Source organism: Nomascus leucogenys, chromosome 7b (assembly GCF_006542625.1).
Source record: "Nomascus leucogenys isolate Asia chromosome 7b, Asia_NLE_v1, whole genome shotgun sequence".
NCBI lineage: Eukaryota > Metazoa > Chordata > Mammalia > Primates > Hylobatidae > Nomascus > Nomascus leucogenys.
Window position 1 is genome coordinate 65,952,486 of NC_044387.1, and position 72,089 is coordinate 66,024,574.

The following is a 72,089-nucleotide window of genomic DNA, read 5'->3' on the forward strand; positions in this document are numbered from 1 at the left end:
CTATGGATCAAATTCTACCTCCTGTGTACATAGCAATATTTACCACAGTATTAAAATTATAGTGATTTTGTGTCCACAATTGGTGGGTTCTTGGTCTCACTGACTTTAAGAATGAAGCTGCAGACCCTCGTGCTGTGTTACAGTTCTTAAAGATGGTGTGTCCGGAGTTTCTTCCTTCTGGTGGGTTCGTGGTCTCGCTGGCTTCAGGAGTGAAGCTGCAGACCTTTGCAGTGAGTGTTACAGCTCTTAAGGCGGCGCGTCTGGAGTTTTTCATTCCTCCCGTCCAGAGGTGTTCATTCCTCTCAGAGGGTTTGTGGTCTCGCTGGCCTCAGAAGTGAAGCTGCAGACCTTCGAAGTGAGTGTTACAGCTCATAAAGGCAGTGTGGACCCAAATAGTGAGCAGCACCAAGATTTATTGCAAAGAGCGAAAGAACAAAGCTTCCACAGTCTGGAAGGGGACCCAAACGGGTTGCTGCTGCTGGCTCAGGCAGCCTGCTTTTATTCCCTTATCTGACCCCACCCACATCCTGCTGATTGGCCCATTTTACAGAGAGCTGATTGGTCCATTTTACAGAGAGCTGTTTGGCCCACTTTGACAGGGTGCTGATTGGTGCGTTTACAATCCCTGAGCTAGACACAGAGTGCTGATTGGTGTATTTACAATCCTCTAGCTAGACGTTCTCCAAGTCCTCACTAGATTAGCTAGACACAGAACACTGATTGGTGCATTTACAAACCTTGAGCTAGACACAGGGTGCTGATTGGTGCATTTACAAACATTTAGCTAGACACAGAGTGCTGATTGGTGCATTTACAATCCTCTAGCTAGACATAAAAGTTCTCCAAGTCCCCACCAGATTAGCTAAATACAGAGTGCTGATTGGTGCATTTACAATCCTTTAGCTAGACACGAAAGTTCTCCAAGTCCCCACCAGATTAGCTAGACACAGAGCACTGATTGGTGCATTTACAAACCTTTAGCTAGACACAGAGTGCTGATTGGTGCATCTACAATGCCTGAGCTAGATGCAGAGTGCTGATTGGTGCATTTACAATCCTCTAGCTAGACATAAAAGTTCTCCAAGTCCCACCAGATTAGCTAGATACAGAGTGCTGATTGGTGCATCCACAAACCCTGAGCTAGACACAGAGTGCTGATTGGCGCATATACAATCCTCCAGCTAGACATAAAAGTTCTCCAAGTCCCCACCCGACTCAGGAGCCCAGCTGGCCTCGCCTAGTGGATCCCACGCCAGGGATGCAGGCAGAGCTGCCCGCCAGTCCTGCGCCATGTGCCTGCACTCCTCAGCCCTTGGGTGATTGATGGAAACGGGCACCATGGAGCAGGAGGCTGCACCCGTCCAGGAGGCTCGGGCTACACGGAGGAGGCTTGGGCATGGCGGGCTGCAGGTCCCAAGCCCTGCCCAAGGGGAGGCAGCTGAGGCCTGGCGAGAATTCGAGCATGGCACCGACAGGCCGGCACTGCTGGGGGACCCGGCGCACCCTCCACAGCTGCTGGCCTGGTGCTAAGCCTCTCACTGCTGGGGGCCAGTGGTGCTGGCTGGCCGCTCCAAGTGTGGGACCTGCCAAGCTCGTGCCCACCCAGAACTCACACTGGCCTGCAAGCACCATGCACAGCCCCGGTTCCCACCCACACCTCTCCCTCCATACCTCCCTGCAAGCAGAGGGAGCTGGCTCCGGCCTTGGCCGGCTCAGAGAGGGGCTCCCACAGTGCAGCAGTGGGCTGAAGGGCTCCTCAAGTGTGGCCAGAATGGACACTGAGGCCTGAGGAGGCACCCAGAGCAAGCTGCTAGCATGTTGTCACCTCTCAATTTGTCATATGATTAGCCATAAATTAACTGGTATTACCAATACTTTAGTTGAAAAGTGTATTATTTTAGGCTGGGTGCGGTGACTCATGCTTGTAATCCCAGCACTTTGGGAAGCTGAGGGAGGATTGCTTGAGCCCAGGAATTCAAGACCAGCCTGGGCAACATAGTGAGACCCCAATCTCTACAAATAATAATTAAAAAATTAGCCAGGCATGCTGGCTCACACCTGTAGTGCTAAGCTACTCAGGAGGCTGAGGTAGAAGGATTGCTTAAGCCCAGGAGGTTGAAGCTGCAGTGAGCTGTGATTATGCCACTGCACTCTAGCCTGGGCAACAGAGTGAGACCCTGTCTCAAAAAAAAAAAAAAGTGATCCCAGACTTGTCTCTAAAAGAACAATTGGGAAGCAAATTTTGTTTTAAGAGTTTGTTATTTTAGAGTAACAATAGAAGGAATGTATTAGCTACTTGCTATTTCTCTTACTATGTCTGAGAAAAATTACATTCCCAAGAAGCAATATGTAATCTCAACTCCCCCACAGAAATTGCTTCTTAGAGATATGACTTAATAAGTTGCCCTCTCAATCTTTATGGAAGTTCACTCTTTGAAGGTCTTTTTACCCAAGACAAAGGTAAAATCCTGTTTGCATCCTAACATCTCTTAGGGAAAGATTTCTTTTGGTATTTAGTTAAAGAAATTTCTCTCTCTAATATACTTTCTTTTTAGCATATGAAAATTTATTGCTACCATTTTTGCATCATCAAACCTTATGATTTTGGCCTTTCCTTCTTGTTTTTGCATCAGGCCAAGAGAGACATCGGCTATTTTGACAGCCTTAAAGCAAAATCCAGGAATGTCAACAACAGCATGACTTTTGCAACCAAATCTAGCAACCAGAACTTTATCATTTTCCTCAGTGAAGTTTAAGCAACTGTCATTGCATATGAGAGCTGTGATTTTATTACATTTCTTGGTTAGCTGGACCCTGATACACTTCTTGCTGGCAGCATTTGGCTATTTGGGTTCAACCTCTACTTTTTCTAGCACAATTCCCTTTGCATGTGAAGTGCCTTCAAAGGGGTTTGCCTTGGGCCGGGTGTGATGGCTCACACCTGTGATTACAGCACTTTGGGAGGCCAAGGTGGGAGAATCACTTGAGCCCAGGAGTTTGAGACCAGCCTGGGCAACACAGTGAGGTTCTATCTGTTAAAAAAAAATTTTTTTTTTAATTAGCTGGATGCGGTGGCATGCACCTGTGGTTCCAGCTACTCAGGAGGCTGAGGTGGGAGGATTGCTTGAGTCTGGGAGGTTGAGGTTGCAGTGAGCTGTGATTGTGCCACTGCATTCCAGCGTGGGTGACAGAGCAAGACCATTTTCCCCCCATAAAAACTTGGTGGCAGATTGCCTTCAAAAATATACCCAAATGGGTCTTAAACTGTTTATTATGCCTCTTCTGGTCGCGTTGGTGGCTACAGAGCTTCCTGGCAGTATAAAGACTGCAACATAGGCCGGGTGTGGTGGCTCATACCTGTAATCCCAACACTTTGGGAGCCAAGGCAGGTGGATCACGAGGTCAGCAGTTTGAGACCAGCCTGGCCAATATGGTGAAACCCTGTCTCTACTAAAAAAATACAAAACTTAGCCAGGCGTGGTGGCACATGCCTGTAGTCCCAGCTACTTGGGAAGTGAGGCAGAAGAATCACTTGAATCTGGGAGGCAGAGGTTGCAGTGAGCTGAGATCATGCCACTACACTCCAGCCTGGATAAAAGAGTGAGACTCTGTCTCAAAAAAAAAAAAAGACTGCAACACTTGCCCATCTTGCTGGTGCCACAGGCCCGAGTGAAAGAGCTAATATACTTTTATTAAAAATTGTGGTAAAATACACATAACATAAAATGTATCATTTTAACCATTTTTATGTGTACAGTTCAGTAGTGTTAAGTATAGTCACATTGTTGTACAGAACTTTTCATCATACAAAACAGAAATTCTATTACGTATTGTGATGCTTAATTTTATATGTTAATTGGCTTGGCCACAGTCCCCAGATGTTTGGTCAAACATTATTCTAAATGTTTTTGTGAGGGTGTTTTTAGATGAGATTTACATTTATAAATACACTGCCATGGGATTTTTAAATTTTAAAAAAGATATACATATTTAAATTAATGGACTTTGAGTAGAGCAGACTGCTCTCCATAATGTGAGTGGGCCTCATCCAATCAGCTGAAGGTCTGAAAAGAACAAAAGACTGCCTTCGTCAAACAACAGGGGATTCTGCCAGCAGACAGCCTTGTACTGCAACATGGGCTCTTCTCTGGGTCTCCAGCCTGGTGGCCTTTGAACTTGAATTGCAACATTGGCCCTTGCCTGAGTTTCCAACCTGCCAACCTACCCTGCACATTTTGGACTTGCCACTCTTCATAATCACCTGAGCCAGTTCCTTAAAATAAGCTTGCTTTGTGTGTGTGTGTGTGTGTGTGTGTGCACGCACGCATGTGTGTGTGTGCGTGTGTGTGTGCATACATATATTCACATCCTATTGGTTCTGTTTCCCTGGAGAACCCTGATTTATACAACCATTAAACAACAACTCTCCCATTTCCCTGTTTGCCCCTCCAACTCCCCAGCCCCTTGCAGCCATCATTCTACTTTGTTATTTATTTATTCATTTATTTATTTATTTATTTATTTATTTTGAGACAGAGTCTGGAGTGTAGGCTGGAGTACAGTGATGCAATCTCCCCTCACTGTAACCTCCGCCTCCTGGATTCAAGCAATTCCCCTGCCTCGGCCTCTGGAATGGCTGGGACTACAGGCGTGCGCCACCACAACTGGCTCTTTTTTGTGTATTTTTAGTAGAGACAAGGTTTCACCACGTTGGCCAGGCTTGTCTTGAACTCCTGACCTCAAGTGATCCACTTGCCTCGGCCTCCCAAAGTGCTGAGATTACATGTGTGAGCCACTGCACCCAGCTCGTTTGATTTTAGAAATGGAGTTCTGCTCTGTTGCCTAGGTTGGAGTACAGTGGCACAATCATAACTCACTGTAACCTCAAACACCTGGGCTTGAGCAATCCTCCTGCCTCAGCCTCCTGAGTAGCTGGAACTACAAGTGTGAGTCACCATGCCCTGCTAATTTTTAAATTTTTCTGTAGAGACATGGTCTTACTATGTTGCCCAGGCTGGTCTCAAACTCCTGGCTTCAAGTGATCCTCCTGTTTTAGCCTTCCAGATTGCTGGGGTTACAGGTCTGAGCCACTATTCCTGGCCTCTACATTCTGTTTCTATGAGTTTTACTACTTTAGATACTTCCTATAAGTGAAATCATATTGTACTTGTCTTTTTGTTACTGGCTCATTTCACTTAAGGTAATGTTCTCAAGGTTTTTCCACGTCGTAGCATGTGTCAGAATTTGCTTTCTTTGTAAGGCTGAATAATCTTCCATTGTATGTATATACCACTTTGTATTTATCCATCCACTCATTAAAGGACACAAATTGCTTCCACTTTTTGGCTGTTGTGAGCAATGCTGCTATAAACATGCATGTACAAGTATCTCTTCAAGACCTTGTTTTCCATTTTTTAAATCTACACCCAGAAGTGGAATTGCTGGATCATACACTAATTCCATTTTTAATTTTTTAAAAAGCTGCCATATTGTTTTCCATATGGCTGTACCATTTTCCATTTCTACCAAGTGTACATGGGTTTCAGTTTCTTCACATTGTCGCCAACATTTGTTATTTTCTGTTTTTTTTTTAATTTTACAGTTGCCATCCTAATGGGTGTGAAGTGATATCTCTTTGTGCTTTTGATTTACAGTTTTGTAATGATTACTTATATTGTGCATTTTTTCATATACTTGTTGTCCATTTGTATATCATCTTTGGAGAAATGTCTATTCAAGTTATTGCCCATTTTTACTTCAGGTTGTTTCAGTTTTTTTGTTGTTGAGTTGTATTTCATTACATATTCTGGATATTAACTTCTTCTCAGATATATGAGTTGATATGTCTTCTCTAATTTTGTAGGTTGCCTTTTCACTCTGTTAATTGTGTCATTTGATGTGTAGAAAGTTTTAATTTTGATGTAGTCCAGTTTATCTACTTTTCCTTTTGTTGCCTATGTTTTGGTGTCGTATCCAAGAAATCATTGCCAAATCCAATGCTATGAAGGTTTCTCCCTACTAAGAGTTGTATAGTTTTAGGTTTTATGTTTATGTCTTTGACCAATTTTGAGTTAATTTTTTATATGGCATAAATTAAGTGTTTAGACTAAATTGTGCACCCTCTTCAGTTCATATGCTGAAGCTCTAACCTACAATGTGACTACATTTGGAGATAAAGCCCTTACGGGGACAATTAAGGTTAAATGAGGTCTTAAGAGTGAAGCCCTAATCTAATAGGACTGGTGTCCATATAAGAAGAGGAGGAGATACCAGAGATCTTGCTCCCTCTCCATGTGCATGCAGAGGAAAGCCCATGTAAGGACTCAGTGAAAAGGTGGTCATATACAAGCCAGAAAGAGAGGCCGTCCCAGAAACTAATTCTGCTGCCACCTTGATCTTGCACCTACAACATCTAGAACTATGAGGAAATAAATCTCTATTGTTTAAGACACTCAGTCTGTGGTATTTTGTTATGGCAGCCCAAGTAGCCTAATACAATAAGTGTCCACCTTCATTATTTTGCATGTGTATATCTGGTTTCCTCAACATCATTTTTTGAGAAAAGACTGTCCTTTTGCCATTGAATAGTGTTGGCACCCTTGTTGAAAATCATTTGACCATATGTGTACAGAAGGTTTATTTCGGAACTGTATTCTATTTCATTGGTCTGTATGCCTATCTTTATGCCAGTCCTACACTGTTTTGATTACTGTAACTTTATAACATGTTTTGAAATCAGGAAGTATGAGCCCTCCAACTATGCTCTTATTCAAAATTGTTTCATCTATTTAGGGTCTTTGGGAGTCTATATGAATTTCAGAATGAATTTTTCTATTTCTGCAAAAAAAAGCTGTTAGGATTTTGATAGGAATTGCATTAACTCTGTAGATTGCTTTGGGTAGTATGGACATCTTTACAATATTAAGTCTTCTAATTCATGAACATGGAATGTCTTTTAATTTATTTATGTTTTCTTTCAGAAACATTCTGTACTTTTCAGTGTATAAGTCTTTTGCCTCCTTGGTTAAGACTATTGTAAATGGCATTATTTTCTTAATTTCCTTGTGGATTTTTCATTGTTCAGTGTATAGAAACACAACTGATATTTGTATGTTGATTTAGTATCCGTTAACTTTGCTGAATTCATTTATTAGTTCTAACAGTGTTGGGGTGTGTGTGTGTGTGTGTGTGTGTGTGTGTGTGTGTAATCTTTAGGGTTTTTGTTTGTTTGTTTATTTGTTTTTTGAGATGGAATCTTGTTCTGTTGCCCAGGCTGGAGTGCAGTGGCTCCATCTTGGCTCACCACAAACTCTGCCTGCCAGGTTCAAGTGATTCTCCTGCCTCAGCCTCTCGAGTGGCTGAGACTACAGGCCTGTGCCACCACACCTGGCTAATTTTTGTATTTTTAGTAGAAATGGGGTATTGCCATATTGGCCAGCTGGTCTCAAACTCCTGATCTCAAGGGATCCACCCGCCTTAGCCTCCCAAAGTGCTGGGATTATAGGCAAGAGCCACCGTGCCTGGCCTTCTTTAGGGCTTTCTATATATGAGATCATGCCATCTGTGAACACAGATAATTTTTACTTCTTTTCCAATTTGGATGCCTTTTCTTTCTTTTTCTTGCCTGATTGCTTCAGCTGGGACTTCCAGGATTATGTTGAATAGAAGTGGCAAAAGTGGGCATCCTTGTCTTGTTCCTGACCTTAGAGGAAAAGCTTTCGGTCTTTCATCATTGATTATGATTTAGCTGTGTGCTTTTCATATATGATTTTTTAGAGATTCCTCAGAAAGTTATCTTTCTTTAAAAAATGATCAGCTTAATAAAGTTGGAAAATTAAAGAAAGTAATAAAATATGTTTTAACTTAATCATTCCACAGAGTGGTTCCTGCTTCTTAGAAAGTTAAGGTAGGCTATAAGGAGTCTCATTTCCAGATATTTTAAGATTAAGAGTAATAATACCCCAAATGTGCTGGTTTATTATTTTCTGGTAATGTTCTTTTTCTTCAGTTGAGTGTTGATTATTTGGATGTGCTTGCTTTGTGAAACTCATCTAAGCTGTACCTTTATGATTCATACACCTTCTAATATTTATGTTACACTTCAAAAATATGCTAACAAACTTATTTTGATACAAGGACAAAAGATTTATGCATTTTATTAATGATTATTGTCAAAACTGAAAATGATATTTCCAACAATAATAATCCTGCAGGAACCCAAAATAATCTTCCACAGGGGTCATTGTGTTTGTGTGTGTGTGTGTGTGTGTATGTGTGTGTGTGTGTGTGTGTGTTGGGGGCAATAATGGTGGTAGAGTCCATCCTTGAAAATATGTTGTTAAGACTTGATAGATACATAATTTAGCCTGAATCTACATGATATCAAAGCAATTATTTAGAAGTAAAAATTTGGCATGGCCAAATTACAGGCATGGCCGGGAGCAGTGGTTCATGCCTATAATCCCAGGACCTGGGGAGGCTGAGGCAGGAAGATTGCTTGAGCCCAGGAGTTCAAGACCAGACAGGGCCAAAAGTGAGACTTTGTCTTTACAATATATAAACAATGTTAAAAATAAGCCAAGTGTGGTGGCATATGCTATTCATGAGGCTAAGGTGGGAGCCCAGGAGTTGGAGGCAGCAATGAGTTATGATCGTACTACTGCACTCCAGCCTGGGCAACAAAGCAAGACTCCATCTCTTAAAAAGAAAAACAAAAGTGAAAAATTCTGTCAAGAAGTTACTTTGCCCTGAAGTGCTAAATGACTAGAGTTGCCAGTTCTGTAGTTTATAATTTGTACACAAGCAATCTTATTCAAGTTTTTTCTCATAAAATGTGTATAGATCATTGTAGATGTCACCAAATCATTTTGAGTGGTAAGCATTTTTGAATTCTGAGGGAATTCATAATATAAAGCAGCCGGTACAAACTGGCAGGCCAAATCAGGCCTGCAGACATATTGAATTTGGCCTATACATTTGTTGGCCCACACAGTGTTTTTCGTTTCTGTTTTTTTTGTTTTTTAATTCTCGTTGTCAACTTATTAAATAGAGAGGTTTCATGCAAAAATCATGATTCCTAACTTTTTTGGAAAAATTTGCTGATCTGGCAAGACTGAGCCTCCATTCCCACATGGCAACAGTTGGCCGGAGTTGGGGAGCAGCTGCTGGTGCTATCCAGTTCTCCTCAGTCCCCACCCCATTCTGAGACTGGAGTGCTTGTGAACACTGAGGCAGTAGACCTCCCGGTCTCTCCAGGAACCTCTTCTAACTTCCCACAGTGGCTAGCAGAAGGCAGGGCTCAGGGTGGGCTCTTCGTAGGTGCTTGATTGTTCCCTGATTCTGATTCTTCAGACTTCTTTGCTTTCTTCCTTGGTTGAAAAGGAAATGGTAAGACTATGGCCTTCAATAAATGAAATGCCACAAAAGGAAAATGATTTCGACAATTCAGAGAGAAGGGAATGCCTTAAAAGAAAATGTTAACACAAATACAATTTTTTACTATGTAATTTAGCTTTGAATTCTTTCTCTTATGTGAGGAAAACTGAAGAAAACAGCACCCAAGAAATAAGCCCTCTGTTTAATACAAGAAGGAAGCAGGGAGCAAAAGGTTAGTCAGCTGTATTACAGTGGTCGAATTCTTGAGTTAGCATAAATAGAAATAGATACAGAAAATGAGGACCATATGGTGGGCTAGGTCACAGCCACCGTGTGTGTGCGTATGTGTGCGTGTGTGTGTACGTGCACACACCCGGCCACCCACTGAGAAAACTATTCAACTTAAAGTATCCCAAGATATTAACTCCCCTCTTTTAATTACTGAAGCAAAGTATAATAGTTGATCCTTATTAAAATTGGATTTCAATATTTCTATCATTTCTATTAAAAATAATGCTCATTTTAAAAGTGTAAGAAATACAGAAATTACTAAGAAGAAAGGGAAAATACACTCAAGGCCCACTACCTAATACAAACTATTCTTAAAATTTGTTGCATACCATTCCAGAAACCTCTGCATATAAACCTCTCTACTTAGAGGTGTTTCTGATCAGCTTAGAAGGGTCTCCAGGGATGGTGGAGGATAGCAGCCTGAACTGAACTGGAATCAGTTCTCCACTCTCCTAGAACAGTTTTTGATCCCTTTTATTCTTTGAACTATGTGTCTGTTTGTAAGTGAGCTTTGACTCACCAGAGTTGGAGAACCCAAGGGACGTTGGAGAGAGGTGGAAGAGATAATGTATACTCATTGAAAAAATCAGCAAGAAATGAGGAGAAGAGAAAGAAAGGAACAGCATCCACAAAAGCCATCCAAGAGGGAGAAAAAAGAGCAAACTATGATCCACTGCTGAGGATTCTATGATGCAGACAGCCCTGACTTACTATCAGGCACAGTGTTGAGGGGCTAGAAAAGTGTTTTAATTTCTTTAACATTAGAAGAAAAATAAATGAGCCTTTAGGTCAAGAAAAAAGGTTGTTTTTTGTTTGTTTGTTTTTGAGACAGAGTCTCGCTCTGTTGCCCAGGCTGGAGTGCAGTGGCGCAATCTCGGCTCACCACAACCTCTGTCTCCCAGGTTCAAGCGATTCTCCTGCCTCAGCCTCCCGAGTAGCTGAGACTACAGGCATGCACCACCATGCCCGGCTAACTTTTGTATTTTTAGTAGAGACGAGCTTTCACTATGTTGGCCAGGCTGATCTCAAACTCCAGACCTCGTGATCCACCCGCCTCGGCCTCCCAAAGCGCTGGAATTACAGGTGTGAGCCACCACGCCCAGCCAAGAAAAAAATTTCGATATATGATATTAGTGTGTTTATCATTATACCAACACAGTCATAAGATAATTTTTAATATATTTTTATGAGGAACGGGTCCATGAAGGCAAAAGTGTCTAGGGCCCATAGAAGTCACAAAATGCGTCCCTGGGTACACTCTCATGTCCCAAACGGTTTAAATTTATTAAACATATATATGCTATGCAGTTTTTTGCCGCTTGTGATATTCTTATTCTAATTTTACAAATGAAGACTGTGATGCGTGAAAGGCAGTGAAGAGAAAGAAAGTGATGGAGTTGGGGGCTGCTCTCAGGTGTCCTGATCTTCATTTCAGTGCTCTTTGCGCAAAGGGTGCCACAGGAGGTGGCAGATATGGGGCAGGGACCAATACGGAAAGAACAGAATCAAAATTTAAAATATGGAAGGATTTATAACTGGCCAAGTGTTTCCCCAGCCACCACATTTTCTTCCTGAGGTGACACTTAGTTGTCAAAATGTATACTTTTAGGTAGCTCAAGAAGGTATAAGGGAAAGTGAGGGGATGATGCTGCTGCCCAAGACAGGCTCATCAGGGTGGTTATTATTAGTGCTTCACTTTCCTTTGTGATCACGTTCTATAAACATGAATAAGACATGACAGAAACAAAGTTTAAGCCCTTGGCATAAAGTTAAAGCCTTTTAAAGATATTTAGTAAGATTGCCAGTTGCTGAGTTGTTACTGTGTTTAGAGGAAGGCCGCATTAAAATTCAGTGGTGAGTTAAGGTTCTTAACTGATACATATGTGCTTCCTAAAAAAACCCAGTTTCTCGCAGAAAGATTGTTTTTGTCTTTCTTAAAATATATATACACACACACACCCGTATATATATGTGTGAGTTATATACGTATATGTGTGTGTATATGTTTTGCTCCCTTTTGCTATATTATCTGTAAATTAATTTTATTCTGAACTCGAACTTGTGGTTTGATAGGTAGCCCAAATGAGTCATTCAAACAAAAAAAGACATGATCTCATGAGCATTATTTTAAACATTTACTCTATTATTCAGAAGTCTTCATGTTTCTAGAAACAGCCATCTCTGCCTCCCAGATGGTCAGCTGTGGACAATGAGATAACCCCCGCAAAGGAGTGAGGAGAGGATAGTGCCTCTAGGAGTAAAGTACTGATAATCACACCTCAAAAAGCCATGCTGCTCTGGTCTGAGACAGAGACCATCCCAAAGTCTAACTCTCCTAATAAACTATCAGATACTACATTAAAAATTAATTTGGATTAGAGTTACCCTGTGATTCACTTTATGTAGATCTAAGAAAGCAAGAACATGAGTTAGCTTATAGCTAACCCGGCAGCACGTTTTCCTTCTTAGCTGCAAGGGAGAATAATGCACAGGAAAAGGTGATGTAATGATTGTCTCACGTTCATTATTCTCTCCCAAATGAATAACCTTCCACACCAAGGATGAGCTCACTCACTATTAGTGGAATAACATCTGGTGAGCACGGGCCCCCAGCTGAACATGCTATTGGTTTGGGGTTATATTTAACCAGTAGAGACTCAACTATTGTTACATGTATCACATGTGCAGCCCAGTTATATGGCAAATATCTTTTTAAGGGGTAAGGAAATACTCCTTAAAGTATTTTAACATGCAAGACCTTTCCTTATGAAACAAGGCACCAACCTATTCCAAAAGAGATCTTAGGCTATTATTAGAGTGGAATATCTGAGACATGTGACAGATGCCTTGGTCCACTTTGGCTGAGGCTCAGATGCCTGCCATAGCTATCTAAGTTTAAATTTCAAATCACGGATAGGAATCTCTCTCCTTCAATTTCCCTTCCCATTCTTAATTTCCAGGCAGGCCTGCCACATGGACAATGGTGGATTTTGCAGTGTAATCTTTCTAATAGATTTACTGTAAATGATGAATCATCCTAGTACTTAAATCTAATGAGTAATGCTGTAAGTCAATTTGGTTTTAAAAAAATGCAGCCTAGCTAAGGTCATCAGTTAAATGTGCTAATACAGAGTAATGTAGATGTTCAGACACAAGCACCATCGGTCCTAATGGTCAGGAAGCCCAAACGCTCTGGAATCTGCTGTGTGTCAAAACCTGTAGGAGAATTGTTCCCTTAAAATCATGACATTTAGAAAAGAAGATAAGAATTTCATTCCATCAGCATGAGGAACACTCCCTCAAGTTTAGGCTCCTCTGATTGTTCTCTTCATAAAATGTATTAACACTGTAACACTTTATTGTGAAGACACTAGCAAGCTATTATAATTTTTATTTTATGAAAGTAATACATATTTATTGAAAAAGACACAAGAAATTCAGAGAAGCACAAAGAAAATACAATGCACCCTGATTCTAACCACGCAGACCTCTTGGCATACGTTAGTCTTTTTTATTTGAGTCTACGTAAGCATCTTCTCATGTTATTAACTATTCTTCTATATTTTATTCTGAATGGTCATATAATGGGCTATCATGTGACTGTACCATAATTTATCAAATCTGCTCCATCTTGGACTCTAATTTCTTGCTATTATAACCAAAGCTGTGATAAAAGTCTGTGTAGCTAAATCTTTGCATACATAGGTGATTATTTGCTTAGGATAAATTTGCAGAAATAAAATTGTTGGGTCAAAGTGAATGTGCATTTTTAAGGGTTTCAATAACTGTTAAGGATACCATCATAAGAGAATGGGAGATTTGCTTCCTTCCCTGCAAATGGTGTCCTCAAGATTAGAGATGCTGCCCAAGTCCCTCTGCCTCAGTCAACCTCTGGTTCTTTATCTATAAAATAAGAGGGCTGGAACAATGAGAAAACAATGATGTTAATCCTGCCAAATGACTCTCATATATTACCTAATTTACTCTCTGAGACAGGTTAAATGCCTTGGTGAAGTTCGATAGCTTGCGGAGAGAAGAGTCAGAGCTTGAACCTGGGTCTGCCCTCTCCAAAGCCCATGCTCTAACCTACCTACCTATACAGTTGCTTCCAGGGCTATCACTGTCACTCACTGATCCTATACACTATGTGAGAGCCACTATTCCAGGTGCGGGGGATTCAGTGGTGAACTAAACAAAGTCCTTGACCTCGGGACTTCTAGTAGGGAGACAGAGAGTAAGTTTATAATATAGTATCAGGCAGCAGTAAGTTCTATGGGAAAGACGAAGCAGGGAAGAAGATAAAGGATGGCTAGGATCCTGTTTTAGATAGAATGGTGGGAGAAAGCCGCTGTGTCTGAGTGGATGAAGTGAGTGATGCTGCCATGGAGATTTGTGGAGAGTAAACTCTCCAGCAGCAGTACAAAGGCCCTAACACCGGGACATGCCTCATGAGTTTGGGGAACTGCACAGCCATCATTAGGGCTGACACGCAGTGAAACTCACACTGAGTCTATGAATCGGCCCAAGCATATTCTGGGGCAGTGGTAGTTAGAGATTAGACACAGGTGAGCACTGAGCAGCCACTGGCAAGCAACACTGGTGGAGGTGACATCACCTCCATGCTTCTGAGGAGGAAAGATGGCTAAACTCCCATCACCTGATGCTCCTGTAGCTGGAGCTTAGGCCATAGCATTAAAACTCTATGCCCTGGGAAAACTCATGCAAATGCATTTCTGGATTCTAAGGGAGGAATTTTGATCCATGGATCATTCGGCCATATAATTACTCACCTTCTCCCAAGGAGAAGCAATGTTTGCTCCATATATCACTGGGAAATAAAATAGCAAGATAAAACATAAAGAATTTATTTGACTAGAATTATCATGCAGAATTGGAAAAATATTCCATTTCAAAGTCCAAAATGGTGAAGTTATTCATCACTTTAGAGAACAAACACATCTATCCAGAGACCAGCTGTTTCCTGGTGTCATTTAAATTTGAAAACCCCAGGTGTTCTGCTAGAGGAAGGAATCTAGCTTCCTTTCTGTTCTTGCAAACTTTTAAAATTTAATTTGGGATTCAATTAATTTATTACACATTATTAAGAGCCTAAATGTTCTCACAGACCAATTTTCAAGAGTATAGTAACATTGTATAGTATATCATTGCTTGGTTGGAGTTACCTGAAGCAAATGAACTGAGTAATACAGTATACATTAGATAGAAGACATGTGAAGTACATAGAGAACTTTTATTGTTCCAATGTAATAACCCATGCAACTTATGCAAGAAAAAGCTGATGTGCTTTGGAATATTCCAGCTTCAGGATTAAATTCATTCCATATACTCTGGCAGGGAGGAGGGAGATTCTTAACAGCTGGGACCAGAAGCTGTGCTAGTGGAATACTCCATAAACTATGAGCCATGGAAGATGCCTCCTGAGGACATGGGATAGCTGGGGACAAAGAACAGTCACAGCTAATTGTCTCTACAATAAATATCTGGAGATGGGAAAAACTGAGAGGAGGGAGAGTGAGTGGTGAAGAAATATGATGATGTACCTTAAAATCTCTTCAGATATAGATCATGCAATGTTCAGTTTTAGGATCTTTTCATTTCTGTGATGTAAACCCACCTTCACCATCCCAAATCTTTAGTGGATTCTGCTGTTTACACAAATGCCTTGTGTGGATGCTGTGCATGTGTGAGCTTGTGTCCTGTGGGAATTGAGAGACTGAGTTCCATGTCTGGGTTAATGTGGTACAGAATAGGGACGGCACATGCCACATGGCAAGATAATCTATCAATTAAACTCTTCAGTGGAAGCAGCACTCGGAGACAGAAATAACAATGAGAGTGAAAGTACCCTGGGAATTCCCAGATATTCTGGGGACGGGCATTGGATTTTCACTGAAGGAAATATGAAATGGGAGTTTGAACCACGTTAAGAGGCAAGGATACTCTTCTGACATCTGGGTTATCTGTTAGTGAATATTTGGAATTGAATGAGTTCTCTTGTATTTATCAGGTTGCTTTCGAAGCATATGATTGTAGTTAAGATATAAAATGTAGACACCAAGATTTCTTACTTCTTGGCTGGGTGTGGTGACTCACACCTGTAATCCCAGCACTTTGGGAGGCTGAGGCGGCAGATCACGAGGTCAGGAGTTCGAGACTAGACTGAGCAACATGGTGAAACCCTGTTTCTACTAAAAAATACAAAAATTTTCCAGGCATGGTGGCGCATGCCTGTAGTCCCAGCTACTCAGGAGGCTGAGGCAGGAGAATCACTTGAACCCAGGAGGCAGAGGTTGCGGTGAGCTGAGATTGTGCCACTGCACTCAAGCTGGGCAGCAGTGCAAGATTCCGTCTCAAAAAAAAAAAAAAAAGAGGTTCTGAATCAATACACAAGTGTTATAGAAGTTGCTGTGTATTGTTACTATAGAAACCAAAAGAAAATACTTGCAGGAAAACATCAGGAAATATTAGGCTAGAGGGTTTGTTGAATGTAGTTTCTTGAGTCTCCCTGGTTTTTCATGGGAGACAGACTTGGGTTGGTGGCAATGGCAATCTGTATGGCCATGCTGAGTTCTCTCAGATCAGCAGAAGCCCCAATTAGAGGCTTATAAAATGTCTCATCAACCTCACTACCCTAAAGCTCTATCATAATTTTTATAAAGTTGGAAGAAAAAAAAGGCTTTACTAAGTTTTATCACTTGGATAAAGATCATATTCCAAGTACAATTCTTGGTATGTCATATCACCATTTTGCTTCATTGATCACAGGTTACCCAATGATTATTAGACATCACATGCATAGATGCACAGCAATTATTTCTGGAGGCAAGCCTGTGACATATGCAATTGGTTCAATACTTAGGAGTGTCAGGGCCCAGCAGGACCAGCCAGGGCCTCCCACAGAGCCGTATTTAACAATTGGTTGACTAGGATAAAAAGGATCTGTGATATCATGCTAGCATGTTAGAAGTTGTTTTCCTAAGGGTCACAGTTGGCTATATATAGAATAATGCCATCAGCCAGAAAGGACTTCCTGATTGCATATATAGGATTTGCTTATGTTTACAGGAGGAGTAACTTCCTATTTTCATTCCCATTCTCAGGGAACGTGATTTGATCTAGATAGAGTATAATCCCAGGACTACTTTGTTTGCAAGAAGAGAAACTCAACTTAATCCAGTTTCAGTAAAATTTGAGCTTAATTGAAAGAATACTGGAATAGCTCAGAGAATTGAAGGATGGTTCTCAGGAACTACAGGAACGCTGAAGACCTTCATGAGTGGAACCAGGCACTCAAACTCTAAACAGCACACTCTTCTGAATCTTGTTTCTGTTTTCCTATGCTTGTTGGTCGTATACTATTTTACTACGAGGAGCTTCTTTTTTTTTTTTTTTTTTTTTTTTTGAGATTGGGTTTTGTTATGTTGCCCAGGCTGGAGTGCGGTGGCACAATTATGGCTCAGTGCAGCCTTGATCTCCTGCGCTCAAGCAATCCTCCCACCTCAGCCTCCTGAGTAGCTGGGACTACAGGTGTACACCACCAGGCCTGGCTAATTTTTAAAAAATTGTTAGTAGAGATGAGGTTCTGCTGTGTTGCCCAGGCTGGTCTCAAACTCCAGAAGCTTTTTCTTTATGCTAGAAAACAAGATTTTCCCAGTCCTGGGCTTTCTTCATCCCTAGAGGAAAACAAGCTTCCTTTATCCAATGTTTAGGTTAAAAAAAAATCTTGGAGCAGGTTTCTGATTGGCCAGATTTAAATCATGTTTCCAACCCTTGGATGAATTGCTATGGATAAGAATATGAAGTACCATGATTGGCTGGTCATGTGTCCATTTCTAAGAGTAAAGGCGGTGGGGGAGATTCTATTACCATAAGAAGAGTATAAGATCACCGTGCGCCAGGGAGCCATACAAGTTGGTATGGTACATCTATTGGCATTTTCCCACTGTATCCCTTACCCTTATGGAGATCACTGAGAAGAGGAAGACTACCCATGAATTCAACCTGGCCCAAAGAAGAAAGCTTCTTCTTCATCTCTATGTGACTAACATTGGTCCTTGGGGCAGATGGTTCCTTTGGCAAGGTACTATGGTGGGCTTTATTTCTGAAGCACAGGTAGGCCTCTTGAAATTGTTTTGTTTGCAAGTAGGAAAAAGAGACCAAAACTTCTTGGCATTATCTTGTAAAGTGCTAGTTCCATTGTAGGCAGGGGAATTTAGGCAGATAGCCTCACATTTAAGAACAGTTTATCTTCTCTCATATAGATCAGAGTATACTATGTTTGGAAAGTATTGTTTCTACTGGAAAAGGTATATGGGATGTAATTAGTCTAACAGTTACAGTGAAAACTGCAAGAATAATGAGGATGCATAGGTTTAAGTTGGACTGTCACGGAGATTTCAAAAGAGAGATTGGACTTGTGGTGCAAAGCCCACTGTGGCTGTCCTATGAGTCTCCTCATTAAAAGCAAAACAAAACTAAAGAAGGGAACCTCCTACTGTGGGTGGGATATATACAGTAGGAATAAGGATTTACATTTGGAGAACTGAAGAACTAAGCATTTTTAAAAGGGGCAAGAGAAGGCTGGGCTTTTAAGCAAGGAAGCAAGGTTAAGAACTGGAATATTTCCACAGGAAGGCACCGGTAAAGGACTTCCAGTTTTTTCCCCACTTGGGCTGTGAGATTTGTCATATTTGTCATGCAATTTTAAATTTTTTCTCCTTATCTTATAAATCCCTCTAATTTTCACCAACCTTTTAACTAAGTCTATTAGACATGCACAAGTTCTATGTTGGTGGTATTGTGGGGAATTAAAGAGAAGAGCAACAAAAAGAAGCATGATCATGTATCCTTCCATGGAGATCATCATCACAGCATGTTAAAAGCAATCCCAGATCATCCAGGTGGCACCAGGACAGAGGATCAGGGCAGAGCTGAAGGCAATGGAGAGGAACAAGTGATTCATAGAAACAGCTGCAAAGAGGGTGATTCAGGAACAAACTGAGGGACAAACATCCTCTTTCTCAAATATTCTAGAGGAAGGTGACTTTCAGAGGTTGAGAAACGGGAATGGTTGGGGGGGAAGATAAACATTGATTTTATTCTCTGCAATTAGACCCTTTCATTCCTCCTATTTCCGTCTCTCTTCCTCAAAATTTATTACATTAATTTCCCCCTCCAAGATGGATCAAATATGCTTTGCTTATACAAGTATTCAGAGTTCATTTTATTCAATCATGAATTTTTATTCATTTTATATCTGTCATCCCCATTAGACTGAAAAGACAATGGCTATGACCCGCATACAGGGAAGATAGTGCTTTGCATACTGTTGTTGCTTAATAAATGGTTTTAAATTGATTTGAAAATGGTTTACTTAGTTGACTTCCTTCTTTGCAAGAGCCAACTAAGTCCCATTGGCACTTCATTTTCTCCTTTAAATTGCCATATTATCTAGAATATTTTAATAACTTTCACCATTTTGAAATGATGCTAAATTGAACTAATTTTTCACTAAGCTTCTCAAGGAAGCAAAATCACAAATACTTCAGGAGTCATAAAATCAAAAGCACACATTGTCTTCCCAAAGGGAAGAACCACAATGAGGTATTTGCTCTTAAGAAAAGTTCTTGATACTTTTAGGATGATCTCAACTTCCACTTAGGAAGTTGGACTGTTTTAGGAAGAGAGTAATTGCTGACTGAGAGGGAGTGAGATTTTCTAGTGATCCAACTGACAGAGCCAGCTATTGACAAATTGGTACTTCAAAATTTTTCTGCTTGACAAACAATCCCTAACTCCAACCTTCTTTAATCACTACATATGCCTGTGGATGTAACAGGCATTACATAAAGGGAGAATCTGAAAAACAAACCCTAGCTTTTTTCATTGTACCAGGCTTCTCTGAGCAATTCCATTTTTTTGTTTTAAAATGAATAATTGAAGATAACTTTGAATCCTGGAACATGGCTGTGATATGGAAAATGAAAATAACAGAGTACAAAATAACATGTATACTGTGATTGCAGCTATTTAAAATATTTATGCCTATGAAAGATAATACTGCAAAAATAGCATAATTGTGTTGGAGAAGAGCAGAAAGAAGAAAGAAGCTGTATTATTTTGGTCAAACATGATCCTTCTGTAAAAGGACACCTGAAAATACAGTGGCTTAAAGGGCAAAAGTGTTTGCTTTCCTCTGTATCAGTCCAGGGCAGGGAGAAAGGCAACTGTGCTCCATGTGGCCACCCAGGGACCCAGGCTCCTTCTGTCTTATTCCCATGTCATTCCCTAGGGCATTGTCCTCATCTGCTGGGTTGCAGTCATGCCTGTGTTCAGCTCAAAGAAAGTGGACACAGTGTGGGGGATTTGTGCAATATCCTAGGGTCCATACTGAGAGGCAACACTCCTATTTCTGCACCTGTTCCTTTGATGAATATTGTCTCGTGGCTACACCTAATTAACTGCAAAGAAGGCTGGGAAATGCAGTTTAGTTGGGCTCTCTTGTTTCCAGAGCAAAGTCAGAAAATAGATTTTGGCTGATAGTCTCTGTTATAGTTATCAATCATTGAGAACTATGCTTAGTTATTTACAAATACTTTAATCCACACAACTGCATGTCCAAGATCTCCTTGCTTATAATAGTTACCAAATAAAACATTCTTGCATTACACCTATGTCTTTCAGCATAATGGCATTCTGAGTATTTATTATCTTAAAATATTTTAATGTTGTTATATAGTAGTTCCAAGTTACAGAATTCATATTTCATTATCTCTAAAGCTCCTTTCGGCTCTAAAGTATTGCTTATTTATTTCCTACAAAAAAGAAAACAGGGTTCTATGGACCATTGACTGGAATTGAGGTGGTGGGAGGAGGTGAGACTCTCTAGGAAAATGTGAAATGAAAAGAATGGAGAACTATTGATTCATGTTTTATGACTTTTATATCCCACATATTTTTGTTTCATTATTCATCTCCATCAATGTCTAGTTTTTAAAATACATTTGCTTTTCATATTTTAAAAAATTCAGTACATTATTATATCAGAAAAATGTTTAGGATCAGAATTCTGTAACTTTATTAAACATATGAATGTGGGCTTTTAATATTGATACTAGAAAACAAACCATTTTTATCATATTCCCTAATTTCTGACCTATAAGACCCTCCCCCAATAACACACATATACCTGTTAACTAAATCACACATTTTAGTGTCATCCTCGGGTGCCAGCTATTCCAACATATGCCCCAAATCTGATAACTCATCAAGTACTATCAGTTTTACTCCTTAAATGTGTCTCTTTTCTCCCTTCTCCCCAGTCCCCCTCTCTTAGAGTAACACAGCTGACTGCTATTGTTTTCTGCATGTTCTAATCCAATCTATTCTGTATACTGCTGCCAGAGAGATCTTTTCTAAAGCACAAACCTGATCATGGAACTGTTTGATTCACAACCCTTCTGTGACTTTCCAACACTTTCAAACTATGGGCCACCTTTCATTTGGTTTCACTGAATTCCCTACCTCCTAGACCACCATATCAAACTCCATGCAGCTCTCCTGCCATACACTCTCTTACTCCTGGGCCTTTGCATGTGCTGTGGCCTCTCACTTGGCTATCTCCTAGCATACCCCCATATTCTTTCTACATGACTGCCCCAAAAAGAGTTAATTGCCCTGTTTGTGTGCTTCCCTAATACTCTGTTCTTAAACCTACCTATTAAACACTTATTAGACACTCATTAAAGTATCTTAGGATTTTCTGTCGATTTGTCTACCTCTGTATCTTTCTTTTTTCTGAGGCAGAGTCTTGGCGTGTCACCCAGGCTGGAGTGCAGCGGTGCAATTTCAGCTCACTGCAATCTCCACCTCCTGGGTTCAAGCAATTCTCCTTCCTCAGCCTCCCAAGTAGCTGGGATTACAGGTGTGCTCCACCATGCCTGGCTAATTTGTTGTATTTTTAGTAGAGACGGGGCTTCACCATGTTGGCCAGGTTGGTCTCCAACTCCTGACCTCAAACGATCTGCCCGCCTCGGCCTCCTAAAGTGCTGGAATTACAGGCGTGAGCCACCGCGCTCTCTCTGTATCTTAACTGTAGGCCACTAGAAGGTAACAATCGTCTTTTACTTGTTTGGTCTTTGGTGCTTGCCATTAGTCTGGCATTAGATAGGCACTCAATAAATGTTTTCTGAAGAAAGGAAGAATGGAAAGTCCTCACTTATCATTTAACCTTCATCTTTCTTAAGAAGAAGTGATGGAAATATCTATTGACTCTGATGTTACTCTGATGTCAGCCCTTCTTGAGCCTGCCAGAAGTAAAGTGAACAATTCAGAGCTCTCTGACTAACAGAGATGATGGAAGCAATTGCTTGTCCTCACTACTGGAGCCCAAAAATAAGTTGAATGAATCATGCTTATGTTCCTGGTATGCATGCCATGAAAATGGTCTAAGAACTCCTAGCAACTCCCTCAAAATTAAGACAAATTTCAGTGTTGGCTGCCTAACGTGTTTTCTGGCACATATATTTCCAGGCTCCACACCTGGCAGAAAGACGGTATCATAAAATTGAACATGATTGTGTTGGACAAGTAAACTGTGCTTCTGGTAACATAAGCACAAAAGCTACATTTATATTCTCATTCACTGAGGTATGTAGGGGTGACTAACAAAGATATATCTGAGATGGGTGTGGGTCCAGGGCAGGATTAGGGCCTAAATTTGGCTGCTGAATGCATGTCCACTGACCTTTTCAGTATCTGGCAAACTTTACTTTAAAAACAAGGTTGATCTTTAAATTATTAGTAGAAAAATCTTAGCTAAGCAGCGGTCCCTGCCCAACCTCGTCCCAATCCCAAATAAGAGAATAATGGTGTCTGTCTTTAAAAAGTTACAAACTGTCCTCTAAATAGGTAGGATCCACATGGCAGATCATTTTTAAATTTCCAGAGCCCTCACTTAGAAGTTTCATATCAGTAAGGAATTAAGTTCTGTTATGAATACAGAAAACCCTGAATATATAGAGGCTTAAACAAATTGGGAGCTTTGTGTTTCTCTTGTCATAAGTTCAAAGGTAGAAAATCCAGCTGGTAAAGCAACTTCAGAATGCCATTAGGGACTGTTTTGTGTTGAATTGTGCCATCTTAAAAGATAAGTTGAAGTCCTAAGCCCTGATACCTGTGAATTTGACCTTTTTGAAAATAGGGTCTTTGCAGATGTAACCAAATTAAGATGAGGTTATTAGTATGGGCTCTAATCCAACATGATTAGTGTCCTTATAAGAATCAAAATTTAGATAGAGTCACTCAGGAAGATGGCTATCTGAAGATGGAAGAAGAGATTTAAGTTACAGTCTAGCAAACCCAGGAATACCTGGGATTCCCTTCTAAGGGGCAAAGAAAGATCCTCGCCTAGAGACTTCAGAGGATGCGTGATCCTACCAACATCTTGATTTCAGACTTCTGGCCTCCAGAACTGTGAGAGAACAGATCTCTGTTGTTTTAAGCCACCCAATTTTTGGATCTTTGTTCTGGAAGCCCTGGAAAATAAATACAGGGATGCAGGATCCTTCCATTTTTCAACTCGGCTGAGCTCTCTTTGCCTCGTACTCACATGGTGGCTGGTCCACCTTCAACATCACATTTAAGTCCCATGTAGGAAGAAAAGAAAGGAAAATAAACAAAAGGCATCCACCAGTGAGATCTACCTTCTTTATTTTCCTGAAAATTGGCATTTTATTTGAAGAGAGAATAAAAATTATTTACATTAATATCTCTATGTGTCTTTTTAAATTTTTAAAATAAACTTTATGTTACAGCAATCTTAGTTTCACCATGAAACTGAGCAGAAAGTACGGAGTTACCATATACTCCCTGCCCCCACATGCATAACCTCTCCTGATGTCAACATCCCACGCAAGAGTGGTACATTCGTTACAACGGATGAACCTGCACTGACACATCATTATCAACCAAAGTCCATAGTTTATCCTAGGGTTCACTCTTGGTGTTGTACATTCTGTGGGTTTTGACAAATGTATAAAAACATGCATATACCATTATAGTATCTTACAGAGTAGTTTCACTGCCCTAAAAGTCCGCTGTACTCTGCCTATTTATCTCTTCTACCTCCAGCCACATCCCTGGAAACCACTAATCTTTTTACTGTTTCTATGGCTTTGCCTCTTCCAGAATGTCCTATAGTTGGAATTATACAGTGTGTATCCCTTTGATACTGTTTGGCTTTGTGTCCCCACCAAAATTTCATCTCAAATTGTAATCCCCAGGTGTTGAGGGAGGGACCTGGTGGGAGGTGATTAGATCATGGGGGCGCTTTCCTCCATTACTGTTCTCATGATAGTGAACGAGTTCTCACAATATCTGATGGTTTTATAAGGCAGTTTTCCCTGCTCTCTCTTGCACTTGCTCTCTTGCCTGCCGCCATGTAAGACATGCCTGCTTCCTCTTCCAATATGATTGTAAGTTTCCTAAGGCCTTCCTAGCCATGCAGAACTGTGAGTCAATTAAACCTCTTTCCTTTATAAATTACCCAGTCTCAGATAGTATCTTTATAGCATTGTGAAAACGGATGAACACACCATTTCAGATTAGCATCTTTTACTTAATAACATGCATTTAAGTTTCCTCCATGTCTTTTCATAGCGTGATCGTTCATTTCTTTTTAGTGCTGAATAATATTCCATTCTATCAATGCACCACAGCTGGTTTATCCATTTTACCCACTGAAGGAAATCTTGGTTGCTTCTGAGTTTTGACAATTATGAATTAAGCTTCTGTAAACACCTGTGTGCAAGTGTTTGTGTGGACATAAGTTTTCAGATCATATGGGTAAATAGTAAGGAGTGTGATTGCGAGATCGTATGGTAAAAGTATGTTTAGTTTTGTAAGAAACGGCCAAACCATCTTTCAAAATGACTGTACCAATTCACATTCCCAGCAGCAATGAAAGAGTAACTGTTGTTCCACATCCTCCCCAGCATTTGGGGTTTTAGTGCTTTGGATTTTGGCCATTTTAATAGACATACAGTAGTATTTCATTATTTTAGTTTGCAATTCTTTAATGACATGCTACGTGAAGCATCATTTCATATGCCTATTTGCCACATCTTCTTTGGCAAGGTGTCTGTTCAGTCTTTTGCCCATTTTTACATCAAATTGTTAATTTTCTTATTGTTGAGCTTCAAGAGTTCTTAGTATATTTTGGATAACAGTGTTTTATCCGATATGTCTTTTGCAAGTATTCTCTCCCTATCTGTAACTTATCTTCCCATTATCTTGGGAGTCTACTTTCTTTTCTATTTTATTTTATTTTATTTTATTTTATTTTATTTATTTAGAGATGGAGTCTCGCTCTTTCACGCATGCTGGGGTGCAGTGGTGCTATCTCAGCTCACTGCAAGCTCTACCTCCCGGGTTCATGCCATTCTCCTGCCTCAGCCTCCCAAGTAGCTGAGACTACAGGTGCCCGCCACCATGCCTGGCTAATTTTTTGTATTTTTACTAGAGACAGGGTTTCACTGTATTAGACAGGATGGTCTCAATCTCCTGACCTCATGATCCATATGCCTCAGTCTTCCAAAGTGCTGGGATTATAGGCATGATACTTTCTTTTAAAAAGGTTTACTAGAAGCCTCAACCAGTAACTGCTACTTCCATCTCATGATCACCTCATGAGCAAGGGTGTCTGAAAATGCATTATTTTGGCTACACACACTGGAGGCACACATTAAATCGGAGTTCTCTTAGTAAGGAAGAAGGAGAGAATAGCTATTGAATGGAGTATTATTTCCATTTGGGCTGGCATAACAAAATACAAGAGGATGGGTAGCTTATAAACAATAGAAATTTATATCTTACAAAATGATTTCTTTAGAAGGTAATATCCTAATAATTTCTTTACCAAGATACATAAAGCAAGCTAAGAGTCTACTAGACACAAAAAAACCTCATCCAAATAGCTAAGTGTAGCATCCATTCACTTTGCTTCTTATATCTTATTTCTAAGCTTGAGGCAGAAATGAAAGGTTTGTGCTCATAAGGCATAGGAGCTACAACCTAGATGACCTATATTTGGGTAAAAAAAAATAATAATAAATTCTCTGTCTACTCAACTTTGTTGATTCCATGACTAGATTCCTAGACCAAGAAACATAAAAAGTAAAAATTTAGCTGATTTTAGACCTCCAAAAAGAGTAAGGAAAATAATTTAGTCATATCTTTCCAAAAAACTATTTGTTAAAATCTTGAAGGTTGAAAAGCATCATGGAAGCCATCTTGAATCGATGTATGTTCTTGAGATTGGTCCCTGAGTGTTAGAGGTTCAGACGATTTTATGATTTACATATAAAAAGTGTACTGCAAGGTTAATGGAGCAAGGCTGGATGGCATGAAGTTTTATATAAAATAAAATACATTTAGCATTCAGGTAAGAGATAATGTATCTATTTCATTAATCAAAGTTACTCCCACAATATATACAGCAGCACATAATGAGATCTAATGCACTCACCAAGAATACCAAGATATAAATCTATCAGTTAGATTAGGAGAATGGGCCTCTGTTATAAATCAGATGTTAATAGTAGTTTATTGTTTCTTAAAATGCAGGCACTGTTTTTGAACTGATCTAAAGAAACTTGCATGGAAAAATTTGCTTCATAATGATATAAACTGTAATGCTTAGGGGTCCTGTTCTCTGAGTCATTCTAATTTTGGTTTATATGTTGCTGAATTAAGCATTGATTCAGAAGAGCAAGTCATGAGACAATGAGCAGGAGATCAGGACAGGGACACTGGAGGAAAAAGTAACCAGCAGCTTGTCCTGAGGCTCTCCTGCTGTACAAGCTTCCACACACCTGCCAGGGAAATTTTAAAATGTTAACTGTATTCATAAGTACATTTCAATGGTTTGACATTTGAAGATACAAAAGTGGAGGCAGGGAAGAATCTCCTTCCTATTCCCGCTCTCAGACACCCCTTTCTTTCTTTTTTCTTTTTTTTGAGAGAGAGTCTCACTCTGTCACCCAGTCTGGAGTGCAGTGGCACGATTTCAGCTCACTGCAATCTCTGCCTCCTGGGTTCAAATGGTTCTCATGCCTCAGCCTCCCAAGTAGCTGGAACTACCGGCATGAGCCACCATGCCCAGCCAGCTACCTCTTTCTTAAGGCAACTAATGTTATAAATTTTTAATGTACTCTCATAACATTGTATTCATGGATGTATGTATGTATTCATGATTTGTTATTAATCTCATTTAGATAAAAAATTAATTGATATCAATGAAAGATGAAGAGAATTTGCCATTTGACACAGGCCAAAAATTTTGGAGTTATCCTCCCTTCCTTCCTGCATTCCTTCTTCCTTTGCTTCCTTCCTTCTTTTTATGCCCTATCTCAATGCATCCCCAATATAATTGGCCTTCCTTTCAAAATACATGTAGATTTCAAATATTCCTCACCACCTACACCTACATCTTCCTGGCCTCAGACACCAACATCTCTCACCTGGACTATGTCAACAGCTTCCTCGTGCTTCTCCTTGCTTCCTTTCTTGTCCCATTTAAAACTAGCATGATCCTGAAGCAATCCAAGTCAGATCACATCACTCCTCTACTCAGAACTTTCCAATGGCTTCCTACTTTACTTAGAGGAAATATGAAATTCTTAACAATGGGCCACACATCCCTTTATCATCTGGCCCTACGTCTCCTTAATCTTACCCACCAACTGCTCTCATCCTCACTCGTTCCCCAGTCACACTGTCCTCCTTGCTTTCCTTGAACTTGTCAGACTTACTCCCATCCCACCAGCTGTTCAGCTGTTTCCTCCATCTGCAGACCTTCCCAGACACCTACATGGATGGTCCCTCACCCCCTTCATCTACTTGTTCAAATGGCACCTGCTAGGTGAGGCCTCCCTAACCACCCTGTTTAAAATGTCAGCCTCCACCCCAGCCCCTGTATTTCCCATCCACCTTACCTGGGCTTCATAGCATTTGATGCCTACTAAAGTACTGTGATTTACTTGCTAGTTTTGTTTATTTGCTGTCTCCCTTCATTCGAATGTGATAACTATGAAGGGAGAGATTTTTGTCCATGTGGCTCACAGCTGTGTCCTTGGTGCTTAGAACAATGCCCAGTAAACGTATGTTAAGTGAATAAATTTCAGACACTCTAGGAAATCTTTCTACTTTCTTTTGCATAAAACATTGTTCTAAATTATCCCTGCCTAGGCCACATACAGAACAAAGTTGACAGTACTCAAAAGCTGGCTGACTATTGTAATAATTCTGTCCCTGTATATTCTCATTCTTGAGAGAAAAGTACATTTGCTTTATTTATGAGGCACAGAGGGTCATTGCTGTGTAATTATGACTATTGAGGACGTGTTACGGGTTGAATTGTGTCCCCTCAAAATCCATATGTTGAAGTCCCAACCATCAGCACCTCAGAATGTGACCTTATTTGGAATAAGATTATTGCAGACGTAATTAAGATGAAGTCATACTAGAGTAGGGCGGGTTCCTAATCCTGTATGACTGCTGTCCTTATAAAACAGAAAATTCAACACAGACATGCAGACAGAGAGCACCATGTGAAAATAAAGACAGAGATCTACAAACCAAGGAATGCCAAAGACTGCCAGCAAATTACCAGAAGCTAGAAGAGGGGTATAGAACAGTTTCTACTTCATAGCCATCAGGAGGAACCACTCCTGCTGACACCTTGACCTCAGATTTCCAGCCTCCAAAACTGTGAGACCATGAATTTCTGTTGTTTGAGCCACCTGGATTATGGTACCTTGTTATGGCAGCCCTGGGAAACTAATATAGGACCTATGGAACCGTGGCATCTTTTTGTTTTTGTTTACAAGTGGTTCACATAACTAGTGCAGAATACCACTCAACAAACTTATCGAATGAGCAATGGGGAAAGTTCGCCATGATCTGCTTCAAGGAGGACAAGGGAGATGGGAAATAGAAAATCAACACTGGACTGTCATTCCCACCAGAGCATTGACCTTGTCATTTAATATTCAGTTTCCAGCACAGAACCTGATTCTGATTCTCAAGATGCATTTGTTGAGAAAAACTGAGTATCGGGCAGAGCAGGCAGCTCTATGCCAAGCAAGAGATCTTAGATTGGAGATTGTGGGGCTGGGGAGCTGGTGCTCCCTGATCCATTTATGAAGTTTAAGCAACCATTCTGATTTCACATTGCCAGGAGTCTCCCTACTGACAGGACACCCAGGTTCTGCATCATTACTTGAGTTTGCTTTTACTTTGGTAGACAGTATGTGGTTTTTAAAGTGTATTTCTGGGATTATTGGTAGGAACAGATTTATTTTACATTTAAACAGCTGGTTCAACATTCATTTAAACTCAGATGTATAATTCTGTTGTTAAATTATTATGTTGTGTTTCTAAAAACTTCACTTTCTTAAAGGTTGATGTGAATACAAAACCTTCAGAAAGATTGTTTGAAGCCACAATGGGTGTTCCTAATAGGTTGCCTTTCTTGGTTGGTTATTTTACATTAGAGGAGAAAATAATGCTATTGTTATGGATTAAAATATCGTGTTTTAAATGTCATTGCTATTAAATATCAAGGACATAGGCAACCAAAATAGTAAGGACAAAGATTTAGCATAAAAGAAGTGGGATCCAATATAATATTTTTGAAATGTGCTTATTCATTTGAGCTCAGAATGCATGTGTCTGGACAACTCAAGTAAATTTTTTTTTCCATCTGAAATACTCTTATTTTTATTTTTATTTTTATTTTTTGAGACAGAGTCTTGCTCTGTCACCCAGGCTGCAGTGCAATGGCACACTCTTGGTTCACTGCAACCTCTGCCTCCCAGATTCAAGCAATTATTGTGCCTCAGCCTCTCAAGAAGCTGCAATTACAGGTGCATGCCACCACGCCTGGCTAATTTTTGTATTGTAGAGACAGAGTTTTGGCATGTTGGCCAGGCTGGTCTCGAACTGCCGACCTGAAGTGATCTGCCCACCTTGGCCTCCCAAAGTGCTGGGATTACAGGTGTGAGCCATTGTGCCTGGCCTCCGTCTGAAATACTCTTAAAAAGAAATCATGACTTTTTATGCCTGAAATTTTTAAATGTCTCTATCATTCGTCTGTGGTTCACTAAAAAGGGCCATAATTCCCTGATTATCTATATCTTGAGAAGTGTGAAGTGTGATCTAGTCGCTCTCCTCCTGATCTTGTGCAGACCAGTGACTGCTTTGACCACCGAAGTATGGTAGAAGAAATGCCATGCCAGTCTGTCTGGTCCTCTTGGACTCTCAGTTACCATGTGAGAAGTCTGACAGGCCTGCTACCATACATTGAGGGGACCCTAGGTGGCCACATAGGCTTGAAAAGAGAGAGAGATTGAGAGAAAGAGAGAGATGGCCGGGCCCTTTTCCCATCTCTTCCAGCCCTTAGCCATTTGAATTATCCCAGACATTGTTGAGCAAAGACAAGCAGTCCCCACTGTACTCTGTCCAAATTCGAACCCATAAGATAGACATAATAGACCCAGAGTGGGACATACTACTCCTACTAATAAATTGTTTTAAGTCACCAGTATTTGGGGTAGTTTGTTATGCATCAGTAGGTAACTGGGCCATCATCTTTCTCGTATAGATAGCTTCAGATGAGATCTTGTAACTTCCCAGGTGTTCTATTTATGACATCTAATAATACCTCCAGTCTTCAGAATTGGAATTTCTTCTTGAGTTATATTATGCTTTCCAGCCCAGCATATACTGATTAATTTCTTGTCACTCAGAAATAATCTGTTCAAACTATTGATATTATTTACTTAAAACGAAAGGTGCCAAAACACTATTTTGTATACTTTTTCTCTTGGTATGGCATGAGTATTATGCTCACTAAATTATTTAAAAAAAAGTACATGCATCTGATATGAAGATTTTCTTTTAATTGATACTAGGAAAAAGTAGACTTCTCATTAGCATAAACAGTTTTCCAGTGTCTCTTGTAACAGAAATTGCAGTTGGCTCCCAAGAAGTGTAATATGGTATGTGTTGATAAACATGATGAGCAACTGGGCTTGCTACCCTCTTTGTATGGCCACCAGAAACTACACAATGTGCTTCATAAATGTTTGGCACATATTAAATTCTCAAAAATGCTACTTATCACCATTTCTCCCTTTTTTTTCTTTTTTGCTGCTATGTAACATTTAAACCTTTGAAAACCCCATGCTGATTAAAACCATAGTCTATTGTACGTATGTGTTTTAGCCATTTGTAAGTTGAGTTTTAAAAAGAAACTATTTCTGTGGCTAGCAGTTAAAGAGAAATTCGAGGTACATCATAGTATTATAGGTAACAGATTTGCAAAGTTCCTCTAGCATTTTGCATTTAGAGGGATTTTATCAGAAGCTTCCATTGAAGTCAATTCATTTTCCTTTTAAAAGAGATGTATTTAGCACATGAAATTGAACTTACTTGCAAAATTCACTCTGTATCCCCAGAATTAAGTCAGAAGACATATGCAGCAGTTGTTTAATGTGCCAAGAAAACAGGACGTTTGTTTGTATTTAGTATAAATAAATTACAAATACATGAACATGTGAAAAAAATTATCTTTAGATGAAGTCAGTCTTGCTTTATGTGTTTAAGGGTTCTTCTAATTAAATGAGTTTCTTTTGCCTTGACAAAACAGCAAGGAAATTCCACACAGGAAAAATTATTATATTTTAATTTGAATATAAATTGAGTGGTAGAAGAACACCAAATTATTTTGTCTCTCCTAAAAGGGTAGAATGGAGGGCTTACTTACACACATACCAGGCTCTTTATGTCTCAAGTGAACAGGAGTTTATAGCCCTGGTCTTCAACTGCATTTACTTTCAATCTCAAAACCATTACAGGCTTTAGCACAACTCATAATAATGGGTGGCCTCTGTCCAAGAGGAAGTTCAACACTGGCATGCTGGCCAAGTCAAGAGCCAGGTATATGCATCAGCAGACTTCATGGGTTTTTGCATAGTACTTCACTCAAATGATTGCTATAAATCACTCCAAAATTCATACTCAAAAATGACTGTAGGACTTTTAGCAGGAATACAAAAGGTACAGTGGGAATTTACAGCCGTTCTGTAAGGTTCCTGATATTTTGATTCTGCTTTGCAAGGTACATGAACTTGACGCCCCTGGGAACCATTGCTGTGGAGAATGTATCAGGTTTTTAGTACAGAGGTCAGCTTTTCACTCACTTTGTCACTAGTATGCTCAAAGAAAATTTGTTGGGGCATTTCTTCTCATCCCTGAGATAAAAACAATTGCCCAAGTTTTTTCCTTTTAAATACTTTGACCTGGAGATAGACGATTCTCATCTGTCTAGAGGTGCTCTCAGAATTGCCCTCGTTCTGTGCAGTACATTTCGACAGTGCTGTTTATGTTAGTTCTCTGAAGCAAAGCATCATATATAGTGGCAAAGCCATCCACAAAGTGACACATGAAACTGGATTTGCAGTGGGGGCAGCTGATCTAAATCATTTTTTGTTTCTCATTGTAAAAGCCCCTTTATGAAATCCACAAGCTTTTGCCAAGCTCTTCAAACAGTCTTTTAGCCACCACATGAGTTGAGTTCCTGCCTCTGTGCCCTGACTGATTGCCCAGGCAGCTGTGTGGGTGGCTTCAGAGTTGCACTGAGGCTTTTATGTGGTTTTTTGGCTGATGGGCTATTTCTACTGTCTTGTCCCTATGGGTAGCATCTCAAATTTGACTGGCTGTGATGAACACATCGTTAGTCATTTGAGAAAAATATCTGGTGAAAATGCCCTGTGGTGTAAACACAAATTTGTCTTCTTTTCCCGGCCTGGAAAATTTTCTGCCTCAGAAAATTGTAAAGGACATGGAAGAATTAGATTGTGTCTCATTTTAATGAATAAAAAGCCAACAAAAACATCATCATCTTTGCTGCATTCAAATCTTGAATCAGAAGATAAAAGTAAAAAACAAGAAAGGAAATTTGTTTGCCTCTGCCATGTTACTAGACCATGACTAGGTATATAGTTTGCCATACACTGCAGTAAATAAAGTGAGTCCTGTTATCACATATTTATTGAGCACCTCTTATGTTCCAGGTACTATGCTAAGTAATCTGGTTACAAAAATGAATAAAATGTATTGCAGGTTAGATCCTCTGGAGGGCAAAAACTGAGATGGAATTGAGAGTGCAAATATTTTACTGAAGAGTAAGTCCTGTGAAAGAGAAGCTGAAGAAGCAAGACTGAGAAGAGGGAATCATCAGAACATGATGAAGATCTTACAATGCCTGTGCCAGCCCAACAGGAAGTTCCACAGTAATGACTGCCCACTGGAGGAGGACTGCATGGTAAACAAAGGACTAGACCCTTATGCCACTGCCATGCTCAGTTGTTGGCTGGGCACCACCCAAAGAAGGGCCTAACCTCTGCTACCACTGCCTTGCTCAGTCATGAACCAGGGTCTCTCCAAAAAGAATCTGAACGTGACTTGAACGCTGAGGTGAATCCTGAAGCAGACAACTGGAGGCTGCTGGGTAGTCACCTTCTTTCTTCTGGTCAGCAAGTCTTTTCTCCAAGATATTTGGAAATAGCTAGCTCCTCAAGGGCTCTGGTGGATCTAATTTCCTGAAGGATACTTCAGAGACAAAATAGAGTCCCTGTCTCTGCAGTTGGTCTCTAGGCTACAGCTGGAACTCATCATCTTGCTCCTCCACTATCTATTCTAAATTCTCTTCACTCTATGTTGGCCTTGGCAGTTTTTCTGGAGTAGAATTCCCCATTAAACATAAACTTCTCTGGCTAGGCCTGCTGCATGTTTCTATTTATATGGGCAAAGAGTGGCAAGAGATGCTGGAGTGCTACATATATTCCTGCTTTTCCTGCTTGTCTCTATTATACCAGGAAATCTTCTTTCTCATGCATTTTAGGGTCAATTATGACAAGCTGATGACTTCTTTTCTTGTTTGGTTATCCCTGGACATAAATATCCCAAAGTGTTCAAGGGGCAGCTGTATCCTGTACTTCAGGGAATCTCTTGCTATTTCCCTGGGTGAGTGCATGCCCCCTTTAGAAATGAGGGCTTCTCATCCTTCAGAGAGCCTAGGCAGGAATCTGCAGAGTACCCCAGTAGATCTTTGGGAATGATAGTAAGTGGGGCCGATTCTACTGCTATCCCTTGGTTCCAGACCCACGGGAACCTGATGGTTCCTGATGAAAATGCGGTGCCACAGTGAGGTCTCTGATTCAATGAATGTTCTGCTTCCTGGAGGACGGTGCTGCATCTCATAGGGCACTGCTTGTGAGCTAGTGCATCAGTTGCCCCTTCAGCAAGTTGCTCAACACTTTAAAACCCCAGCAGCTTCTGGGTAGTGTGGGAGAAGCAGTGTGTAATATGACTAATAAATTGCATAATCATGGGCCCACCTTGCTCTTGTATTACAGTTAAAGTGGGTTCTCTGGTTGGATGTTGTGTGGAATTCTATGTCCATAGGCATTCCATAAATTCCCAGGTAGTGGTGCTTTCCTGTAGGTGGGAAAGGCAAATCCATATCAGGAATAAGTATCTATTCCTGTGAAAAGAAACTGCTGGCATTTCCAACATGGAAGAATCCCAGTGAAGTCAGTTTGCGACCAAGTGGCCAGTTGGTCTTTTTGAGGAACACTGCCATGTCAGGGGCTTAACATTTGTCTCCGTGGTTGGCAGGTTAGATACTGGAAGTATTAATGGCTAGATGGGCCTTGATGAGTAACAGTCTCTGCTATTGGGCTCATGTGCAATCTCTGTCTCAACTGCTATGGCCACTTTGTGTGTGCATTCTGCCAGCATTGCAGTGGACACATTGACAAAGGTTAGCTAACATAAACTTGGGCCAACCCATTTTGTCTACTGGGTTTACATACTTCACATGCAAATCCACATGTTTATCTCATTCCTCTACCCAAGAATTCCTTACTTTGAAGATTTCCGAGGCTCCCACTTGGCTTTCCCCACTGTGATAGTTTTACTCCACAGGCCAGGGACCCAGTGGAGCCCAGGGTTCCAACTGCCAGGTATGTCAATACCACCGGTACATTCAGGGACAAGGAAAATATGTCAGGCTTTGGCCAGGACTCCATTTGTTAACTCTCTCCATATGCTCCAGTTATAACAGGTAGACCATGATGATGCTTCAGGTCTCTGGGAATCAATGTCAACTTAGACTCTGTGTCCACCAGACCTGTGTTTATTTCCATCTCCACAGTGTATGTAGCCCCTTGAATATGACTGTAGGTTACTTTGTAGAGGCACTGAGGAAATCTTTACAACATACACTTGCCATGGTATAGAAAGGTCTTTCTTTCTAGGGACCCAGACACTTCTTTAGTCAATGGGTTCTGGATCTGAAAATTGGCTCAGGGACAGGAACTGTATAAAAGATCATGAATTTTTATTTGGACAACCATTCTCAACTTCTTGCTTCTCTAGTCTTGCTTCATTCTTACAACAAATGTTAAACAGTACCCTTGTTGCTGCCTATTTTACCCCTAGGGACACATGTTCAATTAACCATCTCTACAACTCCCTATAGGTCAAAGGCCTTTGGTTGCCCCTCTGAACTGGCCCCCAATGATTAAGTACCAACGCATGGCTATTGGTACTTCGCCATGCTATTAAAGAACCCAGCCCTGTGACCACCTTCTGCATCACCAGCCCTGGCATGCAGAAGAGAGTCATCACTGAACATCCTAGTGATACTGGTGTCTTTCTTACCAGCACATTCCTGATTATGACATCCAAGACTTGGTCATAAAAAGCTTAGCAACTTCCCCTTGGCATTCCAGGATCTCAGATATCATTATTGCGAGGAAGCTCAAACTAACCCAAGAGAAGAGGGCAAACAGTCCACATCCAGGTGTTCTGCCTAAAAAATCAGTTGAGGTCCCACTCAGCAGCCAGTATCAACTACCAGGCATGTAAGTGAAGGCACCTGCAGAGAATTCCAGCCCCCAGCTGTCAAGTCACCTGCAGCCACTAAGTCTTCTCAGCTGAGGCCTCAGACATCATGAAGCAGAGACAAACTCTCCCCACTGTTTCCTATCTAAATTCCTGACCCCCACAATACATGAGCAAAATAAGATGGCTGTCTTAATGCCAGCAAGTTTTGGCATGCAATAGTAAACAGAGCAAAAAATGAAATTCACAAATATAAAATATATTCTTCTCTAGCAGAAACAACTAACTAGAAAATATAAAGTAAAATATTTAGAATAGCAATAAAAACTATTAATACATAGAAACTAGGAATCAGTCTGACAAAGAATGCATAAGAACTTTATAGAAAAAAAGTTGAACTCTGTTAAAGAACATAAAAATTAAATTCAACTAAATCTGTTTTAAAAAGCAAAAGTAATTCAGCAAAAATCCATTGGATTTGACTATATATAAATCGGGATTTCTGTTCGAAGAAGTACACATGTTGAAGTTAACATATACTAAAATGAGATAAAATATTTGTGAAGTCTAAAATTAACAAGGGTTTAATATCTAGACTGTATTGCAAACTTTTATAAATTAGCAGTAAAAAGACAGGAAACAATAAAATATGAGCAAAGGAGATATATTGGCAGGAATGTGAAGGCTGAATGAGGAACAAGTTTTTAAAGTAAAACTCTCAGGCAGGCACAGTGGCTCACAAACACCTGCAATCCCAGCACTTTGGGAAGCTGAGATGGGTGGATCACTTGAGCTTAGGAGTTCAAGATCAGCCTGGGCAACATGCCAAAATCCTGTCTCTACAAAAAAATACAATTATTAGCCAGGTGTGGTGGCACACCTGTAGACCCAGCTACTTGGGAGGCTGAGGTGGGAGGACTGCTTCAGGTTGAGGCTGTAGTGAGCTGAGATTACACCACTGCACTGCAGCCTGGGTAACAGAGTGAGACCCTGTCTCAAAATAAAAAATTAATTAATAAATAAAGTAAAACTTGCTAATAATTGAGGAAAAAGGCAAACTAAAACCAAGATGAAATACCACTTGTATTGGTCGGTTTCACATTGCTATAAAGATACTGCCTGAGACTGAGTAATTTATAAACAAAAGAGGTTTAATTGACTCACAATTCTGCATGGCTGGAGAGGCCTCAGGAAACTTACAATTATGGCATAAGGTGAAGAGAAAGCAAGGCATGTCTTACATGGCTTCAGGAGAGAGAGAATGCAGGGGAAACTGACGCTTTTAAACCATCAAATCTCCCAAGAACTCCCTTACTATCATGAAAACAGCATGAGGGAAACCACTCCTATGATCCAATCACCTCCCACCAGGTTCCTTCCTCCACATGTGAAGATTACAATTCGAGATAAGATTTGGGTGGGCACATGGAGCCAAACCATGTCACCACTTTATGCCCAAATGTCAAAAATTAGGAAAGTGGATCAAATATAAAATATTGATGAGAATGTGAGAGTATGAGCCCTCTTATTCACTAATGAGGGAGTTTAAGCATGGCAGCAGTGCTTGAAAGGGCTTTAGCAATATTTTTAAAAATTACACATGCATATTCCCTGTAACTGATGATCTCGCTTCTGAGTATAATTCCCCTTTCTCCCTAAAATGATTGCACAGAGATTCAAGGAGATGAATCAATCAGGGTCCAGACAAGAAAATAAAAGTCATGCTAGGTATTTCAAAAGTAAGTATTCAATACAGGGGGCTGATTAAACAAGTATTGGAAGGATAAAAGAGGTCATAGTGCACACTGGGGTAACTTAGGGATTAATAACTGTGGATAGCAGCTATCACTTTTGCAACTGGGGAAACAAAAGGAAAGAGGTGGTATGACCACAACATAGGGACTTTGAGGAGGGAAACTTTGGGGTTGGTGCCCAGACCTCTTAGAGGAAGGTGCCACAAGGCTGATGGTACATGAACCACTGAAAGTGTATACAGCTGGTGCTCAGACTGCTGAGGGGCACAGCTCATCTGCTATCATCTCCGAGCAGGTGTGATGCTGCTGGTGCTATGCACACTGAAAGAAGCTCTAGGCTGCAGCCCTAGTTCCCTGCTGCTGATGGAAGAATGCCAGTAGAGGCTGTTAGCAGGAAGAGTCCCTTTTCCCCACCTCATGTCTTGTGATCTTCTGCCAGTACCTTCTACTGGAAGAACATAACTAGAAGTGAGCTGACAAGGAAGTCTGGGAAGTGCAGTTTGCGGAACCTGGCCTTCAGAAGGGTTGGCTAGAGTCTGAGAGGTAATAAATAAAAGATTTTCATGCCAGTATTGTTTACAGTAGCAAGAGACTTCAGCCAAAGTAGGTGTCCATTGATAGGAGAATAATACATAAAATATTGTGGATGCAGAGTATGAAATACAATGCAGCCAGGAGAAACCAGTTGACTCCTGAGCAACACAGGTTTGAACTGTGAGGGTTCACTTATATGTGAATTTTTTTCAATAAATACAGTGGAAAATTATTTTGAGAGTTGCGACAATTTGAAAAAAACTCATAGATGAACGACATAGCCTAGTAATATCAGAGAATTAAGAGAGAGCTATACATGTCATGAATGCATAAAATATATGTAAATACTAGTCTATTCTATCATTTACTAACATAAAATATCACAAATTTATTACACAAAGTTAAAATATACCAAAATTTACAAATAAATTGACATTAGACAATCTGACACAAACACAGATCATATGTGGTGCTGTTTGCAGTTGACAGAAATCTAAAAAATGTAAAGATGCAGCATAAATCATAACTGCATACAAGTAATGGTAGTATATACTGTACTAATGTAATAATTTCATAGCCACTTCCTCTTGCTATTGCAGTGAGCTCAAATGTTGCAAATACCCATCTAAAATGCTGTGTGATGCTAATCATCTCTGTGTGATCGCATATCCAGTAAATCGCATATCGCCATAAAAAGTGATCTCTTGTTGTTCTTGCATATTTTTCCTCATGTTTAGTGCAATACCATAAACCTTGAGTAACACTATGCAATGTATATGAAGTGCCCCAATGATGCTTGAAGTGCTCCCAAGAAGCAGAGAAAAGTCATGACATTATAAGAAACAGTTGAATGGCTTGATATACGCCATAGATTGAGATCTGCAGCTGCAGTTGCCCACAATTTCAAGATAAATGAATCCAGCATAAGGACCAGTGTAAAAAAAGAAAAGAAAATTTGTGAAGCGGTTGGGGCAGCTACACCAGCAGGTGCAAAAAAAACCTTATACTTTTTGAAAAATGCCTTCTTATATTGAAAATGAAGTTTTTATGTGAGTGAAGGATTGCTATATGAAAAGCATATCTATAGACTCTAATATGGGTTGAGAAAAAGAGAGGTCATTATATGACAACTTAAGGAAAAAGGAAGGTGCAGGATATAAAGCTGAAGAATTTAATGCCAGCAAAAGATGGTTTGATAATTTTAGAAAGAGTCTTGGATTTTAAATTGCAAGATATCAGCTGGGCCCGGTGGCTCATGCCTGTAATCCCAGCACTTTGGGAGGCCAAGGTGGGCGAATCACCTGAGGTCAGGAGTTTGAGACCAGCCTGACCAATATGGTGAAACCTGTCCCTACTAAAAATGCAAAAATTAGCCAGGTGTGGTGGCACGCACCTGTAATCCCAGCTACTCAGGAGGCTGAGGCAGGAGAATCACTTGAACCTGGGAGGTAGAGATTGCACTGAGTCAAGATCACGCCATTGCACTCCAGCTTGGGTGACAGAGCAAGACTCCATCTCAAAAACAAAACAAAAAACAAACAAACAAACAAAAAAGATATCAGGAGAAGCAGCTTCTGCCAATCAAGGGCAGCAGACAAGTTCCCAGATGCCATTAAGAAAATCATTGAAGAGAAAGGATATCTGCCTGAACAGATTTTTAATGAAGATAAAAGTACCCTATTCTAGAAACAAATGCCACAAAGGACATGCATTAGTAAGGAAGAGAAGTGAGCACCAGGATTTAAGGCAGGAAGGAGATAGGCTACCTCTACTCTTATGTGCAAATGCAGTTAGGTTTATAATCAGGACTGGCCTTATCTATAAAAAGCTGCTAACCCCTGAGCCTTGAAGGGAAAAAATAAACACCAGCTGCCAGTCTTTTGGTTGTATAACAAGAAGGTCCAGACAATGAGAACCCTTTTTCTGGATTGGTTCCATCGCTGCTTTGTCCCTGAAGTCAGGAAGTACCTTGCCAGTAGGGGACTGCCTTTTAAAGTTCTTTTGATATTGGACAATGTCCCTGGCCACCCCACGAATTAAACACTGAAGGTGAAGAAGTAGTCTAATTGCCCCCAGACACAATGTCTCTAATTTAACCTCTAGACCAGGGGTCATAAGGATCTTTAAGGCCCATTACACAAGGTACTGTATGGAAACGATTGCCAATGCTATGAAAGAAAACTCCGATAGAATAACCTGAAAGTCTGGAAGGACTACATCATTAAAGATACCAGCATTGCTATAGGAAAGCTGTAAAAGCCATCAAGCCCAAAACAACAAATTCCTGCCAGAGAAAACTGTGTCCAGGTGTTGTGCATGACTTCACAGGATTTGCAATGGAGCCAATCGAGAAAATCATGGAAGAGATTGTGGATATGACAAAAAAAAAAAAAAAAAAAAAAAAAAAGGTTGGGGGTGTTGTGAAGGGTTTCGAGATATGGATCATGAAGAAATTCAAGAAATAACAGACACCACATCAGAGGAATTAACAGAAGATGATTTGATGTAGAGAACCAGTGCCTGACGATGAGGAAGAAGATGTAGTAGAAGCAGTGCCAGGAAATAAATTGACATTAGGCAAGCTGGCAGAAGGGTTCTGATGACTCAGAACTGCTTTTGACTTCTTTTGTAACATGGATCTTTCTATAACGTAGACACCAAAACTAAAGCAAACAGTGTAAGGACTGGTATTATAGAAACATTTTTAGAAAAATGAAAAAGCAAAAATGTCAGACAGGAATTATCATGTATTTCTGTAAAGTTACACCAAGTGTGCCTGCCTCCCCTGCCTCCCCTTCCACCTCCTCCACCCCTTCCATCTCTGCCACCCACGAGATAGCAAGATCAACCCCTCCTCTTCCTTTTCTTCATCAGCACACTCGATGTGAAGACAATGAGAATGAAGATCTTTATGATGATCCACTTCCACTTAATGAAGAGTAATTATATTTTCTCTTCCTTACGATTTTTCTAATGACATTTTCTTTTCTCTAGCTTACTTTGTTTTAAGAATACAGTATATAGTACTTATAAAATACAAGCTATTTGTCAATCAACTATTGGTGTTATTGGTAAGATCTACTGGTTAACAGTAGGCTATTAGTAGTTAAGTTTTGTGGGAGTCAAAGTTATATACAAATTTTCGACTGCATGGAGGGGGTCAGTGTCCATAGCCCCTACATTGCTCAGTGATCAATTGTACATATAAAAAACATGGATGCCTTAAATCACTTCATGTTGCTATAACAGAGTATTTGAGACTGAGTAATTTACAAAGAAAAGAGGTATATTTAGCTCACAGTTATGCTGACTGGGAAGTTCCAAGGGCATGGCAGCAGCATCTGCTCAGCTTCTGGTAAGGGCCTTGTGCTGCATCACAACGTAGTGAAAGGTCAGAGGGGAAGCTAATATGTGCCAAAAGGGAAAACCCAACGGCCATCCTGATTTTATAACAACCTACTTAGACAGGAACTAGTCCACTCCTGTGAGAACTAATCTAGTCTCACCAGAGCAAGAACTCACTCACTCTGTGAGAATGGCACTAAGCCATTCACGGGGAATCTGCCTCCATGAACCAAACACCTCCCACTGGGCCCCACCTCCAAACACTGCCAAACTGGTAATCAAATTTTAACATGAGTTTTGGTGGGAAAAACCCATATCAAACTACAGCAATGGATAAATATCAAAAACAGCATTGACAGAAAAAATTAGAAAAAGGCATAAGATTTAGTGTTCAACCATAATAGTGGATTCATCCATTTCTCCTTATAGTTCTATTAATTTGTGCTCCGTGTATTTTGATGCTCTGTTGTTAGGTACATAAGCATCAAGAATTGTTATTAATTTTTTTGAGAACTGGCCCCTTTGTCATTATGTAGTGCCTCTCTTTAATCTCTGATAACTTTTCTTCTCTGAAGTTTGCTTAGTCTAAAATTAATATAGCCACTCTTGCTTTCTTTTGATTAGTGTTAGCATGGTTTATCTTTTGTCATCTTCTTATTTAAAAAACTTTACCCTTTATCAGAATTTATAGTAGACTTTTGATAAGTTATTATAACTAGTGATATACAATAATTCAATGTTTTAAATTAGTTTTTACACACGTAAGAGATTATCCAATCCCATCTATTTACTTTTAATTTGAATGTGTCTTTATATTGAAAGTGGGTTTCTTGTAGACAACACATAGTCGGGTCTTGTTTTTTCATTTACCCTGATGATATCTGTCTTTTAATTGGCATATTCAGACCATCGATGTTCAAAGTGATTATTGATATAGTTAGATTAATATCTACCATATTTTTACTGCTTTCTTTTTTTGCCCTTGTCCTTTGTTCCTATTTTTGTTTTCCACTCTTTGTATGCCTTTTGTGGTTTTATTTCTATTTCAGTTTTTGTTGTTGTTGTTTTACGAGAAGGGGCTCACTATGTTTCGCAGGTTGTTCTTGAACTCCTGGGCTCAAGGGATCCTCCCATTTCAGCCTCCTAAGTAGCTGGGACTACAGGCATGTGCATTTTAACTGAGCAGTTTGTGATTCCATTTTCTCTCCCCTCTTAGCATATCAGTTGTACTTTTTTTTTTTTTTTAACTACTTTTAGTGGTTGCTCTAGAGTTTGCAACATACAGTTAGAATGAATTCAAGTTCCCTTTCAAATAACACTAGACCACTTCGGGGGTAGTCCAAGTACCTTATTATAACAAAATAATCTTAATTCCTCCCTCCCATGTTTTGTATTGTTGCTGTCATTCATTTCATTTATACATAATTATATACATAATGCATAATTGAATATACATGTATTCAACAATACATATAACTATATATAATATATAATTGAATATATCATTGCTATTATTTTGAACACTGTTATCTGTTAGATGAATTTAGAATAAGAATTTTACTTTCACTATTGTTTCTCAGAAGCTCTCCTTTATGTAGATCCAAGTTCGTGACGTATATTATTTTCCTTCTTTCTGAAGAACTTCTTTTAACATGTCTTGTAAGGCAGATCTATGGGCAAAAATTCTCTCCATTTTTGTTTGTCTACGCTTCTTAAATGAGGGTCTGGGGACTGGAAATCCCAAGGCATGAGATTTAAAGTTAAACATCATTTATAAATATGTAAAACAATGCACAAAATAGCACTACATATATTAAAAGATTGCTCACATATTTTAAGATATATGAGTAGATATTATTAGAATGGGTAGCAAGATTGCTACATATAGCACAATTCCTGGAATTATGCAACATAGGAGCTTTAGCGGTTGCCTATGCTAAGGAGAGAAGCAGAAGTGAGAATTGAAATGAAGGGAAAGAAAATAAGTAAAATAAGAGAAAGAGGCTATTAATAGATTAAAAAAAATAATGTGCTATGAACTGAGGAGTATAACTCAAATCTCTATACCTGAGAGTTTTACAATAAGCTTTTATTAGTCATATTTATTGCAGATTTTTTCTAATGTTGTCCCTCATTTATTATTGTTTCATAAAGCATTTGACAATCTGAATTTTTTCCTATAATTGTAGGAATTAATCTTTTCCTTTCTTATTGCTGTTAGTGGTGGATTAAAGATGTCACTCTTCCCACTGAGAGTTATTTCTCTTTTCCCTCCTCTTGAATATGGGCTGACTTATTTTGGCATATAGAATATGAAATGATATTACATAACTTTCCAAGTTTCACCTTAAGAGATCTGCAATTCTCACCTTCCAGCCCCATGGAGAAGCCCATAGAGGTGAACTGAGGCACTCCAGTTGACAGACTCAGTTGACCTTTCAGGCGACTGCCATCACCAACTGCAAGCCATATGAAAGAGACATCTTAGACCTCCTGACACTGTCAAGCCTCCAGATTTCTGCAGCCCTATTCAACACCCTCTGGAACAGAAGAACTACACACCTGATGCCAGTCAACTCAGAGACTCATGAAAGATGATAAATGAGTGGGATTGTTTTGAGATGGTTTGTTGAAAAGCAACAAATAACTGAAGCACTTCTATTGCTTCAATACTGAGAAAATCCAGATACCAGTGAACTCTTTTCCTATATTTTCTTCTAATTTTTTAAAGTATCTTCTAGAGTTTTGGCTTAAATTTCATTTTTTAAAATTCAGCCAAATGACAACTCCATTTGATAGATAATTTATTCACTCTTTTTTTATAATTTTTTTTCTCTAAGCTATTGAAGGAGGGTTTAGGTTATTTTTCCTGTCATAAATTAATACACACTCATTCTAGAAAGTGAGGGTGAGGAGGACAGAGCTTGACTCTGCCCTTAATCTCACCTCTTCAGGGACAACCACTACTACCATTTTGATGCATTTCCACTAATTTTCAGTATATATTTTAATGTTAATACTATTATGTTAATATAATCCATTCTATAACTCAGGTATGTTACATATTTTATAGGGTAATTCACAATGCAGAGAACTCTGCTGAGAAAGTGCATGAGTACTGAAAGCAGGGTTACACTAGCCCAGAGGAAGGGTGTATTTTGCTAAAAAAGATGCTAAAAGCTTATCAAGCCCTGAGCCCTCAGAGCTTTTTCACCCAATGGTGGAGGCTTCTTAAGCTGTGGGTCTGGTATGACCTGCTCTATTTTTTGCTGAACTTTATAGTTACACCCAACATGGTGTAACTGACAATGTGATTCCTTTTGAAGTAATTATGATGGGTTCTAATTATATCCAGACAGATTCATAATGCAGTTGGTTGAAAATATGGAGCTGGACTATTTGAGAAAAATGACTGCTGGAGGCATAGTTTTAGGAGTCATTAGCAAAGAAAAGGTAGTTGAAAATGTGAATAGATAAGCTTACTGAGACATGCTCTATTCTAATTTTTAAAATTTTCATATATCATTCCTTTTGGATGGGACCAATTAAAAAGAAAACAAAACCTAGGTATTCTTTGAATAATGATTAAACATATTTTCTATTCATAATGTATAGTCTCAAAGCAGCATTTTAAAATGTCTTAACTGGATAGTTTATGTGCTATTACATAAATTAATATTGTCTTACGGTGACTTTAATGAATTGACTGACCCACATGCCTAATTAATGAAATTCTTACAACCTGAAGTTTAACTGGATGCTTTAGTAGAGTACTTCTTTCAGTTTTGGTTTAATGGAGTATCTGAAGAAACTGGGGAATAGTTAAAGGTACTCACATTTTCTATGGCCAAGAGTGAATCTAAGCTCAATGTCTTCCAGATTTCTAAGACGCCCATAAGGTGCATTGGCAACAACACATATCGAGGGACAAGGAAGTGTAGGGGGAGGGAAACATCTTCAAATTTCTTTAAAAAATATTTTCTTGAAGACTTGCATAGAATTCTGGGATTGGTCTGTCTTTGTGAGTTAGTAATGAAATTCACATTAGAGTTAGATCTACCATAAAGAATTTCCCTACTTCATTTGCAGCATTTTAAGAGCTAATTTGCAACATCTGCCTAAGTAAATAGAACTTACTTGAAAAGTAGAGAAGCAAAACCATGTGTCTGAAGTATTACACACAAGTACTTGATGGCTTAACTAAATCAAACCCAGATGGACATGTGGCCCTGTGGAATCTCAGTAGTTTTCTTGCACAACATTTGACAAAGGCCACATCATTAAAGTCAAGTTGAATATTCAAGGCCAAGGAATTCCTATTGTTAAATAATATGATTAAGAAAATAATTGATGGTCTCCATTACACTGGCTAAGGACTCTTAGAGACCTTTTCTCTGAGTACCATATCTCTGATGTTCTGGGAAGCAACTAGCCAAGGTACCCTGGCTTATGACTGAGAAAGAATATTGGCACCATAGAAAGATTTAAATTTTCATTCGTGGATTTTTTTTTAGTGATTTCATACAAATGTCAAATATTTGAGATATTTTCAGAGCCTGGAATCCATTATACACCTGTTATGACTTGATATAACTGTTTATATTATCTAAGAAACATGTTTACAGCCAAAGATATTTTTATAGAATATATATGTATATATTCTGTGCGATAAGAGGAACAAAGATGACAATAATTTTGTCACAACAAATTCTATGAGAAATTCTTCAAGATGATTTAATAATTCAATTCAAACGTATCTTGATAGTTGCTAATTAAAACTGGGCAGATAACTGAGCTTATCTCCTTCATGGTATGCTATATTGCAATTATCCAGTGATAAAACAATTTATTGTAGGGAATTGTGATCTATTAAGTTAATAGATTTGAATGCTTAAGCCTGGTAATTCTTTCACACATGTAAGGTTGCTGAGATTGAAAGTAAGATATCCAGAAAAGCAGATGGGAAATAACAAAACTGGTATTCTTCCCCTAAAGGAGAGATGATAGGTAACTATTTTTATATCATTCTCTTTTTTTAAAAAAATACTCAAGTATGTTCTACTTCTGTAATTTAAATATTCCAATGAAGGAAAAAAGATCAAGTAAATTTATAACAACTTGAGCAGTTGCATCGTGAAGAAACAGATCAAGAGTTTTTCTAGGTGATGGTTTATCTAGAAGTTAGAATGGTTTATTGACTATCCCAAACTCAAAAGACATTCTACAGCAAAATATCTTTCTGTTGCAAGGACCAGGCTAAGCGTAGTCACTTGATAAATACTTTTTGATGATTGTTAGAAAACCTCCTAAACCTTTAAAATTGAATAAGCATAAAACATTCTACACTAAGACATTTTCTTGGCTTTCTTTTATAACTCCATGAAAAATCAAATTAGTTTCCACTTTGGCTAAATATTTCATCATTTGTGGTTAGAAGATGCCAAGCATCATTTTAGTTATTTTCATTTAGGAACCAAATGATAAATTGACCCTTTGTGAATGCACATATTATACACAGTGTAGTCTTATTTCAGTCTTTCAAATTGACATGCTAACTAAGGAGGATGAGAAGAAGATCATGACCCTAGGGATTGGTATTCAGTGCAAGTGAGAGTCCTTTGGAAGCATGTCTTGGCTCCCACTCTATCCTGCCCATTCAGTCCTCCACTTAGCTATGCTGAGTTGACCCTGTCTAATGTACATACCATATTGAACAGAAACCATATGCTTACGTGTCTGTTTTCCCTCACCAGAATATAAGCTCAGGATACTCCAGTTGATCACTGAGCAAAGCAGGGTAGTTGAGCGCATACTCTTCTCAGATAACCCCTAGCTTATGACCACATAAGAAGGTAGTAAAAGGGTCTGGCCATTTCCACCCAATCAGGATTCTTCTCACAGGTAGTCTTTGATCCAGAGCTCCCATTGGGCTGGTAGAGATTTGTCACGTCTGTATTGTGGTCTGATGCTTACCCTGCCCCATCCTGCTTCCATCCGTTTTCTTCTACAAGTGTTCTTCCACATAAACTTTTTCACTCCTCAATCAAGCTCACATCCATTTTCTGGAGAGTGCATACTGTGACTGCTGGTGCCTGAAATTGTCCAAGAACGCAGTAAGGTGGGATAGAGGAGCCAGTTTACTGATTCCTTGGCTAGTAACGAGGAACCAATTCCTGGTGGTAATTGGTGTACAGAAAGCCCCGGGAGCGATTGGCAGTCCACTTGATAAAACTTTCATAGGTAGTGAGCTGGGATGTGCAGGTAGAGAGACATGTACTCATCAAGGAGATGATTTGGGTCATTGAAATGTGTAGGGGGATAAGAAAAATGAGTAAAATTGAGTGGTTATTTTTAAATTGCATTAAAACTCTGCAGATTAATAATGAAAAGCTGAGGGTAATTAATGAATTGAAAACTACAAAAGTCAGAGGGCTTTTGGTAGCTTTCAAAGAAGCCCTCATGGTATGCAGTGTGTTCACAGGAAAAGCTGATCAAGCCCGGGATTTGATATTCAGACTGGCTAAACTTCAAAGATGGTTGGAAGCTCAACCACAGTAGCCATGACTATTTTTGGGAAAACCTGAACTCCTGACACATGAGATGAGGACATTTGAGGGAATGCCTTTATAGATTTTGACTCCCAAGGCTATTGTGAAACTTATGCGTGTGCACAAGAGGCTTCCCCTCCTTGTTCCAAGCCAGCACATTAGAGTACTGACTGGGTGTTGAAAGGGACTGCTGAAGGGGCAGCTAAAGTGCCGGCACATAGACAACACTCTGGCCCTACTTATTCTCCTTTCACCAACACCCTACCATTGCAGTTACATCACTTTCTTTGGCTAAAATAATAACTTTGTGTTTTACGTGTTGTGAGTTAATATTGTTTTCTATGGGTCCAAGAAATCCAGTATGATTATATATTTTCTTTCACAATCTATTAGTTTTTCTGGAGTTCCTACCTAGCCCCTTTATACCCATGAACACACCCACAACCCACCATGCCAAGTCATGTTTACCGCAGTTTTTCCATAAAGAGACCTGCAACCATTTATATTGGGCAAAAGGGAATTGCCAGCATTGGGAATTCTTGTTGGACATAGAGTCCAAGTTCACATTTGTATCCAGAGACTCAGAGACCCAAAGCATCATCATGGCCCCACTGTCAAAGTGAGAGCACATGGGAGGAGGTCAGGTCATAAATGGAGTTCTGGCCAAAGTTTGGTCTACAGGAGATCCCCAGGATCTGTAGACCCACCAAATGATCATTTCTCTGGTTCCCAAGGATTTAATTTGTATTGACATACGTGGCAGCTGGAGTAACCCTGCATTGGGTCCTTTTCCCTGTTCTCCTTTCCACAGACGGGAATTGTAGGGGCTGATGACCTGTCTGCATAGGAATCCAACTGCTTCATTTTCAAACACTCAACCCATATCACTCTTTTTCAGCCCTGTTCCTCTTCTTTGCCTTCTGTGATACCAAATACCTCCAAGTCCTTTGAGCCTCTGGGAGTTTTGGCTTGCTTTGAATCAGGTACCTATTTTCAAGGCATTTTAAACTCTAGTTAAGTCAGTTACCACTCTGATCTACTTTATGTCTTCCAAACTTTTTTTTTTTTAGCTCACAGTATTTCTCTTTGAAATGTTTCATTTGCACTTGTTCTTGAGTTTTGGTAACTTTAAAATCCACTTATCATTTTAGCAGAGATTTGAGAGAAAAATGAACTCCTTATCCACCATATTTAATTAAGCATCCAGCCCTTTTCTTACGTAGAGCAGTTACTTCTCAGCTTCAGCAATTTGTATGCTCACACACTATGCTACTGGATCATTCCTGGAGCTCAAACCACTTGGAAGATAGTAGTATTTGTAATTAAGAAATAATTTAAAATGATTAAAAAATAATACAATACTGTTGTATGTGTTCTATATGCATATTCATATTATTTTTAATTTAAAAAAGTAAAGTTGGAGAGTTAGGCAGGACTGGACTATGAGGACCTTCACATGTGAATTGGACCTTGAAAAATGAATAATAAACAATAGCTAACATTTATTGAGAGCTTACTATCTGCCAGATGCTGTGATAATTGTTTTCTGTCCACTATGAAAGAAGAACAATTATTAGCTCCATTTTATGAATGAGGAGACTGAAGCTCAGAGAGATTATTATGCCATAATCACTCATCTCAATGAGGCACCAGGGCATGATTATTTGCATACTAGGTTTCCTCCTCTGTTAGTCTTGTGAGCTCCTCCAGGGAGTACACATATGTGTCTCAATCTGTTTTTAGTTTACTTCAGTGCAATATCCACCATAGAAACAGTGTTCAGAAAAATGTATGATAAATGAACATTGGCTACTGATTTCCAACATTAGGGAGAAAAGCAATTTGAAGCAAAATACAGATTTGTAGAAATGGGGAAAAGAGGGACTTCTTAACTTTATTTTAGTACTTACAGGAATGGAAACAGGAGAATCTTACTTTGAACTTGTGGAGAAATGTATTCTTAACTTATGGTATTCTTAACTGGTACCTTTAAAAAAATCATCAAAGTCTGGCTGAGTATCCAGAGAATATTGCTATAACTAGCCGTGAACTATGACCAAAAAGGACAGCTCTATATTTACAAACTGTGGTGGCTTCTGGAATGGGTAAAGGAGGAGGAAATAGAGGGAAGTGAAGTTTACGGTTCTGTAAATTACAGCCCATGGCAGGACCAGGATGCCTCCCCGGCCTAAGCCTGGAGGCAAGTCAGCCAAAGGGCGGCACTCATACTTGTGTAATTAACGATGCATTTTTAGTGTAATAAAAAGACTTACATTTTGGCTTATGTTTCCTTGTTAACCATTATAGTGACAGGCAATTTATTCCAAAGGACAGCTGCCAGGATAGTCCCTATTATGGGAATACAGTGAGTAACCTAACTCTAAAGTTGGAAAAACAAGAAAACAAAACGAACAAAATGACTGAAAATCAAGAACTGAGGAGAGAGAAACCCACAGTTAAACTCTGAGATACAAGACATTTTACCTTTATCCATGCCATTCAGAATTATTTACCTGTCAATAGCAAAATTTAGGGTAAACATCAAGAAATCCCTTCAAGTACATTGAACATTGAACCCACCACAGAGTGAAAGATTGCTCTCCCCAAGACCTTTTTTTTTTTTTTTTGAGACGGAGTTTCGCTCCTCTTGCCCAGGCTTGAGTGCAATGGTGCGATCTTGGCTCACCGCAATCGCAACCTCCACCTCTGGGGTTGAAACAATTCTCCTGCCTCAGCCTTCTGAGTAGCTGGGGTTACAGGCCTGTGCCACCATGCCTAGCTAATTTTGTATTTTTAGTAGAGATGGGGTTTCTCCATGTTTGTCAGGCTGGTCTCGAACTCCTTACCTCAGGTGATTCACCCGCCTAGGCCTCCCAAATTTCTCAGATTACAGGCATGAGCCACTGTGCTTGGCTATTTCTTAGGGAATGTGGAAATATATGGAATTTTCCAAGATGTATGTTTCTGATGCAAAAGGAAAGCTGAGTAATTGGTATACATTAGGTTATTTACTACAGTATATATTTATATATATATATACACAGTTAAGGTTATTTTACTAAGAATAACCATATAAATTGATAGGGTTTGGCTCTGTGTCCCCACCCAAATCTCATCTTAAATTGTAATCCCCACATGTCAACGGAGGTTATTGGATCATGGGGGCGGTTTCCCCCATGCTGTTCTCGTGACAGTGAGTGATTTCACATGAGATCTGATGGTTTAAATGTGTGTGGTGGTTACCCCTGCCCCCCTCTCTTTCCTGCTGCCATGTAAGATGTGCCTTGCTTCCCCTTTGCCTTCCACCATGATTTTAAATTTCCTGAGGCCTCCCCAGCCATACAGAACTGTGAGTCAATTAAACCTCTTCTCTTTATAAATTACCCAGTCTCAGGTAGTTCTTTATAGCAGTGTGAAAATGGAGTAATACATAAATGTGTGTATATATATATTTATTTATAGTCCAAAGGGTCTGGAGCATGGCCATTGATTGGTCAGTCTCTGAGAACTTTGGTAGCCTCTGGACTCCCAAGCCTTGAACTAATTGAGCAGTAATTTGACTTGTTGAAAGTCCTTTGCGTGGCTGGGCACAGTGGTTTGCACCTGTAATCCCAGTACCTTGGGAGGCCAAGGCGGGCGGATCACTTGAGATCAGGTGTTTGAGACCACCCTGGCCTACATGGTGAAACCCTGTCTCTACTAAAAATACAGAAGTTAGCCAGGCGTGGTGGTCTGTGCCTGTAATCCCAGCTACTCGGAAGGCTGAGCTCAGCATGAGAATTGTTTGAACCCGAGAGGTGGAGGTCACAGTGAGCCAAGATTGTGCCACTGCACTCCAGCCTGGGTGAAAAAAAAAAAAAAAAAAAAAGGAAGTCGTTGGTGAATTCTTTGAAAGTAGGGTCTACTGATCTAAGGCAATTGGGTCATACACAATTCTTAGGTTATTTCCAGAAGATAATAGTAGCCATTGAAGAAGTTGAGGTGGGTAAGGGTTACTTAGTTATTCCTCAACCTTGCTAGAAGTTGATAAGGAATGCAAGTTTCAAACCAAATTCTGCCCCACATACAGATATTTATTCATCAAACATTGATGAGCAAGCAGGTCCAAAACTATTTATGCAGTTCTGTACATTTAATGAAGGCTCAGCTGTCTATCATCTTAGGTTCTCTGAAAACTCCCATGCCTGCTTAGAGGCTGACACAGTCAGGATCTTTTACCCCTGTGTTATAGATCAGGCCATCAGAAGTCATCATAACCAATAGCTAGACACAAGACTGTGTAGGGGGCAAATCCTAGGCTCCAGCTAAAGGGTAAAGGCTAAGTCTTAGTTTGCTTTTTTTTTGAGATGGAGTCTTGCTCTGTTGCCAGGTTAGAAAGTACAGTAGTGCAACCTTGGCTCACTGCAACCTCCTTCTCCCAGGTTCAAGTGATTCTCCTGCCTCGGCCTCCTGAGTAGGTGGGATTACAGACACCCACGACCATACTCAATTAATTTTTGTATTTTAGTAGAGACGGGTTTCACCATGTTGGCCACACTGGTCTTGAACTCCTGACCTCAAGTAATCCACCTACCTCGGCCTCCCAAAGTGCTGGGATTACAGGCATGAGCCACTGCATCTGGCCCTTTGTTTACTTTGTATACCCTATTCATGCAAGCTTGGAGAGAGTCTCTAACATATTTGTAACCACTCTCCTCTTCATGCATCATGAATACTTTCAATTTCACCAGCGATGTCGAATAGCTAACATTCCATAATCATCATGGCAGTCAACACCATTAAACCCAAGAGATTTGCTTCTGGCATTCAGTATGCTAATCAACAGGTTGTAGGGTGTTGATTTGGAGGTACAGGAAACCGAATAAAACTGTAGTTGCTCCCTCTGGTATGTGGTCTGAACAACCCTGAACTGATTTATGATTAAGACACTGTAACTTAATCAAATAATATTTTAAAGTAAATTACAGACTATGTAATACTGACAAGTTCACCAAACAAAATACCTGGCCTAGTGGAGCCACTCAGAGTTCACTGAATTGAATGGGGTAGTTTAAAGGGATTGTAAATTGGAATATGGTTATGTTAATTAGATTACATATTCATAGGCAGTTTGGGTGTTAAGATTTGATTATAGTAACTCAATCAAATTTTGATTTGATTGATTTGGTCTTATTTTGATTTTCCAGTTCTCTTGGGGCACTCTGGAGAAAGCCCTTGGTTGGCTTCAGGCTCCAGAATTAGTAAATTCTGTCAAGTTTCTTTTGAGAAGGTTATTCATTGGTAGACTTTGCCAATAATTACTTTGAAGTGATGGTTCAAATTATATATTTGTGAGAATTGCTTAAATATTTTCAGGTAATAAGTTTAATTGTTTATAAAAGAGTGGGCTTTTTTTTTATTTTTAGGGGAAGCAGAGTGGGGTAATAGCTACACATTCCTGAGAAACAGGCCATATCACTGTCAATCTGCCTCAATGTCTTCCTCTGATGTGCTTGGGCAATCCAGAAGTGGAAGCCATAAAGCGGATGATGGTGCAGCTGGATTGTTGACTGTCACATATGTCCTTTTCCAAACAACGCTAGGTGAAAGAGCTACAGAAAAGAGGTTCCAAGCCTCCCCCCCACAAACATCAGCTGATCCACAGGAGTCACACATAGAACCCTCTCAGCTCTGACAAGGAAGTGAAGCTCCCAGATTCCCATATCTGGATCTCAAGGCCTAGCATATGGTTCAGAGTCATGAAAAAGGATAAATATCATTTAGATATTCTTTTTGGAAATATCTTCACTTAAAATTTCTTTTAAAAAATTCATAAAGTCATAAGCTATTTGCAACCATCTCTTGTTTCCTAAGTCACCTTAGTTTGAAAAGCTTACTCTTGGGATGAACGGTAATATCTCTTTAACTAAAGAGGCTGTGTGTGATAAGCATCAATTCCATTTGCTTCCTCCTCACCCTAGAACACATATTTTCCTTCCCACACCCCAGTCCCTGGAGAAAAATTTGTGGCCGCACCTGTACTGATATGTATCAGGTGTTCCCAACTAACAAATGCTTGGTCTGCAGCCTTCGAAAGCATCCTCGTGTTTTGCCTCCTAGCTCAAGAGAAAACACGCACTTCTGCACTCAAGCTTTGATTTCTTTCAGTCTGTGGCTTACTGGAATAACATATATGCCTGCTCAACGTCTTTATTTTGCCAACAAAACACCCACAATCTCAATGATATTTTCAATCCCTTGTACGGTATCCTGATGTCTATTTATATTGACATCCAGACATTTTAGTCTCACTACTGGCATAGAGATGACATTTTCGTGACTAATTATTATTGTGATAATGTAACGCAGTCTCTCTCCAGACAAAACCCCTTACTGCCAGCCACAGCTCAAAAATTTCCTTTTTGAAAGATTTTTCTGATCATTGTCTTTGGCTTCTAAGAAACTATCCATTTAATGTTGTGTGATTTCAGGAGATTTTGAAAAGCAGAGGGCCATGCATTCCTCTTTAAAGCTAAGTGTTTGTACCAGCATCAGAAGATGTGGTATTATTATTCATGTGACCAGAACACTTGACTTATACATCCTTGGCCTTGCTATTATTGGCTTATTGTGGGATCATATATATTACTTATCCTAGAATATGGAATAAAAGAAGCTCTACAATGTTTTAAATATATCTATTTAGCCTCTGCTGTCAGGTGAGAGCTTAGGATGGGGTGGGGGGAGATGAACATGTGAGGCTATACTAGAATAAAATGCCATGATGACACACCCTAGAATAATGAAAATTTGAGTATAATCCAACTAGCTCCTATCTTCTGACCAGGCGCCATTCTTAAATGCAGGTGTTTTGATGTTCTTATGTTCTGGGAGGTGGGGTGGGACAATAAAGGGAGCATGAAGGTTGACAGGAAAGCAGTAGGTGGTCCCAACTGGGAAGCAGGGTGCCAGGGCAGAGATCTGCAATATTCCCATTGGTCTAGCCTTTCAGATTGGGTTGGCAAAGCAGCTTTCAACAGAGCAGGAGGTTCCTGGAGTTACTCTGCCTGGAAGTCCCAGCCATGCACGAGACCCAGAAGCCTCTACACTGATATTTAGGCTGGGGGACAGGGGGATAACTCCCACTAGATGGTTCCCAAATGCACCAGGGACTTGGATGGGTTTGGATCATACTAAGAATTCCCTATGGTAACTCCCAGCCAGCAGGCAAGATTTTATTAGCCTCACAGTAATGCAAGCCCACAGGTGACACAATCTATAGTAAGCCTTTCTGGACTCCACTTATGGTGGGATTCTACCATAGCTCCCTACTTTCTATTAAAATATGACTGATGTTTCCTTAACATTATGGAACTCAGACAAGTGTAGCATGACATTGACTCTTCAGTGCAAGTATCTTTTTCCTAATCCTCAAATATATTCTATCAAATAAGGTTAAGATCATGGTTTTCAGACAGCTTTGCAGTGGAAGGGCAAACTACATTCCAGATTTTGGCACTGGGATATATATGAATATGTGTGTGTGTGTGTGTGTGTGTGTGTGTGTGTGTATGCAATACATATATTTACATATTTAAATATGCTGCTATTTTTACTAATTAAATGCAAAATCATAGGTGAATTTAGCTTTGCATTTAACGTACAGAACATGAGATGCTAATGTACAGGTTGCAAGTGACAAACCAACAAAGCATCACAGTATCTGTTATGGATACCCTACCAAACTAACACCCAGCTTGCAATTCAATTTGAGCATTTACATTTTTTCATCCTATTTTCTTTCTTTCGTTTTCTTTTCTTTCTTTTTTGGAGACAGTCTCGCTGTGTTACCCAGGCTGGAATGCAGTGGCGCAATCTCGGCTCACTGCAACCTCCACCTCCTGGTTCAAGCAATTCTTGTGCCTCAGCCTCACAAGTAACTGGGATTACAGGTGTGCATCATGCCTAGCTAAGTTTTGTATTTTTAGTAGAGATGGGGTTTCAACATGTTGGCCAGGCTGGTCTTGAACTCCTGACCTCAAGTGATTCACATGCCTCAGCCTCCCAAAGTGCTGGGATTACAGGCATGAGCCACCACGCCCGGCCTTTTTCATCCTATTTTCAAAGACAGAAGTTGGCAGCTGCTTTAGTGTACAATGAGTCTGCAGGAGAATTCTGTAAAGCAGATAATTATTGTTTGGGGAAGAATCATTTCAGTGGTTTCCTCACTTCCGTAAGCATGCTGTGAATAGACTCCATTTTCCTGATGGACAGTATCACTTTAAAAAATTTTCCTTTTTCTGGGAAGGGTCATGCAAGTGGCCTTGCTTAGTCACTTAAGTGCAGGGCGAGTTGGCTGTTATTCTGGAAAAGGAGTATAGTCAGAACTTTGATGTCTTAAGTGTCTTTATAAAGTCGTGAGGTCATCGCTGCAGAAAAAGGTGGGAATTTCCCTGGCTAACTGCTCCTGGGGTCATGTTCCATTCTGAGAAGTGACCCTGGACAGGAACTGAAAAAGTTTAGTCACTAAGGAATTCTTGAGCTCAGAAATCTCAGATCAGGAGGATCTTGTAATGGGACAAGATGTTGGGGATGGTCTTTCTTTATAAAGAAGTGATGTGAAAAGAGGGAATAGAGGATTGAGCCTCCTCTATTGAGCTCCCACACTGCCCTCTGCATGTGGCTTCTAGGGTGTCGGTTGCTTTTCATCTTCTTGTATTGCTCCAGAGAACTCCAAACAAATGTTCTGGGACACCTCTCACCCCAGGTTTCTCAGCCTTGAGCACCCCTGGATGTGCTAACATTTGCACATCTAGCCTATGCAGGCAAACACAGACCTTACCTGCAGGGTTATCCTGATAATTTTCCCTGGTTTGCTTTGGGCATATCTGGACTTAGTCAACACCTACATTATCCTCTGTAGTAACTGCTCTAGTTTTCTCTTCCTCCCTCCTTACATTTCTCTTTCATTGTTTGAAATTTTGAAAATTTGTTTAGATACTTGCACCTGAGCGCAAATAAGACTATTTCCTGTATGAAGGAATTTAACTTCGTCTTTGAGCTCTGTCTGGGTGCTGTGTGAAGGGGTGGACCATTCAGGCTTTGGATCCATGTCCATAGGGGTCATCTCGTGTCACTATCTAAGAGATTCTCTTTTTATGGTGTATGAGCCTGTTTTCAGGCTGCTGATAAAGACATACCTGAGACTGGGCAATTTACAAAAGAAAGAGGTTTAACTGGACTTACAGTTCCACATAGCTGGGGAAGCCTCACAATCACGGCTGAAGGCAAGGAGGAACATGTCATGTCTTACAAGGATGGCAGCAGGCAAAGAGAGAGAGCTTGTGCAGGGGAACTCCCCTTTTTAAAACCATCAGATCTTGTGAGACTTCTTCACTATCATGAGAACAACACAGGAAAGACCTGCCCCCATGATTCAATTACCTACCACTGGGTCCCTCTCACAACACATGGGAATTCAAGATGAGATTTGGGTGGGGACAGAGCAAAACCATATCACATGGGGAGTCAGAGATTACAGTCTTCACCATTGTCTCTGGGGATTAAGTCGGGGTGGGAAGAATTCAAATTCTCATTTTTTGTCTCTCTGCCAAAGATCAGTCATTGGATACTTAATGCCTAATCAACCCACTGGTCACTACATGGCCAAGTATAAAGGATCTACCACTTATTCTCAAGTTTGGCTTTGGATACAAGGACTCTGCTTTAGGGTGTGCTTCTTCACCTTCTCCAGGTCTTTGCTTAAATGTTGTCTATTCCTGAGGTCGTCTTGGAGCACACTATTTAGGGTTCCCACCTTCTGTCCCAGTGATCACTGTCTCTTTTCTCTGCTTTATTTTCTCCATAGCACCCATCAACATCTGACCTGCCACGAATGTAACTTACATACCTTCTTCATTGTTTCTCTTCCCATTAGATACCATAAATTTCATGAAGGTGTGATTTTTGGTCTCTTGTTCATCACTGCAGTCACAGTGACTAGAACAGTGTCTAGTTCAACACTATTTGAGGAAAGAAGGAAGGAAGGAAGGAAGGAAGGAAGGAAGGAAGGAAGGAAGGAAGGAAGGAAGGAAGGAAGGAAAGGAGGGAGGTAGGGAGGGAGGGAAGAGGATGCGAAAGGAGAGAGAGAGGGAGGAAGAAGAGGAGGTAGAGTTCAGGGAAGGAAGCCAATAGCTTCAAAGAATCACTAATGGAAGACAGAATTATTATTTTGGTCTCCTCTAAAGGTTCTAGTCTGTGTTTGAGAGAAACACTGATAAAGGGTCTTTTAGGACTAATCAGATTACCACACCTTAGAAATGGCCACAGAAACTGCTGTTATACACACATGCTCATACACACACTTAAATCTCTGCATGACATGTTTATTTGTATTTGCAGCCTTTCATATATCTCTTCATGGAAAGGTAAGGAATAAAAAACTTTATTTCCTAGAACATGATGTTAATGAGGTCATGACTGCAGGTTCAGTCCTTAGATAGCCCAAGTATATTGGTGTTGTCTAACCGCCCAGAGTGAGCTTCTAAGTCTCGCCATTGCCTGAAAAATGCTTTAATTAATTGTTTAGTTCCATAGTAATGGGGCAAATGAGTGAGTGTGGGAATGTAAATGGATTGATGCAAATCCATTACTGCTCCTAGAAAAGCAGCTCAAAGTTTCTGACCCACTGCAGTTGGCTCAAGAGATCAGTAGATCTTTACTCCCAAAAGCTAGCATATAATGCCCATTTCCCCCCCTCAGATTTGGAAATACAACTTGTCTTCAAAGTAGCTAAGTACAGAAGTCAATTCAGAATAAATGATGAAATCTCTAACTTCTTCCAGCTAAGGACAAAAGTTTGATTATCAGATCCTTTTCTTCTAATGTTAAGAGGCAGATAGGCAAGCATATGAAAATAATATCCATTTGGGGATAGTTCCCACTGCCTCTCACACTGTTGGCTAACAGTTAACAACCTTGGAACATCCAGAGGTTATTTTTTCTTACTAATATTATTCACTTAATTTATAAACTTTTTGAGAATTTGCTATTTGTAAGGCATAGAACTAGCTTTGCAGATGTCAAAAATGAATCAGACACAGACATCGCATTTATGAACTTATGGAGTCCGTAAGAACTTACGGACCAATAAGCAGACAAGACAATAATGTCTTGTCAATATCCTGTTGTTTGCCACATTTACTATGCGATTGAAATCAATAAGAACACTATAAATAATTCTGTGTTTGCTTTTTTATTCAACATACACAAATGTGCTACTAGTTCTTTGAACAAAAAGAAAAAAAACTGGAAGTATCTCCATGCACACCATTCTAGGTTTCCCTAATCATATTCAAACACCTTTGAGCAACACCCTCAAAAGTCTAAAATCTTGCAGCAACTGAGCTGTAGTTAAAGCTGCAAGGCTCACAAAAAAACAACAAAGAAACAAGAGTGAGGTATTGCAAGGAAGAATCCCAAAAAATAATCTCAATCTGAGTTTTCCCAATTTAAGATAAACTTTAAAATGCCTGAAGTGAAGAAAAGATGTGGACAGTTATGCTGGAACAAGCTGGGTCTCCTGCTGAATTTTTATCAGATTATCAACTGGGAGAGGCAGTGGTAAAAGAAGTAAAAGGTGAAGTTGATACTGTTTTTTAAAAGCCTGAGAACAAGAGTAACTGGCCAAAGGCACATGAAAAGATCTCCAATGTTAGCAATCATCAGGGAAATGCAAATAAAAAACACAAGGATATAACAACCTATACCTGTCATCAAAAAAGACAAAGATGACACCTATTATCAAAAAAGGCGAAAGATGACGGATATTGGTGAGGATGTAGGGAAGCTGGAACTCTTGAATACCATTGGTGAGAATGCGAAATGGTGCAGCTGCCATGGAAAATAGCATGGAGGTTCTTCCAAAACTAAAAAATTGAATTACCATATGACCCAGGAATCTCACTCCTGGCTATAAATCCAAAAGAATTGAAATCAGGATCTCAAAGAGATGTCTGCATTTCCATGTTCATTGCAGCACTATTCAAGATAGCCAAGATGTGGAAATAACCTCAATGTCCATCACCAGATGAATGGATAATAAAAATGTGGTATATACATACAGTGAGTATTATCCAACCTTCAAAAAGAGGAAAATTCTGCCATATGTGACAAGATGGATAAACCTGGAAAGCATTTTGCCAAGCAAAATAAGCCAGTCACAGAAGGACAAAACTGCATGATTCCACTTACATGAAGTGTCTAAAAAAGTCACACTCAGAAGTGAAGAGAGCAGAACAGCTGTTGCTGGGGGCAGGAAAGAGGAAAAAATGGGAGTTGATAATTAATGGGCATAAAGTTTCAGTTATGCAAGATGAAAAAATTCTACAGATCTGCTGTACAACACTGTGCCTACGGTCAACAATACTGTATTGGACACTCAAAAATGTGTTAAGAGGGTAGATCTCATGTTAAATGCTCTTGCCATAATGAAATAAAAATTTAAAAGCCTCAGAAGTTACCCTGTTATAAAGGGACTTGGTTAAATAGGTAGAAACAGATTCTCATTGGCGTTCTCATGGTGGTTTCTGCAAGGATTGTGGAGATGTCCATCTCCCTTATATTGGAGCATTATTTCCAACTGAGGTGTGGAATTGGGGGATACAACTGCTTCCAAGCATTTAATGGCAATTGGAGAAATGGCTGGTGGCAGACTCCACGGGGTAGAACATCATTCTTGGTAGCTCTGGTGTGTGCATGCACATGTACACGTACATGCATGCAAACCAAACACACACACACAGTGTGGAAAGACCTCGAGGTCTGTCCTAAATTTCATCAGAAGCCCCAGGCCACCTTGGACCTGTTCCTCCTGGTTGTAGAGCCCCTGCCAGGCAAAAGCAGGCGGCTTTTAGTTTAAGCAGCCACTGTGGGCCAGCAGGAGGGGAGGCAGCCAGTGCAGTGACTGTTTCTGTGGCCATTTCTAAGGTGTGGTAATCTGATTAGTCCTAAAACCCCCTTGGTTCTTATCCACATGTCTATCAATGTTTCTCTCAAACATAGACTAGAACCTTTAGAGGAGACCAAAAGCAGCTATCTCCACTGTTCCTTTCAATGTGGCTTTCACCTCCAGCCCTCTTGACCTTTTCCCTTTTCCTAGGGTGTGTTCTTTTCGGCCCAAATGGTTAGAGTATGTTGACAACTGTTTCTCTCAGCTTTTTTTTTTCCTTTTTTTTTTTTTTCTTCTTTTGAGATAGGGTCTCCTTATGTCGCCCAGGCTGGAGTGCAGTGGAGCAATCATGGCTCACTGAAGCCTCAACCTCCTGGTCTCAATCAATCCTCCTGCCTCAGCCTCCTGAGTAGCTGGGACAACAGGCATGCACCACCATAGCTGGTTAAGTTTTTTTTTTTTTTTTTTTTTCCTGTAGACACAGGGTTTCACCATGTTGCCCAGCCTGGTCTCGGACTCCTGGGCTCAAGTGATCTTCCTGCCTTGGCCTCCCAAAGTGCTGGGATTACAAGCACGAGCCACCACACCTGGCCTCTCTGTATTCTTTTGGAAAGAAAACTCCCAACCAGCACAACCCCTAACTTTTGCTCTTGATGTTTCTGCTTTAGCTTAATATGGTGGGAGCTTTTAGGCCTTATTGTAGTGTCTGGTTTTCTCAACATTTACGATTTGGCCTTTCAAATGACCTAAAGTTCCTATTTAAAAAATGGATATTAGAGTCTTAGAAGAAATGAATGAAGTGACCATGAATGTGATTGGGAAAAATAATTACTGACAGACATCTTCCACCTCTTGGCTATTGTGAACAGTGCTGCTGTAAACACGAGTGTATAAATATCTCTTTGAGATGTTGCTTTCAACTATTTTGGATATACACTCAGAATTGGAATTGCAGGATTATATGATAATTCTATTTTTAATTTTATGAGAAACTGCCATACTGTTTTTCATAGCAGCTGCACCATTTTATATTTCTACCAACAGTGCACAAGGGTTCCAGTTTCTCCATATCCTCACCAACACTTGATATTTGCTGCATTAGAGTGTTTTGCTTGTTGGCTTTTGATAGTAACCACCCTGATGGATATGAGGCAATATCTACTGTAGTTTTAATTTGCATTTCCCTAATGATTAGGGCTATGAACTGAAAGTCCCCTCCAAAACTCAGGTTGAAATTTAATTGCCATTGTAGCAGTGTTTAGAAGCAGGACCTTTAAGAGGTCATGAGGGCTCTGCCCTACAAAGGAATTAATGCTGTTATCACAGAAGTGGGTTAGTTATTTCAGGAGCAGGCTCCTGATAAAAGGATGAGTTTGGCCGCATTTCTTCTCTTTGTATTTTGTGCTCTCTTGTTCTTCTGCCATGGGATGACCCTCATCAGATACCAGTGCCCTTGGACTTCTCAGCCTCCAGAATAGTGAGGCAAATAAATGTCTATTGTTTGTAATTACCCAGTCTGGATATTCTGTTATAGCAGCAGAAAATGGATGAAGAATTAGTAATGTTGAGTATCTTTTCATATGCTTTCATAACATATCTTTCATATGTTAGCCATTTGTACATCATCTTTGAAGAAATGTCTATTCAAGTCCTTTGCCAATTTTTATTTGGGTTACTTTTTGCTGTGTTGTTGTTGAGTTGTAGGATTTCTATATATCTTCTGGATATTGACCCTTTATCAGATATATGATATGAAAATTTTTTTCCATTCACTAGGTTGCCTCTTCACTCTGTTCATTGTGTCAAATGTTAAATTTGAAGAAAATTGTAACAGGGAAATCTCAAGGTCTAGAGTTTTAAATTTCCTCAACATTATAGAAAATAGATTTATTCCCTATACAAACAAGTCTGCCTCTGAATTTTCTAAAAACTATAGAATTCTAAATTTAGGAGACTAGATGTCAGGGTTGGAAATTTCCAACTTTGATAAAGCACAGTGTATTTTTCCCCATAAAAAGCATGATTTTGCATGATAAAAAAGAAGTGGTATGTAAAGGATATAAAATAAACAGGCAGGTACAGATCCTGAGGCAAGTCGGCACCTAAAATAACGAAGGGAATGCAGAACAAACCATGTAAATACCATTGTAAAACACCAGGATTCTAATCTGGAAACCTAAAACAAGAAAAGGGGATCCTAATCAACTGACACAAAATCAGGAAGAATGAGGAGAGAGAACAGTCACAAGATAAGGTGATTTAAGATGTAAATTTGTTCAAGTAATTCATACAGGTTATAATCAAGTAAATCAGGAATGTTTATAGTGTAATCCCATTAAGACTGCCAGGAGAACAATAGGCTTCCGAATAGCTGCTTTGTGGCTATAAAGGAATAGATGGCAGCAAAAAATCACAGAAAAAAGAAACAACAAAACTTACTTTATATTTTAAAATTTTAGCACACAAAACAATGCTTTATTTAAAAATTCAAAACCTGAGAGCACAGGAAATTGGACTCTTTTGACTCTCAATCGCCAGGCCTACCACATGCCCATTGGCAAAGAATTAGCCCAGAATACTCTGTATTTCCAGCTGGAGAGTCAGTCTAGAGCCTCAGGTGACCCCAGCTGTGCAGCAGAAAAATGGATAGCTCACAATATTCTAGTTCTGTTCCACATTGGAGGCCTACCCAAGTAAACTCGCAGGTGCCAGAGCAAATAGAAACATCAGATATTGATTCTGGAAATATCCCAGAATACTGACCTGGACCAAAGGGAACTTAGCATTATGGATGTAAATGAGGAAGGCAGCAACCTGTCAGAGGACTGCTAAGAGTTAGAGAGACCTGAAGAGAAAGACTTCCAAACCGGCCGAACCAGATCTGAGCGTCTGTTGGACAATGATCTCAATTTTTAAAGAACAGACTCTTAGGCACAAGCAGAAACTGACTTAGATTTCTATTTATCTTACACTAAAAAAAGGCAAAAACAAAAACAAATCAAGCTTAAGCAAATAAAATGGAGTATTTACAGCAGGCTGCGCTCTGCAGGAGAATCAAGAAAGTCTAGGCCTCCTAACTTTCCGCTGCAAAGCATTCCTAGAAACACATGTAAAAATAGATCTTCATACAGCAGACTGTACCTTCCTGTAGGAATGAGCTTGTAATTTGGGATTGGCTTCCTGATCCAGGGTTTGACCAACAACACATTATAAGGCAAAACTTCATATATAAATTTCTACAATTTTTAAAATTATAAAAGTGTGCTTCAAGTCTGTATAAAATGCACTTTACATACTGATTATATAAAAGCAAATAAACTGGGCATGCTGGCTCATGCCTATAATCCCAGCACTTTGGGAGGCTGAGGCGGAAGGATCACTTGAGGCCAGGAGTTTAAGACCACCCTGAGCAACATTGTAAGACCCCATCTCTACAAAAAATCTAAAAGGTTAAGATAGGCATGGTGTTGTGCACCTGTAGTCCCAGCTACTCAAAAGGCTGAGATGAGTTGAAGGTTACAATGAGCAATGATCAAGCTACTGCCCTTCAGCCTGAGCAACAGAGAGAGACCCCCATCTCAAAAGACGATAATAATAGGCCAGGTGAAGTGGCTCATGCTCATAATCCCAGCACTTTGGGAGGCCGAGGCGGGCAGATCACAAGGTCAGGAGTTCGAGACCAGCCTGGCCAACATGGTGAAACCCCGTCTCTACTAAAAATACAAAAATTAGCCGGGCCTGGTGGCGTGTGCCTGTAATCCCAGCTACTGGAGAGGCTGAAGCAGGAGAATCGCTTGAACTCGGAAGGCGGGGGTTGCAGTGAGCCGAGACCACACCACTGTACTTCAGCCTAGGTGACAGAGCAAGACTCTGTCTCAAAAAATAATAATAATAATAGATAAAGTAATAATAAAAATGTTAAAAGCCAAATAAGCTCTAAACTGTCAACAGAGTACATAAAAATGTAGATCTGTGATTTCAACTTTATTTTACAAAATGTGCTGCTACAATACAGATAACACAACTGCCTGTATTTATTAAGCACTTACTAAGTGTCCCCACAAACTAAGAGCTTTATCTGCATCATCTTATTTGATCTTCTCAATGAATCTATGGGGAAACTGAGGCTTAAAATGGCAACATCACTCATCCAAGTACAATTATTTAATAAGTGACTGAACTGCAATTTAAACCCAAGGCATCTAATTCTAGAGCTAGTGAAATAAAGCTCTGAATTAGGGTGAAACAAAGTGAATTTTAAGCATTTCATAAATCTATGGAGTTTGAGAGCTTAAAGAGGCATCAGATAACATTTAGCTCAGTTCCTTTATGTTATAGATAATGATGATAATTTCAAGAGAAGTGAAATTACTTATAAGTGTTTCTTAGTGACAAAACCAAGGCCAGAATTCCATTGATTTCCAAATTCTTTTTTTTTTTTGAGACGGAGTCTCGCTCTGTCACCCAGGCTGGAGTGCAGTGGCGCAATCTTGGCTCACTGCAAGCTCCGCCTCCCGGGTTCACGCCATTCTCCTGTCTCAGCCTCTCCAAGTAGCTGGGACTACAGGCGCCCGCCACCACGCCCGGCTAATTTTTTGTATTTTTAGTAGAGACGGGGTTTCACCGTGGTCTCGATCTCCTGACCTCGTGATCTGCCCGCCTCGGCCTCCCAAAGTGCTGGGATTACAAGCGTGAGCCCCCGCGCCCGGCCCCAAATTCATTTTTTTCCACTTTATCCAGTTGACTCAAGACAGTCTCTTCTCACTTTAGTCCAGCAATTTTAAGATGTGTACAATTTCCATATACAGAATGACTATTCAAGTTCCCTGAAAGAATACTGTAGTCCCAATTGGTTACCTAATTAATCTATTGCTTCAAAACTTAGTGGTTTAAAACAACGAACATTTACTGTCTCAGAGTTTTTGTGGGCAGGAATTCAGGACGGGCCTTGCTGGGTTGTCCTAGCTCAGGGTTGTTCATTCACTTTCAGTCAGGCTTTTCATGGGTCGGGACTGCAGGCAGCTGACTGCAGGCTCCTTACTTGCCTGTTGGCAGGAAGCCTTAGTTCTTGCCATGTGGGCCTTTCCATTGGCTGTTTGAGTGGCATGGCACCCAGGGGCAGAGGGGACGTTGTTCAACTTTTTGAAGTGGGAGGAATATCAGAGAATTTGTGGGCAGATTTTAAAACCACATCTACCTAGCAGACATTTTCTTCTTCTTCTTTTTTTTTTTTTCCTCCGAGTCTTAGTTTGGTTTGGTGGTCCCCCTCACTCCTATGTAATCTGGAGGTAAATTTTAATTAGTCTGAAACAATCACGGCAATCCTGTAAGGGACATAGGATTCAATCTCAGCAAGAATATATCAAGAGATGTCTGCTAGAGGCTTTATGAGAATGGTTTTTGTACACCAAAGTAAAATTCTAAGCCCCCCCAACCAACTGATGGACCCCTTTCTCAGCCAAGGGCATTCCAGAGAAACCTGAAAAACTAATTCAGCTCATGGTAAGAAGGGGGGTTGGACATACCTCATTATACCCTCCTCCCTGTGGAATCAGGCACACCACTGTGTGGACCAGCATTAGCATTAAAACAGAGGTCTTCAGACTGACAAAACAGACTCTTTGTAACAAAAGATACCAACATGATAGATAGCAGGCCCTGAGATAAACTGAAGTATATTACCCCAAAATACATTTCTTTGACATATTTTGAAATGGCCCTGCAAAACTGTCTTTTATGGGGAAAATCTACATTCTGTAGAGAATCCCTTTCCCTTTCCAGGTCTTTTCCCTGATCCAGGAGAGATTTTACTAAGAGTCTGGCACATTTTTAAGTCTCATAAGAAACATTTATAATCTATTCTCTCTCAAGCCTGCTACCTGTAGTCTTCATCTGCATGACAAAAGCCTTGGCCCCCAAACCCCTTATCCTAACCCAGACACTCCTTTCTGTTGATTCCAGGTCTTCAGATAATAACTTAAATTTTTCAACCAATTGCCAGTCAGAAAATCTTTGAATCCACCTATGATCTGTAAGCATCCCCGCTTTGAGTTGTCCCACCATTCCGGACCCAGCCAATGTACATTTTACGTGTGTTGATTAATATTTTATGTCTCCCTAAAACATATAAAACCAAGCTTAAGCCCAATCACCTTGGGCACCTATTCTCAGAAGCTCCTGGGTCTGTGTCACAGGTCATGGTCCTCACATTTGACTCAGAATAAATCTCTTCAAATATTTTACACAGTTTGGCTCTTTTCTTACTCTTAAAAAGAGGCACATATGAGGAGATGGCATCTTCCATCTGGGATCTTTTCATGTCTTGATGGGACATCTGGAACTGCTGCAGCCATCACGCAACCATCAGGAGAGCCAATCTGAGGACAGAGGTAGTGTGTTCAGGGGATGGCAGAGAGAAGACCTGAAGAGAACCTAGGTCTTCATGGTGGTGTCAAGTCACTCTCTTCACCAATCTTGAAGGATATTCCCAACCTCTGCCGTTCTTATTACATGAGATAATACATGTCCTTTATTGTTCAGGACATTTTAAGTTGTGTTTTCTGTTGCTTTCAGTTAAAAGCCATCTAATATCCTATGTAAGATTTAATTCCTCCTCCAAAATGTGGAGTTGGTGCTTTTCTTGGCTTAGTCCCAGGCCAGAGCTGTATAGCACTTAATAGTTCAGAATCTAGAGTGAATAACACAGACTCAAAAGGGCTTTCCAGAATACAAGGACAAAAAATTGGTTTTCCCCATTCAGCCATTACACCCCCACCCTGCCCGCCGCAACAGTTTCCAATTATTTCCCAATCATCTTTGGAAATTAAGTTTGGGGTAAAGAGAAGGAAGGGAAGGGAGGATAAATGCTTGACCTACTGGCATTCCTCTGCACACTCTGTACTTATCACCTAAACTGTCTTCTCTCTTGTCCCTTCTAAGTAGCTAAATCTAACCTCCTCTTCATGGTTTTTCAAGTCACTTCTTGTTCAATAAATTTGAGAGCAGTGCAGTTCCTTTCACATTGATCTGTAATTCCTCCGGAGTCATAGTAACACATTTGCTAACCACCTGGAGCCATCTCTTGGGTTATATATTCCACATTGCTTTTCTCTTGTTTATTTCTTGCCCTCCCTTGTATATTCTAAATTTCCCTGAGGTCAGAGACTCCATATGGTGCCTACCTGCATATGGTGGATGTTTATAACTAGGTCTTGATACACTGATTTAAAGGATAAGTGAAAATGTGGGGACAGAAAGAAGACAAGAAGAGGAAAACCTAGGAATGTGTGTAATCTTGATTTGGCCTATCTTGGAATTTACAACGTCTGGATCTGGTTGCAGTATGATGCAGATGCCTTAGGATTCTTAACACAATCATGTTATTTTTCAGTCATAGCTGCACCTAGATATCAGAAAAGGAAGATGGGGGAAGCTGAACTGAGTCATGAATGTAGATTTGCTGGGATTTCAGAGCTTTGCTAATACTCTTGGTCATGGCTTGTTTCACTTAAATGTGTTTTCAGCCTAGTCCCTCTAAGCAGTGGTTCTAACTACTGCTCCTCAGGGTATAAAATAGCAAGTAAAAGCAGTTGACACCACCGACCATAATTTTTGCCAAGAAATTTTTAAGCAAGTTCCAAATGGACCTGATGAATGCTCATATATTAGAGTACTGGACAAGGAAATTTCCAGGGACAGTAGCCTCTGCTGGCACCTCTTCCAGCCCTAAAGAAGTGCCATTTACCCGACAGGCTTCTGCCAAATGCTTCACTGCTCCCTAGAGTAACATATGTTTACATTCAGGGTTGTAGCCAGAGCTGTAAACTGCATGTTTTCAGTCCCCTAGAAAGGGGAATGTCTCAATAGAAATATGTTCAGTGCATCTAGGGACCCCTTTCTAAAATTTTTTTTTTTGTAATCCTTTGTGACCTTAAGTTGATCTAAGTTGATTCTTTGAAGTTTAATCTCAGATATACAGGATGCAGGAAGATGCTTACAATTCAGTCAGATGTCAGGATTCTGTTTCCTTATATGCAAAGAAAAAAAACTGGATGAAAAATTATTTAATTAAAACATAGGGTCACAGTTCTTTCTGGACAACTTCTGGTAGTGATGCATTTTTTTTTTTTTAAAAAAAAAGAAATCTCAAAGCAACTAGATTTCTTCTTTGTTCTCTCTCTCAAATTTTCCTCTTTTGTTTTTTCACATTTGTATTTTTTTCCAACTCCTTTAAGAAGTACTTTCTCTTTCCGCTTGTCTTGTTTGTAGAATTATCAGCAGTATTACTCCTGACTGATGACCTCAACAATAAACAAACGTTTGAACAAGGCACATGCCTCTTGTTTCAGCTTTTATACTTCACTCTGGCTCTTTATTTCCCTTTAGAACCATGATGGTCAGAGCATACATATTTTCTGATATTTCTTCAGAATATTTTACCAGGACACTGCTTTCACTTGCTTTCTTCATAAACTCTCGATTTCTACCAAATGGCTTCTGTGGTGAAAGAATCTTTGGGCCTCACTGTTGCCCATACCCAACCTTTGAGCCGAACAGTAGTTCTGGCTGGAGGATGCCCTTTAGCTCACAGTTAAGAACAAGAGGGGCATTTTACCCCACCACTGGTCTAATTAATTTACAAACAAACAACAGAGCAAATGGCCCAGCTGCTGCATGGGCCTTTCCCTGTGTCCATGTCTCTGACCCCCAGAAGAATGGGTTTCCCATCACTACTAATGTCAACTGGTGCCTGATCATGATCCTGACTGCCCCTCAGCCTTTGTTTTGAGTGATATGAATGTAACCCCATATATAACCAGACTCTAAATCTGAATTCACAAACAACTATCATTTTCAAAATGACAGTGGCTGCTTCTTAACCCTTAGCAGTAATTCTTAAATCTTAGTGTGTTTCATAATGCGAACTCCCTGTTCTTTACCTCAGATAATTGAAACAGATTGTATGGGAAAGTGATTCTCAGGAATCTGTATTTTCAATAAGCAGGCCTAGGTACTCATGATGAAGGGAATCTAACAGACTAGTCTGGAAACATTGTCTTAGAAAGTGTATTTTTCTGGTTCTAATGATTGATAGGGAAAAAATGCTTATTTTAGTAATAGTTTATTTTATTGGAAGATGTCATTCATCCGACAAATTATGTGCCAGGTTTGCACACTGTACTGAAAACTCTGGGATTAGTAATACAGCATTTCTCCCATCAAAGAATCTCAAATAATCCACTAGTTTCTTTTAACCTAATGATCTAATATTTAAGAGCTCAGGCTTTAGAGCCAGGCAGACCCGACACTGCCAATTACTAGTTGTGCGACATTGAGCAAATTACTCAAAACTTCTGAGCTGTTTCCACATTTGAAAATGGGGATAATAACACCTACCTCATAAGGTTTGTTGTGAGGATCAAATAAGATAAGGCACGTCAAGTGTTCAGCACTTTTGATAAATGCAAGAGGAAGATAAGGGGGAAGGTTGCTGGAGAATCTCCGACCAGCATGCGCACTGGGAGGATGAGGTGGAGCCACAGGAAGTTCTAGCCCATTGCAGTGGGGAGGAGCCTGGGCTCTCCTGTTCCTAGGTGGGAACCTGGGATTCAATCTGTGAGGCAGGAAATCTGCTAACAGGACTCTCTCTTGCTTTGTGGAGAATTATTTTTCCTTTTACTTTTTGCCCACTAAATTCCATTTTTCCTTACCCTTCAAAGTGTCTGCATGCCTAACTCTTCCTGGTCATGTGACAAGAACCTGGTTTTTGCTTTTTTCTACAGCACTTCTTTCACTCAAGTGTCTGGAACATAATAAGTGGTCAGTAAATGTTAAATAAGGATGAGGATGGCTAATGATAATCATGATACAACAACAAAAATACTATTTATAAGAATTAATTAGCTCCTTAGAGTCTTACAAAGATAAATCCGTTTTCCTTCTCATATGAGGAAATTTTGCATTATTTCTTCTGACAGATATGCTACATAGACTTCACACCCCCAACTCAAAAGAGTGACCACTTATAAAGAGTATGTATTTTGGGGGAAATCTAAAATCTGCACCTAGGAAAGAGTCACAGGAGGTTCTTATTCCTTGGCCTCGAGAACCTCTCATTTGCCAAAAACGAATAGAAGATCTATAGAACACAAACTAATTTAAAATAAAATTCATTATAACTTTAGTCCAATAGGTGAGGTAAACAAGAAAGATTACTTCCAAAACATTTCTAATTCATAAGCATTTACTGAATAACTTTCTATATACATGCTCAAAACTATTCCTAAATGTAAGATTTGTTTCTTACATACATGTACACAACAATTGAATTATTTAATAATAATTCTGGTAGTTTTTGAATAAGTTTCTAAGTCAGTGCTACAAACAATGAGTATTCTGGGAGTAAAGAGAAAGAAGGGACATGGTGGGCAAAGAAAGTTCTGGAAAATAGAGGGTAGATTTCAGCAAGGCATTGAAATATGGGTGGTAAGACTGGAATGAGGAGAAGATCTGTGCATGGGAGTGAAGCACCCCCTACCAAAGCAAAAAAAAAAAAAAAAAGAGAGGAAGGAGAATGCACTAGAGCATACCATATACCAAGTGAGAGAATGGCACTTTGGTGACAGAACCAGATTCTCATACATGCTTGTCAGTTGGAGCCAAGCACAAAGAGGGAAGAGAAAGAACATTGACCCCACAAACATGACTGTGTCTCAAAGGAGGTTTCTAATCTAAAACACAGAACCAGTTTTCCCCAATGTACAGGCTGCCTACTAGAAGTAAATTAATTAACTTTGGAAGTTATTGTAATCTACTTTGATTTAACTACCATTATGTCTATCTTATTTGATGGGGGACCCAGTGTATGCAAATTTAATTTTCAAAACACACTGCAGATATAAACATATAACCCAATTTTGATATTATACATTTATGTCAGTTGCTTACATCCAGTCGTACCTACATGTGTATATGTCAGATTAATTGTGGATACCATATTTGGCTATAGTATTTTACTGTGTTTATTCAGACTTTATAATATCATAATTTCACCTATCTTCTGAAAATATTAGAGAAATCCAAGTCAGGTGTGACCAAATTACATTTTGAAAAATTGTAATTTACAATTGATATCTTAAAGTCTATTTGACCAATGTCATTGGAGAATAAAGTTGTTAATATAGAGTGATCCAAACATATGTCATCAAAATACTTTCTCTGTAAACCATGAAATCCTCATTTTGACATTAATTTTGTGATGTATAGTCAACAGTACCATGATGAAAGAATTTGGAATGGATTATTGTGTTGTTTAAAAACCTG

General features: G+C 39.8%; 1 pseudogene; it reads right to left on the reverse strand.

Annotated features, from left to right (window-relative positions):
* Positions 1-2,596: 2,596 nt before the first annotated feature.
* LOC100605048 lies at positions 2,597-56,945 on the reverse strand (annotated as a pseudogene).
* Positions 56,946-72,089: the final 15,144 nt, after the last annotated feature.